We start from the raw sequence: 72,089 nt of genomic DNA, 5'->3' as shown, positions 1-72,089 counted from the left end.
TGCCTGCCCAGCTGTGGTACTGGAGTAACACTGGCTCCACTCCCCATTAGCATTCCCTGACGCTCCAGGGCTGAAAACATCCTCTTCCTGGTGGTCTGAAATGCTGGTACACCACTCCTGAGATGCTTTGAGCTCACAGTCCAGGGAGTCTATACAACAACCTGAGCTAACATTAGCTAACAGCAGCTACAGTTCACAGCAGTTTATATTACTGTTCATCAGGAAACTCAGTGAGTTGATGCAGAGCAGCTGGAGGACATCAGAGGTAAAAACCAGAAAACATTTTCTGCATAAAATATGATCCAGTTGACTTTTTGTCATATGGGGCGCAGAGTGGGAATGATAAAGACACCTGATTATAAGTCAGTGTATCATCAGAATGATTTCAAATCATTTTTCAAATCAAATTTTATGGCAGAAAAGTTGGACAATGGGACTTTTTTTAAAAAGCCAAATGATAGGGATGTTTCGCGTTCATATTTTAGGTGAATCATAAAGTGTTTTTTAAGACTAAACCTAAGATAACAAATATGACAATTATCTTCCCTAAGCATCCCAGTAGGCCATGACAGTGTGACAATACTAAGACCCTGAGACTGAAGCAGTTGAATGGAATTCAGCCATGATTAATATTATTCACACCAGTATCCCACTGTGACATGTCAAAATGTCTTCTCTGCCTATATAGGCAGCATCCAATGCTGTTCTTTTTTCCTTCCAGTTAATAAAGCACTATATGCAAATGAACTTCTGTCAATGGATTCAACAAAAGATCTGTCTTTAAATACTGTTACTGTGCAGCTCTCTGATTTGAAAGTGTACTATACCGTGTGTGAAGTAGGACAATGCTGAAGAATGTCATTTCATTTTTAATTCCAAGGAAAGCAGTTGAAGTCTAATCACATGCCTTCGGTAAGAGTTGCTTTGATGCTCTCATCATCTAAAACTCACTCACATGTCTTATTTTTGCTCTCCAGATTGGACTGTCTGACTCATATTAAGGCTAACAGGGTATAATTCATGCTGTCAGCATGCTTTCCAGCATCTTTTTATCACCAGTTCAGGGACTAATTTAAGATTTCAATCATCCATGAGTGCAAGTTTTATCAAGTTTTACATCACTTTCTCCTGACTTAATGAGGTCACCTCCTGGCCTCACGTGTTAAACCTGTATGTTATTTGGTGTGCGTCTGGTTGTGCTTGTGATGCATGTAATTTCCAATCCATTAATGCATACATACAGGATTTGAATGATTTCATTTATAGAGTTAGTTATTATCCATACTTTGAAAGTGCTGATAGCAGTGGCAACTTGCAGCTTCAAAAAGCCATCTCACAGAAGAAACACTCATCTAACAAATGGATACCATTAACCCCATGCATGTCGAGATCAGTCTTACAATTATCCTTACAGATGACTGTTATTAAGCTGAGAGTAAATGGATAGTGTAAGAGAGAGAGAGGGGGAGAGAGAGAGAGTATGTGTGTGTACTGTGAGACCATCTCTTGTCTCCTCCCTGACCAAAACTCTGCTTAATCAGATTGCGGAACAAGCAAGTATGGTCACTCGAGCGAGAAATTGTTTTGGGTGCATCGCTGTGAAGGAATCATTTAATGTGTCAGGATTCTTGCTGCTCTCTGTTTAAATGATTGCCATTGTAAATCGTCTCTCTGTGTCTCCACATTAACAGTTCATGTATATTCTATTATCTCCATCATCCTCCCTAAATACTAAACACAATATGAGCTTCATTGCTCAGGTACAGTATGCACTCTCTGATTGCTATAGATCTTCATTTAAAACATTTTCAGCATTCTGATGGTACAGATAGAAACTGAGAAATAATAGTTCTGGTTTGGAGTGTGCAAGGCAAGCCTCATTGAACCACAACCTCTATTGCCCAGATGGCATGATGCGACATTTACATGCTAACTGTTGTGGATGTGTAAATTATAACTCAGTCTCTATCTTTAAGCTGTATCCACGAACCAGGTACAAGAATGATGACTGCAGGCAGCTCCTCTCTAAATCTTTTTAATCTACTGGTTGTCTAACCTCGTGTACAACACAGTTATTCTCCCAATTGTTTATGCCTCAAAACCTCTGCAGCTACTGAACCACATCCTACCTTAACCTGGCATCAATAGATGTTCATTATATGTGTCATGTTGTGTTTATATCGGCGCATGTGTGTGTGTGTGTGTGTTAAGTTTTATTATTTACCCCCAAGGGTCCAACAGTACCATAAGCAGGTGTGTGCATTAGACTTGGCAGGTCTCACACTGTGAGGGCCTTGGGGTAGCATATATCTTTGCCACCCATTCCTGTAATGGATTCAGTGCACTGTTGTACCTCTGTTCTCTTTTCCTTCCTTTCTCTCTGAACAGTTGGCCTAAGTGAAGTGCAAAAAGGCAAAAAAAAAAAAAAAAAAAAAACGAAGGTGAAACTCTCACTTTCAAAAAGACACCTACTCATTATTTTGACTGTACTATTTCTGACACTCTCCCAGGGGGAATGGTATTGACTGGCTCTCATAACAGCAGCACCTATTTTCAGGCAACAACGGAACAGAGATCAGGCAGTAACACAGGCTTAAATTTCTCCTTAGCGGTCATTATCCTGAAGGCACATAGAAACCAAATTTCTGGGGAAAGGTGGAATTACTCAGAGTGTCATACAAGGATTTTCTGAGGATGAACTGTCCCCTCAGGTCAGCAGACTTCAGCGAGGAGGTAATGATCACCTGGTGTTTACTACAAAAAAGAGACAAGGGCTTTGCAGTTTTAAATGACAACTGTTCCACAGCACGATACTCAGATTGTACTTTTCAATTCTCTTGCTCTGCCCTCAGGTAGACAGACAGGAGGGAGAAGGAGTATTAGAGGAAGTGGGAGGAAAGACAGAGATGGAAAGGGGGTAAACGTGAAAGGGTGGAATTACAGATTGATGGCATGATGACAGGGAATGAAGGAGAGATAAGGTAGGGAACGGTGAAGCTACAGATGCATGTAAAAAACTATAGTTGTCTTAAATCAGATCTGAAGACACTAATGTCACATTCTCTCTGAAGGTTACAGACAAAAAAAGGGAAAAGATTGGCACCTCAAACAATAAATTAGGGTTGCGGTTCATGTAATTTGCAAGTGTCTTTCTCGCTATAGTTTATCACCTCTGTTACAGCTATACCTGAATTGAATATGATGATGTTCCTTGGGGAAAGGGACAGAAAGTTTAAAGGCTGGTCATAAATGATGACATAAGATGCTATGTAGTTTGTTTTTACTGAGATATAGGGGACATTTAACAGGTCCTCCAAATTCAGTGACAAAATACTTTGTTTGTGTCCTGCGATGAGCTGCCGACTTGTCCAGGGTGTACCCCGCCTCTTGCCTTAAGTCAGCTGGGATAGGCTCCAGCCCCACCGTGACCCTGATGAGGAAGTGGTTATAGATAATGGATGGAATACTTTGTCTACGCCCTCTAGAATGACACACAGAAGACACACACATTTTCTGCTCTGATTATGACACCCCTATCAACAGGACATCATTTGTCTGTGCCTTCCAAAACTGTTACAAATCACTGTTGAAAACATTTTGATTATGTGACACTGCTATGGTTAAGGTTTGAGTAGGTTTAGGTACAAATCTACTTGGTTAGGGTTAAGGAAATAGCATTGTCTGGGTTCAAATAAGTGTTTGATTTAAGTAAAATGCAATTTGGTATGAAATGATTATCATAATAAAAACTTGGGAATGATTTACATCATGGTGATGGCCAGGTGCACATGCATCGCTATCCTGGGGAACACATTGCAACAGAATGCACTATGGGAAGAAGGCAAGCCGGTGGAGGCATTGTGATGCTTTGGGCAATGTTCTGCTGGGAAACCTTGGGTCCTATGTGGATGTTTCTTTGACACATATCACCTACCTAAGCACAGGTGAAGATCACAGACTTCTTTCAGCAGGATAATGTGCCCTGCCACAACGCAAAAATGGTTCAGGAATGGAGAAACACAGCAACGAGTTCAGGAAGTTCAAGGTGTAGACTTGGCCTCCAAATTCCCTAGATCTTAATCAATCGAGCCTCTGTGGGATGTTCTGGACACATAAGTCCATGGATCCATGGAGGCTCGAAGTTATAGGACTTAAAGGATCTACTGCTAACACCTTGGTGCCAGATACCACAAAACACATTCAGAGGTCTTCTGGTGTCCATAACTCGACAGGTCAGGGATGTTTTCGTGGAATAAAGGGGACCTGCACAATCTTAGACAGGTGGCCATAATGTTATGGCTGATCAGTGTATATACTGTCTATATGTATGTACAGTATGTATATATTTTAAATATACAATAGTAGCCACACCTCCTCATAGTCATGATTTTATGGTCACTTTGCTGCATTAGTTATCCAAGTTTACAAAGGGACTTAAATAATGACAAAGCAGAAAGCTTCAAAGCTAAATTAGATTAGACTGTCATTTAAAAGAATCTGTTCCACAGCAACAATGTTTTAAATAGAACTACTAATGCATTTAAACTTTATTATCTTAATTACAGTGTCTATCAAATGATAGATGTTGCAAGTCACAGTCAAGTTAATGTTTAATATTTCACTGGGACTGATTTTCTATCTTATTTTAATTAGCTGTATGGTGGTAGTGATGGTGTTCAGCTTCATTGAATCCTTAAGCCCGTGCAGAAACTTGTGGCTGCAGAGGCCTCCACCTGTGACATCTCCACTCACTTTCCACTCTCATCTTCAGAACAAAGTCCCTTTCAAAGACTATGCACAACCATCCCTACCATCTGTAATCCCAGCCAAAATGAGATTCAGGACGGCAGCAAAGGAATCAAGGTAGGGAACTCAGAGGAATCAGCATATACTCTTACAGGACTTTGTAAAAAGTATGATGCATTTGAATTAGACTGTTGAGGAAATGACCTCAGTGCACTTCAAAAAAAAAAATACATTTGCTGGTGCATTACACAAACATAAAGCTCTGAGAGTTTACAGTCATGCTCCTGTAGTGGCTCTGTGAGCACAGTGGGGTTTTGAGCTAAACGGCAACATGCATGCTAACTCATGCTCATAATGATAGTATTGACATACTGATGCTAAATCATGTTTAACATATTCACTATCATAGTTTAGCAGGTTAGTGCTAATGCTATTATTAACTTATCAGAATTAACAAAGCATTGTAGCAATTAACATTTCGATCTGGTGACGACATGGCTAAGATGAAGTCAAAGGATCACCAAAGTGAGGAAAATTCATCCTAGAGGGAACATACGTACCCAGTGTTTACTGCGTCTAATAGTTGTTGGGGTATTTCACTAAAAACAAGAAATGTGAGTCTCATAGTGAGGCTAAAGAAAACAATCTCTAAAGTCATCAGAATACATCTTATGGGCACCATGGATATCTATGTCAAATTTCACAGCAATCTGTCAAAGAGTTAAGACGGTCAAGAATAGTCAAGATATTTTACAAAAAGGAAAAAATGTCAGCCATCTGGTGACACTAGAGGTAAAGTCAGGAGGATGTATCCTTTGGGAACAATGTCTGTCCAGAATTTCACAGTAATCCATCTAATAGTATTTGAGATATATCAGTGGACTGAATGACATTGCCATCACTAGAGTCATACCACTAGCGTGGCTAAAAGCTAATTTGTGCATGGAACATTTTGAACAGATTGCCCTGACAACAGCTCCCACCTGACAGAACTGATATGTGGACATCGCTGTCACTGAACTGCTGCACAGCTCCGGTACAAACAGCTTAATCCTCAAATAAAGTTCAGGAAGAAAGTAAATGTGAAGCCAGGCAGGAGGAGAAAGATAACTGTGTGCAGAAAACCCACTCACATATCTTAATTTTAACAGCAACCACCAAATTACTACATTAAAGCTGGGTGAAGAGGACCCACCCACACAGAGCAACTCTTACCACTGAAGAGGAGGACAGAGAGAAAGATGTGCACTCAGCACCAAGTGATACAAAGAATGAATAATGGGGATCCCACCCCAGCTCCACAAAAAGCATGCCAGTGGGACTCTATTACACGGCTGGGCTGTTAGAACATCTAGCCAGAGTCCTAAAGTTACAAGTAATCAGTGTATTTCACAAAGCATTTACACCTTAAGGTCTCTGCTGCTACACCAACAGGACCCCTTTGAGAGTTTTGCAGTTTGTTTGATATCGCATGCAACAGCATGTGGGGAACACCACAATAGTGAGATCAGGACAAGACAATCAATAAATCAATAAACGGACATATCACGTGATGTCGACTGAGCTATCGCCATGACAACTGAGCAAACTCCATCTCCACTTTGTCAATCCCTCAGTTTCCAAACAGAAACAAGGGAGTTGTTTTATCCCATGTATAGATATCTATTGTTTCATCCTTTGATTCCATACTATTGTGCAGTTGTCATACCAAAACCTGTATCAGGCAAACCGGTATTCTTAGCATAATAAAGGATGTCAAATGCAAAATTCATCATTGTTGAACCTGAAGTGTCAAATTATTTCTCTAGGCCAATAACCTGGGTTGCGATAAGCCTGGTAATTTTTGGAAGCGATGTGCAGTGAAGTACCTCTGAATTGACATATCCTTTAAACTACTTAGATAGTTCAAATTTAATCAGGCAGTAGATTTAGACAAAAATCTATCCACATATTTGAAATAGTGTTTGACTAAAGTAACAGTGTAGAAGCCTGTGTACTACTGTTTTATTGAATTTATTCCTTTGTTATTATAGTTTTATAAGAAAACTTTAATCTACATTTGTTGAAAGAACGGTCTTACTCGTGCTGCTCTTGAGGATGCACTCTTTGTGTATCAAATAGCACAATATATCAACAGGGTATTAGGAACTGAGGCCACAAATAAAAACATGCATAAAACGAGTAACTAATCCAAGTATGACGAGTAAGACAAATTAGTATAATCAGACAGAAGAATGAAAGGTGAAATGTTGAGAAGAGAATGGGAGTTTTCAAAAGCCTCCATATTTCCTTGTTTGAGACTCACTTGTCATTGGTCATCATGGTGGAAGTTATTAGTCAAATAGTACCATGCGCAACTTCTGCCTAATGCAGTGCTCTGGCAATAAAAGTTACTGTACCTTAGATTGCAATCTTTGGAATCAATTATACAGGTTGACAACATGAAAAAAAAAAAAAAACATGAATCACTTTGCCTTATCGCTGAAGCAATATAAAGTGAGCACCATGAAAATTACCATCATACCTTGAAAAGCCTATCCACCGTAAAAATACAAGAACTCATATTAGCTGTATGCAGGGAGGAAGCTAACTGCAGAGGGGGCGTTTGGCAAATAACTTTGGGATAACTAACTATAACTATCCAAATAGCAACCACAGCTGATAGAGCTTTACATAAGTCTTGACATGTGTGCTGCAGGGAATGAAATGACCTGCTAAGGTCAAGTGTGGGGAAGTAATGGTAAGACAATAGAGATTAAGTCACAATTTGGTTAAGGAACTAGAATGCTTGATTTTCAACTGAATGTCAGTGTGTTCTTGTTTATTTTAATCTGCGCCAGACACCGAGAGTTTTGTTTCCAAAAATAACTAAAGGAGCAAAGGAAATTGAGGCAGCATTTGGCAGCATCAAACTCCATCTAATGGATTTCTTGGCTGTGGAGGAGGCCCTCATTTGAAGAGGGTCTGGCTGCATTGCAAAGAGAGAAACGATTGTGGCAGATGTCACTCGAGAAGAGAGAGTTTACTCTGGAGTGAAATCAAGTAAACAGACAGTCCTTAATCCAATATAAACACAATGGCAGCCCACAGAAATCTTAGGAATGCATAGATTGAAATACCAGAACAGATATCTGCATATTTTCATATAACTGTGTCAAAAATACTTGTTGTATTATGTATACTGGAGAACCATGTTTTCATTTTCTGTTATGGCAGCTGGTGAGAAAAACTACAGTCGTGTAGAAGTGTTGTGATGTATATTTAATTGAAGCTTGCAAACAGCCTTCAGTCTTTGTGTTTTCACTAAAACATTAAGAATATATAAGTATGTTATGTGATTTAGCTTGTTAAATGAACTCCATAGGGATTTTATACCGATCCGCTATAACATTATGACCACTGACAGGTGAAGTGAATAACATTGATTATCTTGTCACCATGACACGTCAGTGGGCAGCAAGGGAACATTTTGCCCTCAAAGTTAGAAGCACTGTGCAGAAGCAGCAATGTGTTAGAAGCAGAGAAAATGGGCATGTGTACGATTTGAGTGATTTGCAGTGGACTTTTTCAGTAGGTTTAATGTGCAAGCAAAAGCAAAAATGGTTCAGGAATGGTTTGAGGGAAAAAAAAGGAGTTCAAGGTGTTGACTTGGCCCCAGATCTCAATCCATTAAGGTTTTACTCCTTCTTGCAAAGTTGGAAGAAACATACTCATTTTGTTAGAATCCTTTTACTGGAGCTCAGAAAGAATATTCTGTACAGGGAAAGACTGGAACTTTATAAGTAGGCTAGGTACTAACCTAAAACCTAGGCTAAGTTTTAGTGAACAGCTGGTGCAACTGGCTCCTGAAAAGAGATCCATGTAAGAGGAAGTGTTACGCAATGAATAGGAAATCAAATGTCAGAAATTAATTAACTTAAATAATGAATTCTTAGCAGATCATGCTCTCTATTGCCAAACATTACCTACCCTAACAAGTCTGCAAAGTTCTATAAATGTACTTTGTGATTATACAATTTTTTAAAAATGAATTCCCTGAGGTGTCACGTTTGTTTTTCCCCCCCACTGTCTTTCCCAATCTTTCTTTTCCTCTTTCCCATCCGGCATTATAATTGGTCTAATAATGGTGGCGATGACAGCCCATGGCTGGGGCTCTGTGCTCAGTGTATTCAGCCTAACGCAGCGCTTCAACCTGTCATAGATTTCCATTATTCATCTTAGGGAAAACTCATAGTGTTGTCTCTGCAGCTCCCCTGTTCAGAAATCACTTTTCTCTCTGTTTGTTCGTTGCCACAAGAGCACTATGCACAATTCAGTTTCTTTCTTTCTTTTCTTTTTGTTTGTTTTGTTTTCGGGAAATCATAAGAGATTGACAAAGGACAGCATGTGTATGGGGGAATTATTCCTATCGAAAGAATACAAATTGTGAAAGTGTGCATGTGCATCTGGATGCAAGAAAATATAGTTTGAATGCCCTTCTTCTCCTCAGCGGTGCTTACATCCCATCGGCTATTAAAGGATCCAAATCACCTGATGACCTTTGGAGAGATTTCGCTGTGCATTCATAATAACATGAGCATGCACAATAGGATTATGCCAGAGAATAACAAAATAACAAGCATCACCTCATATTTATTATAACAGATGCTAATGAATCTAATCGCTGCAGGTTATTTCAGTTTGAACTTCTTTAGGAAACCTTACTTCACCTTCATAATCCTCAATGTAAAATACAGAGACAAACAAAATAAATATAATCTAATTGAAAAAGATGTGACACCATGGCTATCATTTATGTGATACATTGATAACATTGATTTGTTTTGTCACGTGTGTGTCAGTAATTAAAAACTCTATATGTGAGACACATTTTTTAATCTTTGACTCATCAGAGAAGAGGCAGCAGAGAGAGACAAACACAGCTGGAGCCGGTAAGCCTCTAAACCACGATGCTCCACTGCTTAGAAGAGCGACAAGCCAGTGAGGCAAAAAGTTTGCCTTTTTTTATATATATATAATTCTTGTCTAACTAAGTCTTTCAGTGCATGTGTGTATCTGTTCTCGTAACTATAGTGTTTTTTTTATTCTGCAAAACAAAAAGCTGCTTACCATCCAGTGGTTGGCTCTGCTCTCTGCTCGCACATTCTGTCAACTTAACATGTCCATCTCCTCCTGAATCCATAAGCCCAAAACAAGAGATATCACCACATGCACACAAAAGAACCTCTGAATAAAGTAATTCAGAAAAGCCTCAAACAAGACAACAGCCAGTGAAGTGGAGAAACTTTTAGTATGCCAATTATAAATTGGTGTAGGAACAATTAAAAAGCTACTGCTTGCCTACTGAAAGCATATTGGCCATATAACAAACACACAAGTTATAGCTCCCAACTCAATTTTCACAATGCTACTTCTAACATATTGTGCATCAAGTAGCGTCTACTATATTAGCTATAGTATTGTGGTTTTACAATCAACAAACAAAGAAATAAACAATTTTGTCAGAGACAAAAACATAAAACTTTGACACACAAAGGAGATGGTTGAAAATTCGAAAATGCTGCAAATACCAAAACACAGGTTGTTACTGGAATTTTAAAGAAAAACCCATAAATAAGGAGGACCGGATTCAAAGTATCAAAGTTTAAGTTGAATTTATTGTTCTTGTACAAGAGGAGCGTTTCACAGTGCAACACACTAAAGGGGTTACAGAGAAAAAGGCTCCCTGAGGAGCTCTGACAGTTGGTTCTTATATATTTTCCTAAAAATGGGCTGTCTCAACCCCTGTAAATTGTTAACAGACAATTTGCATAATAGCATCTAAATGGTTTTCTTCAGCATATCCCCTAATGAGTAGCCAGTACAGTATGTCCCCAATCTAGATGTCACCTCTCTGACCTGTCCCTGGCCCTCATTCTGTTCTATTTATACATTAACCTGAACTTTACCTTACCCTGCCAGTCTCAGTAAAACAACAATAAAGGGAAGTGCCCTCAAGACATGTAATAAATAGGAACAAACATTGTATAAGTTAAAAACATCTAAATAGCAGTGTAACCCTAATTTTTATAACACAGGTGAATGAACATCAACTTTGAACATTGTGTAAGGCAGTGATTGATTGTTTTGTAGCAGCAATACAACGATGTTATTGCTTTTCCAACGAGGTTCATTGGCAGGAAATGAAAAAATACAAGACAGAGACAGGAGCTAGACACGCCAACAAGGTGTGCGATTTTGGTAGCCATTTTGGCTGACAATCAGACTTTCATTTACAATGCGCATAAACAGTCTAAGTCAGTTTACTTCCATCGATTGATAAAACAGTACATTGGAATACAAATGATGCTACAACAAAAACAAATTGGAAGTAGCAATGCTTAGGAAGCTACTATTCAGTCTTGGACTTTGATATGAACAAACACTGTCCTCTCACCGTCAGGAAACTGGTTAACAAGGTTAAACAATACCCTGACCAAAGACTGCAAGGACTGGTTTGTTATGAGTGAATGCGTTATAAGTACATGGTGTGCTTTAGTTAACTTTCTGTATCTCTGCTGCAGCGTGTTATGCTCTGATAGCTAGTGTATATGGATTTGTCTTTTCTTTCCCTTGTGTCTTTAATTTTTGGACTGTTTTATAGTGTTACTGCTGCACATGTAGTGTTTGGCTGACACATACAAATTAATAATAAGTACTCACAAAAACATGAAATTAAGATGCTTTTTTGGAATTTCATAAGCACTAGGAGTTAATATGGCTTTTAGGCCATATTACTGTACATAAACAAATCAAGGAAGCATCAACTTATTACACAAATATCTAAACAAAGCACTTTTTGCTTGAAAGGGTGATGTAAAATGAAGGTACAGACTTATTCTATGCACACTAAAGCTTTATTTCTCTTTGTTAGTATCTGTGTTAGTGGGCACTTCTTCCCAAGATAATCCATCTACCTGACAGGTGTGGCTTATCAAGATGCTGATTAAACAGCATGATTATTCACAGGTGTGCCTTGGATCGGTCACAATAACAGGCCACTCTAAAATTTGGCTAGTACTTCATTGGGATATCAGGGTAAGCCAATCAGAGGGTAGAGTAGAGCTGGCTATGACCTTGTTCTCCTGGGGGAAAAAAAAAGATTGGTATCTGTGGCCTGATGTGAAATCACCATAGTTCAATGCCTAATAAATGTCTTTTGTCAAGATAAAGCTGCAAAGTTTAAAGAGGCCTTTTACTGTGACCAATCCAAGGCACGCCTGTGAATAATCCTGCTGTTCAATCAGCATCTTGATATGCCAAACCTGTCAGGTGAATGGATTCTCTTGGCAAATGAGAAGCGCTCACTAAAAGCGAGTTTTTGTGAACAGAATTTGAGAAAACAAAGCCTTTTGTTTGTGTCTTTGAACTTTAACTGCAACTCAGGGAAAATGAGATATTTTTGTTGAGTGTTTTTTCAGCATTAAATATTATATTCACCTGCATATTTTGGAGCCTGGGCTGCTGAGGATGTAAGTTGGAACTGACACCTACTCCTTTGGTATACATTTTCTTGCCAATCCTTAAATACAGTACACAGTGTAGCAAAGAGCTTCAGTTTGTCATCTTTCCAGTCCACTGATACACTTTGACAGAACAGAGCTGAACACACTTGTGTAACACCAGGGCGGATGATGTTGTCGCTTAACTCTTTTTCCTCTCTCCTCCCCCACCTTGACCTCCATTTCTTCTCCCCTCCTTCCTTTCAGTGCCCGATCTTTCTCTCTTCTCCTCCCTCTAAACCTGATTTTCCTATCACACTGTCACATCCCCCAGGACTCCTCTTTCTCTTCTTTACTCAGTCTGTTCTGTGTCTTTTTGTCCTATTGGTAACACACAATGTGTAGCCTTCTTCTGACTTAGACATCTGATTTGTTTGATACTCCTCATAAAGCTGGGGCTTCCTAGTCCTTTTGAGTATTTCACCAATCCCTCTCCTACACAAGTAGCTTCAAATTACACATGGTTGTCTGCATGATTACTGAGCACAGATAGAATATGACACAAAGCAGTCCTGACAGAACATGTAGGGGAGGGGGTGAAAGCAATGGAGTGGGGGAGAAATTAAGGTGGGGACGGTTAGATAATGAGGCAGAAAGAAGATGGAGGATGGACTGGTAATATTTGTCCTTGGGTCCTTAAAAAGTTTGAACGGGAAATCAGCTCTGTTTTCATTCAAACAAATTATCATAATCTACAGGGTTTGACAGCTACCTTTTCCAGCTGATAAGATCTGTCTCTGAAACATGCACTCTAATCAGACTGAGGCGATTACTGGTTTGTGCTTGGGTGTACACATCAATGGCATCCTTCACACTTAAGCTGTAACGTTAGTTAGCTCAGTGATGCTCAGTTGTTATGGTTGTGGTTGGCGGTTGTAGTTTGGGAGTAAGAAAACTAGTTCCTACTTATAACTTATGATTTCTTGAAAGAGACATTGCTACAGAGTTTTTCAAACGTAGCTTTTGGCCAATTGAGTGCCATCTAGTTTGATTATATCCTTCCAAACCTTGCCAAAACAACACGGATGGATAAATAGCACTTAGGGGTGAACTGTAGCATTACCTTAAGAAGTGTAATACTGTCAAACCTGTGAGTTGAAATGATTGAAAAGAGTGATGATGATTTGCCTTACAACGCTGAAAGAATAAACGCTTCATATTAAATCAAACTATAAACATTGCCCTAGAGCACTGAGAGCTAAAAATGTATTGCCTTGAAAGAAGGGGGCTGTGAACGTCACAGGAAAAACTGAAAGACAAAAGTGAACGCACGTTTAAGAGTTCAGCATGACCCATTTAAAGTTACAGTCTTTAGCTGAAAGTATTCTGAAGTCTGAGTAGAAATTTTGAAAGAACAGATTTTAAATCATTTGATGCTACACTGATGTGCAATCAGGTAAATGGTGTTTCTTTCTGTCTCTGCACACCCTGTTCTTGTATGTTGTAACTTTATGTTCCGGTACGATCACTTGCAAGAAGAACACAAAGCTTGACAGCACTAAGTCACACACCACTAACTACTTAATATATGTTTGTGTAACTGGATCATGCTGGTTTTTTTCTCTGATGTCCTCCAACTGTTCATTTCAACTCTCTGTGATTTTCAGAGTTTCCTGATGGACAGAAAGTAAACGGCTGCAAACTGTTGCTGTCAGCTAATGTTTGCTAATTTATTAGCTGGGCTGCCTGGACTGTGAGCTCAGAGCCCCACCGGAGTGTTTGTACCGCAGGCGTTTCGGATCAAGAGGCAGTTTTTAGCCCCGGGGTGCAGAGGAATGCAGATGTGGGGGGACCTGGATGTAACCAGACTCAGCAGCCTCTATGGACATAATGACAGAGGCGAAGAGGAAGAAGCCACCTGACAAGAGTAAATCTGTTCATAAGAATAATTGTGATAAAAAGACTTAAAAAGTTTTTACAAAAAAATGTGAAGAACAAATTTATATAATTAGTTATAATCTGAATATAATGCAATCCAATATAAAACCACAACTAGTCCCTGAAAGACCACAAAAGGAGTGGAATCATTGATTCTGATACACAAAAAATGTAACTGAATTATGGGCTTGATTTTTTTTGCACAGCAAGCTTGTCGCCAAGGACGACCTGTTTGGAGCAGGATGACAGCTTAGTGCTTCTATCATTTATTTGGTAAAGGGACAATCCCATAATCCTTTATGTTCCTATTCTATGTACCTTCATGATTTGCTCGTCTGTTCTACTTTCATTCAACGTTTCTTCAACCAACTGATCACACAGGAAAAAACACGGATTAATGAATGACCTGTCATCCACAACAGCTAGCAGTCTACTGACAGACTTACATTTACCCTTACCCTCACGTCTCTTTTACACACACACACACCTATATATATATATATATATATGTGTGTGTATGTGTGTGTGTGTGTGTGTGTGTGTGTGTGTATTTAGATTTGAATAACAGCGAGAATAAAGAAACTGCTCTCTGCCATCATCTGTAATATGAGGTTTATTACAACAGTTAGATGTGTGTGTCGTTTAGCTTAGTTGGTAGAGTGTCTGCCCCTATGTACAAAGGCTCAGTCCTTGCCCCAGTGGCCCAGGGTTCGAATCCGACCTGCAGCCCTTTGGTGCATGTCATTCCCCAATTCTCTCTCTCCACATTCCTGTCACTCATCAGCTGTATCTATCAAATAAAGCTTGAAAAGGCACAAAAAAAACACTTAGATATTTTATTTTATTTATGGATCTACAGTGGTATTTAACATTTGCATGTTTATTATACTGGGGTGTTTGCTTTCCTGGCCATGTATTGTATGTTTTAAAATAAACACTAGAATCTCTTTGTTGCTATAGAATTTATGTGCTAAATAGGACAAACAAATCCATCCATATTATTTTCTCTATGTTTTATCCATATTTTATCAGATGACTGTGTGACTGTGAGTGAAACCAAAAGAGGAGCTTGTAGTGCAATCCTTTCCTCATATAACAAGCATCAATACACAAATTATTCAACTTAAAGTGAGTATGATAGTATGGCCACATTGTGTATTCAGTAAGCAATTCTGTACTAGATGCACCAAACCAGTTGAAATACATTGCAGTCTATTAAACAGTGTTTTCATTTTTACTTTTATTTTCATTTGAAATGATTTACATTATCTTCAATCTCTCTTGTTTAAACAAATGCAGTAATACAATGTTCAGCTCTTTTTGGAAAAATGTGTGTGTGTGTATTTGCTATGGTGCTGTGATCATCAAATAATCTTTCTCCACCACCAACCCAAAAAGCGAGTGCAATGCTTTAATATTACTGAGATACACCCACAACATGTGATTATGGGAGTAACCCCAGGTTATTATTTAGCAAGATGATTAGGTGGTTTGAAAATCTGTTACAAATTACCATTTATCAGTCATTAATTTTAGCAGAGGAACTGTCAAAATAATGTTCTTTTGCTTCATGAATGCATGAACATTTTATTCCAGTGTTATTAACACACGATTTTAATCACTTTTCCTGTTTGTTATTGTGTTGAAAGCTTTCAAAGCAAATCACATATATCATGGTATTATTGGTGATAAAGAAGGAATCTCATGTTTTTACAAAAACATTACTGACAAAGTCAAAATCTGAAAATGTTTTCTCTAAGAAAGGAAACACATTTTCATGGGTTCAGAATCTGAGACTGTATCGAAACTGGATATCTTTTACAGGGTGAAGTGCTCCAAAGCCCAATCGACTGACGTCATACTCAGGTGTTTTCTCATCAGGATTTTTAAGCTCAAGGTCAAAGTAGACCAACATGAGGAAAACAAATTGTTTCAGTTCATTGTTGGCAAAGAACCTCCCAGGGCACATGGAGACTCCTGCACCCCAGGGCATGCTGTAATACTTAACCTTCTTCCCACCCTTGTAGAAATCAGTTTTCTTGCTTCCATCTGGATTTAGAAAGCGATCATATTTGAATGAATGTGGGTCAGGGTGGATCTCTGGGTTAAGGTGGACAGCACTGTAAGGGAGGACTGCCATTCTATCGCCCTTGCGAATTCGGTATTCACATCCATTAGCCATCTTGAGAGTCATATCCTGAAGCACTGACCTGACGAGGAGGGGTGCAGCAGTTAGTCGAAGGGTCTCTTCTACAGCACTATCCAGGATTGGCGTTTTCATCAGCATGTCACAAGTCAGGTTGATCAAAGGGCCATCACGTCGGACTTCCTGGCCAGATTCCTTCAGAACCCTATTTACCTCCTCCCTCACAGCTGCCATTGCTTCAGGGTGCTTCATGAGGAAGAAGAGCAGCCAGAATGCAGAAGGCCCTGTGTTGCCTTGGGAGACCCAAAGAAGCACAAGCATGTACCTGTCTATCATTGACTCCTTTATGCCTAACTCCTGTCTCCCTTGCTGCATGTCCCAAACCCAGCGACTGATGTTGTCCTTAATCTTCATCTTCTGCATTGACAGAGCTTTCCAAAAGAATGCCTTTATCCTTTCCGCTTCCATCTTTTCTCTCGGGGGCAGGACTCCATAAGCCAGATTGGGAACGAGCTGGTCATATTTGCGGAACTCATGGAATAAGGTTTCAGATTCAGCTTGGTCTTTCTCTTTGGCTTTCTCTACACTTCCTTCACAGTTTTGTGATGCATTGCCAAAAAGGGATAAGTAGCCAGCCCTAAAAACAGCTTTGTAGCTGTACTTGAACAGTCTGTCTTCCAGCCAGGTCTTTTGGTCAGTGGATGAATCAGTGTTATGCAACATCACATTCTGTAAATTACACATCATGGCGTGTGTCAGCACCTCCAGTCCAGGTCCCCTCAGGTGTTTGTGGCTAGTCTTCATGAGAAGTTGTTTCTCATTGCCTAAAGATCTGTAACCAAACAGTCGTTCTACCAGGTTCCTGGCAAACGTGTTGAAGTCCAGTTTTTCCGGACTCTCCTTAACAAATGTCCCCAATGATAGAGGGTCCAGAATGAATGTGAGGTAAAATCCACCCAGTTGTACAGTGAATACATCACCATGCTTTTGCTTCATCCTGTCTAGGAACTTAATGGTGTCCTTGCGGAATTCTAAGACATGACCCATCCAGGGGATGAGCCCCTTATCCAAAGGAGGTTCTCCTGGTCGCTGTCGTCGAAACACCCCCAGAAGATATAGACCTCCAATCACAGCGGCAAGAAAACCAACAAGTATAGGTAGTAGCAAAGTCATGACTGATTTCTACTGTAGCCAAAGAGTGATTTGTAGAAAAGGTACAAATGCTACTTTATAAACAGACGTTTGCTCCTCCCTTTGGTCATAGGATTGGTTTTACCACCTCATCAACTCACAAAAACTCTAAAATGACACCACATCTTTTTAGAGTTAGATAATTATTAAACAGATAACAAATACACACATCCAACTGCATGTGGACACCAAGGTCTTCAGGTCTTTCCAGGGCATCCTGTATTTGTTGGGTACAAGGGGCAAGCACTTGTTACCAACTTTCCTGTCTGAATTAATTATTTATCTTAAGATTGTAACAGATTGTGCAACAATCAGGTTTAACATTAATGTTATAAAAATTAGGGTTACACAGCTAGTTAGATGTTTTAACTTATACGATGTTTGTTCCTATTTATTACATGTCCTGAGGGCACTTCCCTTTATTGCTGTTTTCCTGAGACTGGCAGGGTAAGGTAAAGTTCAGGTTAATGTATAGATAGGGGGATTTCAGAACAGAATGAGGCCTAGGAACAGGTCAGAGAGGTGACATCAGATTGGGGAGATACTGGCTACTCATTAGGGGATATGTTGAAGAAAGCTGTTTAAATGCATTATATGCAAATTGTCTGTTAACAATTTACAGGGGTTGAGACAGCCCATCTTCAGGAAAATGTATAAGAACCAACTCTCAGAGCTCCTCAGGGAGCCTTTCTCTGTAACCTCTTTAGTGTGTTGCACTGTGAAACGCTCCTTCTTGTACAAGAACAATAAATTCAACTTAAACTTTGATGCTTTGAATCCGCTCCTCCTTATTCAAGGGTTTTTCTTTAAAATTCCTGTAACAATTAACATCAGTATTTTAAGTCTAGGAGGAACAAACAATTCATAATTATAATATCTCAGCCATTAAAAAAAGTGGCACAAAGAGTTGGGATGAATAATTAAATATGATGGAGTAAAACACGTTCAAACCTGAATATGAAGGTGTTAAGCTTATGTAAGCATCAGTTTGATGATCAGTTAACAGATCTAAAACACCAGCCAACCAACACATGCTGCATACAGACAGCCTCCTGCCAACTCTGATGAGGTCTGAACAGCACTGTAGAGATAACAAGATTCCCTTGTAGTGATACAGCTGTGAGACTATTATCCACTGCTGAAGACACACAGCATAGCACTCCTTTATTCTTATTCTGTTTTACAAAACACATTTAGCCAGTGGTGGTGGTCAACAAACTCAGACTATTCAGTCTATTACATGCATTTCATATTCTATTTAATTATTTTTATGCCTGTATGAGAATAATGAAAACGATAATGAAAACTTAAATGTTTCAAAATTATTGCAGTTGTGCCATCACACAGTTAAAACATAAGTCAATGGCCTGGCACAGTTCACCAAAATCTATTTTGAATCAAGAATCAGTTTTAAGATTTCCACCCATAGTTACCATGAGTAGTCCCTCCATATTTTGATGGTAGTTATAACTGTTGATGCAATAAATGGAAATTTCGAGATCTGAACTGGAGACCAAACAAAAGCCAAAAGAGGAGTGAATAGTGGACTTACGAGAGAGAAACACGATTCCAGCATGTGTATTAACAACAGATAGGCGACTCAAGTTATTTGGTCCAAGTCCCGAGCAAGTCCCAAGTAATATTTTTCAGGCAAGTCAAGTTAAGTCACAGGTTATGTCAAGTTAAGTCCTTCAAGCCCCTAAGCAGTCTTACCTTTCTGTCTTCAAAGCATGATATTGTAGTCTGGATGCTATACGTTGGTGTTACATTCAGCAGTTTGCCCTTTTCCTTCACATGTGAAAGTCTTAGCACCGGCATGATGATGATCTGGTCTGATCTATGGACCATCAGGTAGCACTGCAAGGAGTTTGAATGATACAGTAGTCATCCAGTAATGACAATGCCATTCTGAGAGTCACGTACAGGGTAACATTAGATAGACACTCGTAATGTCAGCATTGACAAAAAACTCTATTAACTCTGGTTAACAAAAGTAAAAATGTAATTAGTAAAAAAAACAACAACTAAGCCTTCACACATGGGGTGGCTGCTCTACCAGCTGAGCCACCCCTCAAAAGCTGGTTTTTAGTTAAATTACTCTGTAATTTGTGGGCTTTACCAGCAATACCATGATATTATGGTCTCCATTATCTAAAGCTGTGAAAATTTAATAAAAGTATGATGCAATGTTGTTATTACAGTACTGAAATGACTCATAATGTAGTATAAATATATTTTCTACATTTATCTCCACCATGAGGAAACTGGCTCAGTGTTTTATAAAGAGCTTTACATTCTGACCGTGTCTGCATGCTTATTTCATCCAAACTATTCCCAAGATAAGGTCCCGTATATCAGAGAGAGAGACCAAAGGTGATGGATTATGCCATTATCCACAAACAGGTTTCTGCACCAAAATTTGTCATATCACTGACCTTGGCTGATAAAATGAATAGTACCTTCACCCTGCCATGTCACCAAAACTTTAATATCTTCTGCTCTTTTTTCCTACTCTTGTTCCAACTGTCCTGTTTTAAACAGAAAATAACTCACATGAATGATAATCCCTGTAGTGTAAGATTTGAATTTCAGTTAAATGAATCAGTAGAGCTAAAGCACTGGATGCAGTACAGAATACTGTAAAAGCCCAGTGGGATCAAGATACTGGGCTGAATAAAAAGAAAAATTGCCCTGAGGAAACTAGAAACTAGAGATAAGGTTAGGAGCTCTGACATCTAGAGGGAGCTTGGATTAGAGCCACTGCTCCTTTGCATTGAATGGAGCCATGTGAGGTGGTCTGGGCATCTGATTAAGATGTCTTGTGGGTCTTTGGTGGCACATCGAACTAGTAGGAGACCCTAGGACAGACCCAAAATCCGCCAGAGGGACTATATAGTCCATTTGGCCTGGGAAAGACTCAGGATCCCCCAGGAGGAACTGGAATACATTGCTGGGGAGAGGGGAGTCTGCTTATATTTACATTGCTTCTATCCTGGATGTAACCATAGAAGGCCTTTCATGATAATGCTTTATATGCATCACATGTCCCAGAAAGCATAAATAAGGCATCGCTGTCTGACTTGCACTTGCAGCTTAATTTTAGCCAGGGATGTTATAACTACTTAGGTTCCTTTTTAATGGGCTAATCAGGGTTAAATTTCTGCATGGATGTGATCATGATTACGCAGAAAAAGAGCAGATAAGAATGCTCAAGGACAGTTGTTTTGAAAGGCACTATTTGAAGTTATTGATTTTTTTTCCCCCCTTTGCAGATTAGTTGTAAGTGTTCATTTGAATGACCTTGCAGTGCTGTTAGTATCAGCATCATCAGCTTGTAGATTCCTATGTATTTTAATTACTGGTTAAAAAACAGTCAACCACCAACATAGAAATATAAACAATAGTTGTTAAATAGTGAGGGGAAAAAACACATTTTATTCTATCCTTCTCTTTTTGTCTAACTTTTCTGCCTGCCTTCCTTTTACCATCCCTTCCTTCTGACTTTATCTAATTCCATGACCTTTCTTCACCTCCATTTCTTATTCTTCACCCACCTTCTGTGGATATCTCTCTCAGCATGCTATTGCTATGGCATAGTGAGGGGAAAAGGTGTTTTTCTTGTAATAAATTACAGCAAAGGGCATTTCGTAGAAGCATTAGTCTAAAATGCCTTGCAGTACCAGGGCAAAATCCATATTTCTGGCATGGTTGTCTCCAGTGGAAAATAGACCACAAACCCTTTGGTTCCACATATTCTCCATTTAACTACATTTGTCATGAACAGGGCAGCAGGTAGTGCCGTCTTGGAAGGTCAGACATATCAGTGTGTGTTTAAATGTACCTCTGCAGTCAACTGTGGTGTTTTTTTGTTTTTTTTGGCAAACATCTGGGATTTGCAACACTATGCAATACCTGATGAAAATGGTGCTAAAAACAAAAAATGGGTCAAACAACTCAAACTACAACTGCAGATTTTTAAAGTATGTCCTAAAACAGTATTCAGTAAACTGGTAAAAATAAACATTTTTACAATGAATGAAGACTATTTCATCTTCACATTCACTGGAGGAAGAATTAGGAAGGAAGGATTACAGGAGGCATTTGAGATTCCCAAAAATTACCACTGCAAGTTACCATCAAATTACCATGAGGCAGCAACTGGACATTAAACTGTTGTTTTTAAAGCTACTGCTAATCTTGGCTAACACTGGCTAAAGATAGTCCCTCCATATCTTGATTGTGGTACTGTGATAAATTGACATTTCTGGGTAAATTGTAGACCAACAAAAGCCAAAATAGACTGAATATGGCCAACTAACTTGTGTCAGGTGGCAAGATACGACAAGACATGACATACGATATGACTCCAACATGTGCTGCATCCTGTCAGAGTGTCTTGACAACAGATAAGCGACTCAAGTCATATCGTCCAAGTCCCAGGCAAGACAAACCAAATCACAGGTTATGATAAGTCAAGTAAAGTCCTTCATGCCCAGTCTTGCTTGCAGTACTTTGTCTTTCTAAGTAGAAAAGACAAGTTATTAGTCCTGATGAGTCTTCAAATGGCATTTCAGCAGTTTGGCCTTTTCCTTTACATGTGAAAGTCTTGAATCCGAAAGTGATGACTCTTGGCACAGGCATGATGATGATCTGGTCTAATCTATAGATCATGGAGGTAGCATTGCGAGGAGCTTGACTGACAGGGTAGTCATCCAGTCATTGCCATTGTCAGCATGAGAACTTAAAACTTAAAATGAACACAGATTACATATGAGTCCTAAAGACAAATTGACGATTCAAGTCTAAGTCACAATGACTCAAGTTACCACATTGGTAAAAGTAAAAAACTAATCAATCCATCAGTGAATCATTTAAAGCACCATTTGCTTTTATCGTCTCGCCAAGACACAATAAACAAGGCTGCATGCATGAGTGCCTGTCAGTCTGGACAGCTGACAGTTGCTGAATCAAAGAGCATGCTCAAAGGTCAACACATTCTGCCACCAAACCAGAACCAGTCTGGCACTTTGTTCCAAGTATAAATTAGTCTGGCAGTCACTTTATTTTGTGAGAAAAAAGAAACTTTTTAAGGCACAGTAAAGACTTTGAAAACCGGAAATGGTACTAAAAAAAATCTCACCATAAGTTTCATTTAGTGGAGTTACTGTTCTCATCACCGGAAGGCAGAGGAATTGAGCTCAACAATGCAAGCATATCACTGTTTTAAATACACTAAAATCCTAGTCCTGTCCTAGTCTCTTCTTCCTGTCTGTCATGTGTAAGATCTGAGGAGCTTTACACACTTTAGCTGTCATTTGTCTCCCTGCATTTGATTTCACACTGACTCTGTTTCTCTCCCTGTCTTTGCCTCTCTGCTCATCTTCTTTCTTTCTCATCCCTGCCTGCTCATTCCTTTTCACGCATTGTTCCACCACTTTGAAATTTCAACTTTTTGCTCCCCTTCAGATCGTCAATGAAACTCTGGGAAGAAGAACTAACACCTTGGTGGTTTGATTTTCCTTTCCACTCTCATCTCTCTTTTACATGAATATTTGTTTGTCTGTCTTTGTCTCTATCTGTTTCTGTCTTGTTATTTTTATCGCAGTCTTCCTTCCTGTCTATTCCTTTGGTCTCCCCTGTCACTTTTCTGTCCTTTACTTTGTCTCGTTCTATCTTTGTATAGCACTCAGCTGTACTAATGAAAAGATGACTGATGTAGGTGTTGGATGGGAGATGGAGCCTGTCATTTATTTTCCAGTTTTCTGCAGGGCTTGCCTGGAGCTAGACTCACCTCGACCACAGACAACGAGACCTGAGAGCTTGCCGAGAGTCCATTCTGAGATATGGACGCATAGGTATAATACAATGTACTGCATCCATACATATGCACAACACGCACAGACTATACACACACACCCTGCTGCAACTGACAGAATGATGTTTTCTGGTGTGCCAGAGAGTGGGAGTAAAAACAATACCCTGTAATTGAATCTCTGGTGCCACTGTGTACCTCACTCCCGCTCTCTCAACATGGCAACAATCTCTTACAGTCAATCTCTCTCTTGAAGAGTGTTTGCTTCTTTGCTGCCTTTGTTTTTCTGTCCAAATATTCTTTCTTCTGTATGTCTCTTTACCTGGTCCTGTGTCTTATTCCAAGCTGATAGCTATAGATGCCTCCTGCGAAATCAATCCAGCCAGTGTCCTCTGAGGATCTACTGGTGGCTAAAACATAAGATACAGGCATGGTTTAACGGTGTGTACGATGATGTGTGTAAGAGGCGTTCAAAAACAACAATGGCAACTGCTTGAGAGGTTAGTGTAGATACTACTCTGTGTGAGCTCTTGTACTTCTTCAGCATGTTGTTGTGGGGAAGCTTCTGTGGGTAAAACGGCATTTGACTCCCCCCCCCCCCCCCCCAGGATCCTACAATGAATAGAAAGGAAAGGAAGAAACAGGAGAAAGAAAAAGGGTGGACGGACGGCAAGGGTGCACAATACGAGAGTGAAAAGGGGAGGAGGGGGATCAGAGGGTATTTATAGGAATGTCAGAAGTGGCATGGTCGAGGTGCAGTCCTACTCTTGAAACTCTAATAGCTTTAATATATGAGAGCTAGAGAGTTCACTGAAAAAAAGAGCAAAGAATGGCACTGAAGGCTAACTCTCTTTATTTCTTTCAGAGTATGTATTCTTCCAGAGGCTAGTTTTGTCAGCATCCTTGTAGTCATTCATTCCACTATTTCTGTGTGTGAGTGGGACAAGTGAACGAGATGAGTATCTCTTCGGGGTAAAATTATTTAGAGCTTTGTGTCCATTTCTCTTCGTATGTGCATGTACACGTGCCAGTACAGTTGCGGGCACACATTTGCACATGTGCATTTCTGTCTTGTGTATATGTGTGTGTGTGTGTGTGTGTGTGTGTGTGTGTGTGTATCCTCTGAATAACACCTCAACCAGTCAGGCCCCTCCATGCCTCATCGCTCTTCATTGTTTTCCTGTTCGTTTGACTGACATGTCATCCTCAAAAGATGTTTGCATCGCGCAGGCACTCTAGATTGGACACGCTCTCATGATCCCAGCCAGGGCTGTGCTTGAAGAAAGACAGGCAGTTTAGTTCTGGTTTATTTATAGACTCTGAAGACCGTGTTTTGATTAGACGTCTCACAAAGAGAGATCAGGGCTTCAGTAGTCGCACATTATCTGTAGTATTTGTTATTGTGTTCTTACATTAGCGAGGTGTGTCAAATCAGGACAAGTCAGGTCATTTTTGGAAAGATTTCCATTAGAGAGAGAAAGTCTAAACTTGCTGGGACAGAATGTTTGATAAAATAAAATCAGCTGCCTTTGTAAATAGTAACCATACTTGGCCAATGAGTTGCAAGTAGGCCACATTAAACTAACACACATATGAGGAAGATAGGACATCTTGTTCATCAGTGGGATTCCAAAAGGTTTAAAGGGGCACCAAACTGTGTAGGTGTAGGTAAGTCATTTTGATTTTATACCACCCTTAAAGAAGAGAAAATAATTGATTGATTTCAGTCTCTTTAAATACATAAATGATTCATTTGGAACACTGATTAATAATTAAATTAACTACAACCTAAGCTAAGTTTCAAAGCATTCTCTTGTGCAACACTGAATACATTTATCAAAAAATAATAATGCAAAACACAAAGTGGAATCTAAGTGCATGTGCTAACCCAAAGAACAAAAGGAATGTGTACATGTGAATGTTCCTCTCTCTGCGTGTGGCTGTGTTTAAAGCCAGTTTAAGGTGTATGTGATCTACGTGGGATAGACTTAAGTGCAAAACACAACTTATATATGCATTAACAAAAGCAAAGCAGTCCTGTGCTAAGACATGTTAAGATATGAAAAGCTGCATGCCCAGGTACGTTACCAGTCCGTAAAGGAAAAGAGTTGCATTGGTGAGCTGAACAGTGAGGTTAGACGACCCCAGAATGCTGAAATACAAAAAGACATACTTAACTTTAGTAAAGGTATTAAATGTTGATTTAAGAGGAACAGCTAACCCATTCCTGAAAATGAATGGGTTAGCATAGCAGCATATAAACCAAAAGGCTCAAATAACACTGGACAGATTGCCATGGAATTTGCATAGATATCCATGGGACATACCCAGGAAACAAATCCTTATGATTGTGGCGATCCCCCAACTCTACTATCTCAATGAGCTTCACATTTGTGGTTTTCAGGAAATTGTCTTAACAAAAATTGTTAAACCTCCCCTAACCTTTCATCCAGTCAGTCAAAATTCCATAATACCTAAAATTCCCATCAGTCTCAGCTGTACTTTGTGTTCTAATATCAAAATAGTAGCATGTTAACACAACGATAAGAGGATAAATAACATATGTATGTCAGCACTGTCATTATGAATATTGTACCAATGCTACAATGGCATTAACTTAAAGCACCGTTGTGCCAAAGTACAACCTCACAGAGTTCCTAGCGGGAAAAGTGGGATATAAACACAGTTGGATGATAATTCAGAGTGCTGATGGTATTTGTACCCTGCACTCATCACGTCTATGACTGCTATAAAGATAACTTTTATAACATTATAACTACTGTTATAATGTGGTGAAACATTACACTACTAGATCATTTGAAGGCCTCTTCAGGCTTTCACCAACTTGCTCTTCTTTCAGAGTAGGCTGGTCAGTTTTACAGGTCGGTGTATAGTTGCCAGTATAGTTAAACTGTCTAAATAGAATTACAGAATTCTCTTTGCATACCACAGCATAAATACAGATATGTTGCTATTTGAATTGGCAATAATGACTCCCTGTTACACCAATGGGAGGTTAGTAAAATTAACACTGAGTTATGGAAAGACAATGTCGGACTCGACATGTCATCATTCGACCGCTGGGTGTCAAGGCAGTGCCCAGCAAACGATGTGGGTTTCGTGGCAGAATTGGCAGATTTTCTTGATCTGATTAGGAGAGATGGTATTCGTATTTAAAAATCTGAGTTCATTTAAACCATGACAACTCAGAGCTGAGACCAGGAGGCAGAGTTGCAGTCCTACACACTTCAGCCACCTCTTATCCTAGAGGAGTCTTCAGCTCTGACTGTGTTTAGCCTTGGTGGGATCGTTAACCAGACCATTGTTTCCATAATCCCACCAACGCTAAATACCTGTCCTTCCATATTGTAAATAATACAAACCAAAGCTAGCTGGTTAGCATGCTAATCTAGATGTCTCTGCAACACAAGACATAATGTCATAGCTGTTACCTCTACATGTTCTGTTGATAATGTTTTTTTAAACACGTATACAAAGGATTGCATTTAAGTTCAGTCGGTTTATCTTCAGTGTAATTTAAGATGTTAAAGGGTTGGTTCACATAAATAACACATAAGTAAAAATATATTAATCTCATTAGCCATGGTAGCCATGAGGAATAGTTTTGAAGTTATTGTCAAAATTTTGAGATATCTGCAGTTTTCTGTTGCCACTTCCAGGTGAATGGAATCTCATATGTGGTGCTCACAGCATTGAAAAATTGCCCTCTATTTCCCTCTTTGTGAAGAGTTTTTGTTAGAACTACCAACTGAACTGGTGAACCAACCTTTTACAAAGTCACTGTAACTACCTCTTAAAGAACACGGTCATTTCTTAGCCATTTGAGGCTGGTGGGTTGATTATGGGAGAGGGAACAGTGAGCGATAGGAACAGGTGAACAAGAGCAGCTTATAGTAGCCCACCAACCTGCAAGGAAAATTCGCTGGTCATATCTCCCAGTGACAACTGTGACAAGCACACACGCACTCATCTAGAGGTCTGAGATAAGGTAATCCATTTACTGGTGGGGGCCAGTATCTTGCTATCATGCTGGAAGATGGAAACCAGCTTTCATCTTTCAACACTGCCTCTCATATGCACACGTGTTTTATCATTGTCGAGCTTATGAGTATATGTAGGTTGTGGAATAAAACTCAACCCCACACAGATAAACAGTTAAATGTTTTCTCGTGAGCCAGTAGGCTGGTGTGATGTAATTCAAATAGTTCTGTGGTTTGAGATATCATGTTCTAGTTTACAGGGCTTTGTTTGCAATTGCAACCCACATTTCTCCATACTGAGTTCACCTTCTCCAAACTGTTCAGACGGTTCTTTTTACTGATATGCAGCTCAGCCCAACAGCTAATCTCACTTGTGAATGCATTTACACAAGCAAAACACTTCACACGTCAAGTGTATTTGTCCACCAATAGAAACACTTTTGCACAAGGTGAAGTATTTCCAGTAATGCGACACAAAATTATACAGTGCTAGTCAACCTCGTCCACCTTCTGCATTTGGTTCTCATTCACATCACACCTCATGTCCTCTCTTGCTGGGGAAGAATCTTTTTGCATGCATGATCCATCCCTGGTAATCTCCTGCAGATATGTCCAGTCATCCTGCATTCATTGCATCCAAGAGGGACATCTGATGGTGTAGCTGGTGGTCATAAACTTTGCACCTCTACAAGGACAAGAATGGAGCTGAGGAATGGAGAGAAAATGGAAGGGAAACTGACACAGTCTTTAACAGAGGTCATCAAGGAATGAAATGAGGCGCTCAGTGTTGTACAGCCTAATTAGCAGTAACACAGATAATATCAGAAGCTGCGCACATTCAGATGTTGGCAACCCTCTTGGCCGGGACATCCTATCTTACTCCGTTTCCGATTACATTTCTTCCTCGCCTGTGTGTCTTAGCCAAGTTGAAAAAACCTTTATCCACGCTGGCCTGCAAGCTCCAAATTACTCCTCTCCTTCTCCTCTGCAAGCCACCTCTCTGTGTCAGGCTGGGTCTGTGTTTACTGAGAAAAACTAATTCCAAACATTTGCCCTTTTCTATAGATGGCATGAAATTGAAAAGCATAATCACCTGGGTGAATACTCCTGTAAAGTATGAATCAGCCGTGGCTGGTATTTCTAGTTTTTTGTGTTAAAGCAATGAAAAGTGATCCACAGTTCATTTCATAGTGACTTCTGCTGTGCTGACTGTGTGGAGAGTTTTGAAAAAGTGAATTTAATACACACTAATGTAAAAAAAAAACATTAAAAATAAAAGTTAAAGTTCAAATATTAGAGAGGCTGAAGAACATTTTGGATCAGTTTGGGCAAATTTGTGCAAAATGCACACAGACACACCTGTCACAGAAGAGGTTCATTATTTAAAACATGGTCCATTGCCACCGTGTGTGCATCTGTGTCTTAATGAGCTCCACTCAGTTACTTGTTTTCATGTTTTATTCTGTTGTTTGTTCTATTGAAATCTAGTACATTTGGCACCATGCACTTTTCTTCTGTTTGTGAGCTTCATTGGTGTGTGCATGCATCTGTGTGTGTGTGTGTGTGTGTGTGTGTGTGTGTGTGTGTGTGTGTGTGCATAAACATGCATAGGCCCAATTGAGTAGTAGTAGTCCTGTGATTGTCCCAGAGGAAATCCAAATCAACAAACAGGGACCTTGATTTGAAAAAGCAGCCTGCAACTTGATCTCATGGTAATTTTTAGGAAATTCTTGGAGAACCAGTAAATCTGGTTAAAATTCTTTGTATGATTGCAAATAAATCCAAATCGGCAAATATGAAGCAATACTTGAAAAGGCTGCTTGACAATGACTGTCAACACTAAAGAAAAATAGAAAAAGGCATATGGCAAAGGCAAATGTACTTGAATAATAAAGGGTACTTTTGGCTTTAATCAACTATGAGTTTTCAGATAGAGTTATCAGAGTTTCAACCACATTTTGTCAAATTTACAAGCTGTTCTTCCTGCTAGGATATCTCACTCTGTCCCTTACACTGTTTAATTATTAATAAGTACTATCAAGGGTACAACCTAACCTACTAACCTTTCCCGTAGGGCTATGTGTCATTAAATTTAAGTGGTGGTCTCTCTCTGAAAAAAACAACATGTTGAAGCCACTGTTAAAACATAATATTGCAATATTTATGAACGTAGCTACAAGGTTACACCACTGTGGAATGAGGGAAGAAACATTATGTTTGGGGTTGAATACGCAGAGAGACTGTGACATTTTAACATTACATGGAGGCCATTAATCACAGTGTGTAGAGTGGAAAGGGGACTATTAATGGAACAGTCAGCCCATGTAAACACCCTAATTGGAGTGATGCCTTGCTCTGATTATTGGCCATAATCTGATTATTATGCACATGTAAACATAGCCATTGTCTAATTTTACTTCCCCTCATTCATTTGGCACTGCATGCCGTATGTAATTAGATCTTTAAAATTGGCTTTTAAATGTGCCAACTAACAATAACGCTCCCCACACACACGGATATGTGTGAACCACAAGCAGGATATTAATGTGGAAATAAGAGGCATTTTCTCTGATGACCACTAGAAACGGATTTTAAAAATCTAAACCAGTGCCACACAGATTTAAATTTAATAAGAAGAATAATGTCTTCCATAAACACTTTGGTTCTCATTCGGAAACTTAAGCTAGGTAGCTGCTGGCTGTAGCTTCATATTTAAAAGGCAAATATGAGACTTGTCTCAGTCTTCACATTTCACGCTCAGCACCAGAATGTGATTTAGCTTATTTATAAATTTTATATTCAATTTCTGCCATGTTCTGTAGTTCTTTCAGTAAAGAGCTAGAGCTAGGAGACAGTTAGAGCAGCTTATCATGAAGACTATAAACTTTTTCTAGGTCGGAAGCAATGACTGTCTGGAGTAAGCATTTTATGGACACCATTATGTGACAATAGCATGCTTCAAACAAAATGTTTTATAGTGATTTTTAGAGGTGCACGTAGGTGTGTTTCTGAACTTTGGACAGGCTATTCACAGCAACAAGGTAGGAAAAAATATTTGCAATGACTGAAGTGCCAAACTAGGAATGTGTCATAGCAATGAAGTAAAAAATAATTACCTGCCATATTTAGACTTTGAATAGGCTTTCTTTGATGGATACATTTATACTCCAACATTTGTCATTTTGCTTATGGTTTAATCCAGACTGACAGAAAGACAATGCTTTGCGTATGACATATGGGACACTTATACGCAGAAGGAACAGTATACATCACCAAAACAACTCACTCATATTTTAAGAGTGTTCATTTGTGAAAACCAATTGAATTATCATGTGCCTTGCAGGCTGTTGTAGTATAGATTCTTTATTACTTTGATGTAATTATCATGTCAGCAGATGCAGACACGCATGAGTCAGAAGCTTTTATAGTTTAATTGTCAGTGTTCTGCCGCTGATGTGTTTGTGGTTAACATGAGATATGTCTCTTGGCCACATCTGAAGCAACTACACAAACCTAGCATGTGAGGAATGAGGGAGGGATGAAGGAGAAGATGAATCCCAACAACTTTGCATCATTCATTCTCACACTCACTCGCTTTTCCTCTCTGCAACATTGCAACTGCTTTCGCAATGCACACCTACACATTTTTCCACACTTACTGAGGCACTGCAGGGTTTTGACATGTAGTAATCATACACGCACACACGCATGCGCACACACACACGCACACACACACACAAACACTTTTCAGATGCCAGATGAAAGAACACCTACATCAGTGTGGAAGTGGACTGTAGAAGCGCGTGTGTCGTAGAGATAAAAGCATTATGCAACAAATGCCAGCCTATAACAACCCTTCATGTCATGTCAGCACTGAGGCAGCCTACATACACACGCACACACACATATACACACTTACACTTACAGGTCACATGATCTGGTTATATCTGTATGGAAAGTCATATGGAAGACATACAGCACAAGAAAACTAATGTGACAGGGCTGACAACGGCCTGTGGGAGTTTCCCTGGCCAAAAGGACGATGATGGCCGACAGCATAGAGGATGTCTATGCAAGATATTTATATATCAGAAAAGTCCAAAACAGAAATAATAAGACCACATCATGATGTAACTAATGGATAATGTGGACTAAATAATACACTTGTTTCCATTGCAAAAACAAAGGCGCATACGTAGGAGTATGAGATTGACAGGTAGGCATTATATAGATTACTGTTTGTGAGGGGAAATCAATCACATGCAAAATTCATGAGGGTGTTTAGTTATGGTTATGTTAAAAAAGAATCACAAAGCCGAATTTCTATGAAATCCTATGATACACACACCATGTAGCCCAAAAAGATGCCGCTTTGCGTAGGTCCTGCCGTGCATGTCGACTGACAGAGTGTTTTTCTTTTCTTTTCAATTCAGCACACTTAACCTTTTTCAGGAAGCAGTCCTCTGCCCACTGACTATATGGACATATTACAGGATGGAGGCCCCCCGAGCTTAAAGTGAAGCATCATTCTGTCAGAGCTGCATGCCATCTACCCTCCTATGTCACATCAGCCAGCAGTAAATAGAGTGGATAATGAGCAGTAAATCCTCTGGGACAACGTTAGGTCTTGTTTGCAATGACAGTTTCTACCACTCTGTGCTGTGTTCTGTGCTGCAACAAAATATATATATTTTTCTTCTTTTGGAGAGAAATGGCTGCTCTGTTTCCATATGGAAAAATAAACCAAATATGGAAAGCAATTATATCAAAAAAATTCTGCCGTTCAAGTGTAATTGTTTGTGACTGCAGCATTATTTTACATTAACTTCCAGATGGCAACAAAAGCTTTCCCAACTCTTTGAAAATAATGTTTTGGTATCATTTGCTGTGAACTTACTTTAACTGTGTGCTGCACAATTTCAAAAAATAAGAATATATGTAAAGATAAAAGCTTATATAAACGCTGTAAAAGCTTCTATGTTCAATCGACAAGTAGTAAAAATGTACAAAATAATACAAGTGAATAGGACATACTGAAATGAATTAAAAATATACCTTTACTAGGGTTATTTTCTTTGTTTACGAGAGTACCACTCTCATGTCTGTGCATTAAGAATTTAGATGGAGCCAGGAAGCAATTAGCTTAGCATAAGGACCGGAAACTAATTTAAATGGTACACTAACAGAACCGTAAAAAGAATGCCCAAATTGTCAAACAACCCCTTTAAAAAAGATGGCACGATGAGTACACGAGACAAAGTGACCCACCAAAGAAACTGTAAACTGTAAAACATATGAGCCTGCATTTTCTTCAAGGACAACCTCTGTCCACTTGGATTTATACCATATAAATCCTTGTATGTGTGGGATATTGGACAAACTTTATAGGATGAAAAAGTCTTGGTCCTTGAGGAAAGTAGGAAGAAATCCAGTTCACATATTTTAAATAGAAATGATGTTTACATCTGTTGACTGGGGAGGGATAAAGGACACCCGACATCACTCTGGTGTAAAACCATATTTGAATTGTTTAGGTGTGTCTGTGGGGGTATTGTTAACTCAAAGTATGCATACATCTACTTGGCTCTCTAGAAAAAGTGAAGTTCTTTAGCCATTATGCAGAACAAGATACATCACAGCTGGCAGAGAGTGTGCTGATGTAAATACGTCAGGTGGGAAATAGATGGCAGGTGAGACTGCAGCCCTCGGCTCCATGAGCAAGTCTACCACGGAGGATGCAGGCCCCAGGGATGAAAGGGCATCCTGTAAGTAAGAGTCTCTGTGTGAAGTGACTGTTATTAGGATTTTTTTTATTGCAGAGTCGAAATGCCAAAAAGTCCTTCTGGCAAACTGAAGGAATGACCTAAACATTTCACTTTGAAATTGTCACAAGAAAAAAGCCAACATGACACCTTCAAACGGGAGTGTTTATCCCCTCAGGTTTTCTTTAAACCTGGTCTAGTACTCTGTACTGACATCATGCAATATGTGTCCTCAAAGGTGCAGGGACGAAGTCAAAGAAGGCATTTCAGGCCTCCGTGCTCATCATTTCATAATCCATGCTCACATCAAAATATGCATTTTGCAAATGGAAGATTCAGAAACCTGTGTCACTGTGAGCATTTGGGCTCCTGTATTGGAACTCCGCAGGAGCTCAAAGAAAAGTGAGGAAATGGTGGAAAATTACACCCCTACATGAAGAGTGAGGAAAGTATAAATCAGCATCCCCGCACAACTGTGAGTGTTAAAAGGATCTATGCAGGAGGGCAAGAATAAATCTAGCATAGAATCTGGCTTTTTTTTGGGCATTCAAACACGAATGAGTGACATTTCTAACAATCAACAGAGAGCCATTTCTCTCTGAACTCCATTTTATCATTCATATAAACGCTGTTGTGCCAGGTTGTCTTGCCACTCTCAAGTTTGTTTTATATATTTTGAGCACCAGTTATAAAAACTTAGTTTTTTTTTACGCAGATAATAAACAAATTATCTTCTGCGTTTGCACTCCTTGCACAGTAACGATCTTTTTTTTTCTTTCTGCAAGACCTTTTGACCCCTGTTTCTTGCCTCCTGTTGCTTCAGCTCAGCACATAAATGTGGTCACATCAGACCTCCTTTGAAGCTGACAGGTACTACCTCTAATTGAAACTTAACTTTGAAGTTAAATCCTTTTTCCACTCTGTGATTCTGCTTCATTACACAGCATATATATGTTTTAACATTTAATTATGATGTAGAAATCTATTCATCAGCTCTGGACAGGGTGTCCAAAAGTATGTGACCAATACTGATTGCAAATAAAATTTTAGTAATGTATCGTTTTTGTTTTGTTTTGTAAATTGTACAGAATGTGGTTTTACGCTGTCTTGCTGAAATAAGCAACGTTGTCCGGGTCCACAGAAAGTGACTGTGTTTCTAGATCTGGTTTATATATGGTATTCTCTTTGCATGGTTGAGTTTCAATTGTCATTTATGGAGGCAGCAATGAACTGTGTTCACAGACGAGGGTTTTTGGAAGTGTTCCTCAGTGTTTGATGCAGTGCCATCTGATGGTCTAAAGATCAGGGCCATTCAGTGTTGGTTGTTAGCCTTGTCCCTTGTGTACATAGAGCAGGGGTTGGCAACTTTTACCACTCAAAGACCCATTTGGACCCGTTTCTCACCGTAAAGAAAGCACCGGGAGCCGCAAAACCCTTTTGACATTTAAAATGACACGGCATGCAATGTTTTTTTTATTATTACATTTAATGAAGGACTGCAGAGAGAGAAAACGAAATTAGGCAACACTGGATAATAAAAGGACTATTTCACTGAACAATTAAGAAATATGAATATGCATAATAATAGGCAGCTCAAATATTTATCATACTTAGTTAATATGATTTCTGCTCCTGAGCCTCAACGCACAGCGTCTGCAGGTCAGAACTGGACCAGATACTGTAGCGACCCTGCAGTAATGTTACAGTGTTGAGTTCTGTGGTTTCCCATGCTGTGTGAATGCACCTGAATGAAAGCAAGGGGGCGGGGCAGCAGGTGAGAGGGGGAGCGCGCGTGTGTGGATGGAGTACGGCGCAAGTGAGGCTGATGTGTGGGACCTGTTATGTCGTTTGGCGTGGTTATGGCCGACAATAACACAGTTCTGTAACGCTACAATACATTTTAATTTAATAGTCATCAATTATTTATTTAAGTCACAGGGAGCCAGATCAGAGGGATCAAAGAGCTGCGGGTTGCCGACCAATGACATAGAGTCTAACTTTTTGCAAACGTGTCACTGGCATCAAATACAAAATGTAATGTAATGTAATGTGACATATCACATTTTTTAAAAATAAAAACAATCAAATATCTGATCAATTTTCTGGACATCATCACATTTTGTTTTTACTTACATTTTGCAAAGAGAACTTTTTTTGGAAATGGGATTGTTATTGACTGGCGTCAAAATCATTACTTTTTCTCAAGTACAACCGTATTATTCAGCTTATGTTCAGTATACGATCCATGACCAAATTGTAAACATATCCCATGTTTATTTTTGATTAATGCAGCTGCTGTTTAAAGACCTTAAGGATGCATAGCTTATAAAACAATCCTCCGTTTTCTTATCATTCAAGGAATTTAACTAGGAATTCTAGGAACTAGGAATGTGTCCGAGGAGCAAACCTACAAAAGAAGGCAAATCTTATAATCCCTGCGTATATATTTATATATTTTTTTTTTCAAGTCAAATCATCCTTACACTGAATTTCTCATCCTGTCTGTCTTTGGATAAATAAAAAATAAAACAAAAAATCTATAAAACCGGCTGTTAAGTCTGAGAAGCAGAGCGGTGCCAGCAAATTCCAAGCTTCTATCATCTTACACACACAGCAACCAAAACAAGACAACTCCACACAGTAGCAGGCAACACAGGCTGCTGTACAAACTGCCAAAGCTTCTAGCTGCAGGCTAACCAGCAGCCGAATGTCCCCCACCTCCCTCCAGTGATGATGTGTGTGAGACAAAGCCAGAATGGAAAAAACAGAGAGAGACACGGAAAGGGCTCGGATGAAACAAAAGCATATCAGAGACAAACTGGAAGGAGAGAGCGGTGGAAGGGTGTATGTGTGTGTGTGTGTTATGTAAACCCCAGGTGGTGCTTGTTGTCCTGGATAGAAGTATCACCAGGGGGACGACTGCTCCAGCTTAGCAGGGCTCTCCACAGCTCTCTCCTTCTCTCTTTCCCCTGTCTTTCCACAAACACACACCAGCATGAGTCAGGGAGAAAAATAAATGAAAGAGGGCAATGAAGGAAAGGTGAACGGAGGAGAATGGGAGATGGGATGGAAGCGTTTTAGGAAAGGCAGTCGAGAGAAGAAACATGCAGGAGGCAGGATGCAGAGACGAGAGATGGAGGGGAGAACACAGTGTCACTGTGGAGTTGTGTGCAAACACTCCACCTTTAGCTCATTGTTTTTAGGTCACGTGTGCAACCCGAGAGGGTATGATTTATTTTTCCCAGTGCTTGTGTTTTGTGTTTTACCCTCACTGTTTTTTTCTCTCTCTCTGTGCCAGTAACACTTTGCAACAAGCACAGTCATGGGAAGAGCCTTTCTAGATACATCTGAATAATCACACACATCTCCACACCCACCCACGCAAACACGCCTCCCCGAGGGGCTGTTGTCGATAAACAGCCCGGGTTCTACACCTGATGCATCTGTGGGGATAGTTGCCTCCGTGCTGAAACAGCAGGAAAGAACATCAGCAGGGATGTTTTTATGGTCCCTGTCCGACCGCTGACTCAGACCTCTACTACTGCTGTGGAAATCCCAACTCTGACCCCCAGATCAGCACTAAAGACTGATTTCACTCCACTGAGCAGCTATGGGTATAGGAAAACAGACAGTCGGGGGCAGATCTGGGGCAACACTGCCCCCTAATGATTGAGACATGGAGGTGTATCTGGTAGAGATGACGTAAGGCCAGCCTGTGTGCGTGTGTGTGTGTGTGTGTTTGGTGATATAGTAAAAGGTGTAAATGTGTTTAATGTAGTGAATGAGCATTCATTTGATATGAGTTTTGTTCCATGAAACAGTGGTATGGCATACATGTGAGATCATTAAAGGGTCAGTTCACCCCCAAATTAGAAGATTTCCATGAACTGACCCTTTCAAACTATAAATCATGTGCTCACTGACACTGGCCATAAGTCAAGGGAATACTGAACTTTATGCAGGGTTGTGAAATGTATTTGACAATTGTTAAATGTCCCTTTGGCAGCTACTATTTGGAAAAAGCAGTCAAGACTTCCAGTTCCATATATCCATGATAAGTTAGAAAAGTCTGTGTGAATATAGATAAAATATTTGGAGTATGTAGGACATTTTGAGGGTGTATTTGGTTTGCAAAGCAAATAGATCCAACCCAATTTAGAACTATTGATGCTGAAGCAATATCATTTGGTCATTGCATTGGGAGGGAAAGATGTTACCACAGAGCCTGAAGGCAGCTCTGCTCGAGGCAGATTCTGCTCACTAACAACCCCCAGTAGGCGGAGAAGAGGGAAACTGCAGAACTCAGGAAACACTAGTCAGATATTGGGGTATGGATTCAGATAATAAGCCATAAGCCATGACGCCAGAAGTATGTATTTACTTCATTTACATAAAATAACAGTACTAATATCATACTATAAAATAATTATACAACATTAGATTCTTATTACAGCTGCAAAGTGGTGCAGTAAGTTAGCACTGTCGCCTCACAGCAAGAAGGTTCCAGGTTTTAAAAACTTACGACCCAACCCCGGATAAGCAGAAGGAAATGGACGGATGGATTTGACTGTTGTAGTTGATTGGAAGTGGAGCTCATTTTTCAGGACAACAACTAATCATTAGTTTCATTATGCTAATTATTTTTCAATATCGATAGATTTATTTGGTCAAAATTAAAATCATTAAAATGAAGGAAAAGCAGCAAATCATCACAACCAAATGTTGGGTAGTTTAGAACAAAACATCATGTTTTACGTGAATTCTTGGTACATTTTGTGTGCAGAAATCTTAATTTGTAAAGTCAATAATAACTTAAGCTGTCATAAACATAGAAGTAAAAATATTTCCCTCTGTAGAAATAGAACATGGCATAAAAAAAACCCTCAAATTTGTACTGCACTGTACTTGAATAAATGTGCTTCCACCACTGTGACTAACTAGAATTTATGTTGTCATGAAACGTACAGAAACAACTACAACTACAGTTTTTACAGTAGCTACAGCATTGTGGCTTATACTGGCTAGTATTACCGATTAACATAGTTACTCTGTGTTATATTTTAGTCTACAAATGTGTGAATATATTGAAAAAATGTTTTTTCAGCTGGGAATTTGAACACTGCAACATGTTTGTCTGTTTGCCGATGATTCTTTGATGTGCATAGGCACACAGCAGCAGGATATAGGCTGTTCTGTGTAGAGAGTGAATTCATAATGTCCACAGTGGGACATAAACCGGCAGGTGAAATCTCCCATAATGCAAAGAAAAGATGGAATTTCTCTCTAAAGTTTGTGTCATTTATATGCATGTGCACCACTGTGTTCGATTACTTGATGCAAGGACTATAATCTGAAATAATATTGTCCCCATGTGGATCTCCTTTGTGTATTATTTTCTCATTCTGATACTACATCAGTCTTTAACTGTGTACCAGCTGTTAACGATGAGGATATAGTCAAAACTGACAGAAAATAATCAGAAGAGTGAAGTGTACACACGTGAACAGCTGCCACAATTTAAAAATCTTTATTTTCATTCAGCAGATTAACTCCTTGAAATATTCAGTGTCTGTAAAATATCATTAAAATTCTAATTCATAGCTTTCTCCTTCTTGGCACCAAACCCATTTTGATTTGAAGCAGCTCCCAGGTGGGGGACCACATTCGTAAGAGTTAACAAATTACATATTTGCCCTTTGAGGACCCATCTGTTTTGTGTATGAATAACATTTTCCATATCCGTTCTTTGCTGGTTGGCATTTCGGGTTCAGGGAACACACAGAAATCAGGACCGGTTTAATAATATGATTGAATGCCTGAGGTGAATCAAGTAACAGAAGGATAAAAGACTATCAGAAATATGGAAATAGGCTTTATTAGAGACTGTAAGACTGTACTTGAACTGTTGAGTGTGATCGGAGCTGCACTGTGGGCGGATTGCTGGGTAATCAGACAAAGTGGTTCTGCATACTGAATTGACTTGCACACTTGTTTCGTCCCACAGTATGGAATAAATGAAACAGCTCTGATAAACATTGATGCTTAATTAAGAAACAAACTGATTTAATCAGACTGAACTGAGCATTTCTGCTTTTCTCTTGGCTTCGCTAGGATTAAGTTGAGTTATGTCCCTGTTTCTCATTTAGTACCTCCTAGTCTAGAAAGCTTCATGTTTCCTCACTCCATCTTCCCTTTATGTCTGAGAGGGACTGAATACGATAATGTGTCTGGTGCCCTTTGGCATGCCAGACAAAATGAAAGGGTTGGTTCAACCAAATCACTTTTCTCACTTTGTTTGTACCATTTTCTGTTGAATAAATAGTTTCTATGAACCAGTGTTAGCGAGCTGCATTGAATATCCAGGCCACAAGAGACATTCATTTGTTTGTTTGGGGTGTTCTTTAAATTCATTGTTTTGAGCAGCACAAATAAAATCCCATTGACCTTGAATGTATTGGAGGTGTTTCTGAGGCCGTAACCAAATGTAACCAAACGTCTGCTTACCATTGGCAACATGTTTTTTTTAGGATTTGGGTGAACTGACCTTTTATAAATTAGAATAATATAGAATAAATATGTTTAATGATTTTGATATATGGTTGTGTCTTGATAAAAATGACCAAAAAATACTATTAAGTAGCAGTTTCAGTAGCTGGAATCAGAAGTAAGGGAACTTTTAAATGTTTCTGATTAAGAGTTGTTGAGCACTGTTTGCTAACAGTGACAGCTAAGCAAAGTAGCATGCGTCCTGCCACCTGCTTTTCACCCAATTCAAAATGTCAGTTAATGAATTCTAACCTCCGCAAAAGAGGCAGAGAAGTTTATTCATAATATCCTCTCGAAACAGCAGTTTAAAATAGGTGTCAGTTTGAATCTAACAACTTCTAAGGTGTTTTTTTTTTTAAGCCTCACACACTGGTTTAGACCTTACAGCTCGGATTATTTTTGCTGTTTATGCTATTCATCAAAGTTTGTCCTTTCCAGTCTTCTTTGAATGTTGGAGGATAGACTTGATTTATTGGCCAAAGCATCCTCGGGGGTATTTAAAAGTAAGTTCAAACCTTATAGTATTGATTCTTTGTGTTGTTCATACCAGAAATCTCCACCACTCTCAGTTTCATTGTAAAAAGGACAGGCCTCATTTACTGTCTAGAGTTTCTTCAGGAGCATTCGAGGGCAGTGGACACATGATACGTCTGTGTCTTCATCCTCCGCTTCATCTCTCTTATCATCTGACACACAGCCAGAGGGTAACAGCAGTAGACTGTGGTCCAATCCTCACACACACTGCCCTGTGGATGAACATGCGGACAGGCACACACACATGCATGCATGCATGCATGCAAACACGGGTAGAAGAAGCACACATGCAGACGCAGCGCAGCAGGAACACATCCATGAGGTACATACACATGAGACAGAAACACAGAAAGTCTACTGGTTGGCGTGTTTAAGACACAGATCCTGCCTTCGTGCTGACTATGTTTTTGCATGTGAATACACACACTTACCCGTATCTTGTACCGCTCCCTGATCCCAACTCGTATGGCAAAAGTGGATCCGGGTAGCAGAGGCATGCACAGACACTCGCCGTACTGGTGTGCTAAACTCAGGTCCAGACAGCACGGCACCACAGCCCCGAGAAGACCTGCAAGCACAAGCACAGGGTGACACAATGTGTGTGAGCAAAGCCTGTGACAGAGTAAACTGAATGAATGATTAAAAAAATAATAATAAAATTCACTTTGTAGAAACATCAAGTTAAAAAGAAGTCAGAAAGATCTTATGTGTGTGTGTGTGTTTTCATGTTACATGTCGTCTTGTCTGCACAGACGTTAAACAGGCCAGTGCTCCAGCCTCCACCCGTCTGTGTGATGGTGGTGACAGTTGTCGTGGTGACGCCGAGGCCAGGCTGCGTGAGTATTGGATCTGTCAGTGCGGGAACTTTGCTTGACCTCAAGTTGTCCTCACTTCCTGTGGTGAAGCCCCCCACTTCCTCTTCGTCTTGCTCTTCCTCCTTCTCCTCCTCCTGAAACACTGATGCCGAGTCTTTCGTGGTGACTGACTGTTCTGGTCTGAAATGAGATTTCTAATTAATCTTTATATAGACGCTTGTTCATTTACCATGTCACATGATATTCAACTGCAGGCTTATTATTAGAAGAAATTGTTTCAAATTAGCAAATTGATTTCCATTTTGCTGTCCTGTAAGCAGGCATTTCATTAATTTCATTAATTCAGCTAATTAGATTTTCCTAAAGCAGCATGTTTTGTACTCAGCTGGCCATCTCTATAAAAATTTTAGCAGCACGTCACCACAATTACGCCAGTATCCTACAATATATTATCCTTCAACTATGTTAGGCCTTCAGCAAAACTTTAATCACAGCAAGTTGCAGTGAAGGCAAAATAAGTTGAAAATTTTGTAGGAGGGAGAGGAGCTGCAGCAATAACACATTTAGTAATGTTCCTGTTTATTTTGTGTCATCATTTATCATAAAGGCATAAAAGAAACAAACGATTAAAAAGGGAACAAAGCAGCACAGAAAAAAAAAGCAGAATAAGATAAGTGAGCCGTTTGCTGTAATTCCATTGTGCACAATGGTGACAACACTGTTTACTGGCAGGGACAACAACAACCAAGAAAAAACACTTACTGGTGTGTGACTGGCGTCTCCTCCATGATGAGAAGCTACTGGCATCCAGAGAGGGGTGAGGCGAGGGGGGTGAAAAGAGAAGAGGGGTGAGCAGGGAATTTAGCAGGAATGAGGAGGTAGAGGAGGGGTGCGGAGTGACACTTCCCCAGTGAGAGGGTGTGTGTCGGAGCAGATAAACCAGCAGTCGGATGGCTCAGCCAGAAGCTGTGTGACAGAGATAAGTCTTGTAGTTGTCTTCTCTTGGAGACTTTACTGTGCCACCCCTCACTAATACAGCAAATGCAGAGAGGGCAGATACACATCAGAGTGCATGAACATGAATGTCTGGAATAAAATTATCTGATGTGAACACATACATTTAACCCAAACACACCAGCAGAACAGAGGCGGCTGAAATCTTGCTATTTATTTTTCGTGATTACTTGTACACAAAGACACACTGCAAAAGACAAGCAAATGAATCTGCTTTGCAAAATTATGGATGTCAAACACAGGCTGGGATGCAAGGAATCAAAGTTTGTTTGGCATTCTAATAGATTCATAGTTTCTATTAAAGTGATGTATTGAACAAGACAGTTGTACTTACCCTTGAGGCAGAAGAACAGACTCGTACAGTGAAGAGCTGGCAAGTCAAAGACGCATTTATAACAAAAGATACATGTGGTTTACGTTTCGAGGGGGTTGTCTACATTTGTGCATTTCCTGTGCTCTGACAGTGACCTTTATATTTAGATTGATATGTAGTGTGTGTGGTTGTGGGTAACAGACAGAGCATTACAGAGAGAAGTGAGGTGAGCTTTACGTGGTGGAAGGACACGTTGCGAAACTCATGATTTTCACGTTGTGCGCGCACGCTGGGTCTTACCACAAAATTGAAAGACACGTAGTACATGAAAAGTAGAAGTTTTGAGGACGATACAAATGCATTATAGTGGCAATAATTCTTAGTATGCATCAAAGAGGATGGCAGTAGTTTGGAGTCTTTGAAATAAAATGTAGTGAAAATGACTTCCGTTTGATTATCGGCAGTCATTTCACTAATAGGAATCCTTCATTCTCCCAAAGGCCTTTGAAGCAGAGAGTTCAAGCAGAGCCAAACTCCTGCAATGGTCCTGAATGTGACAGATATGATAAAGGCAGTACTCCAAATTATCAAATTTGTATTTGTACAAACTTTATCATGAACCATAGTTATACATACATGACAATATCAAACCACTCTAAAAACATGAGGACTCATGGAGGACAACAAGCATCCTTTTTTCATTTACCATATTAGTTTTACAATATTCTGTTTCCTCTCTTACCTTCAAGTTAACTGAAAATCTCCCTTAAACCGCCCTAAACTGGCGCTAAAAGAGCGGGAACGGTTGCCGAGCAACCATTGAAGTCCTCTTACAATCTGACCAAGACATAGCTAGTAAAGTACATAACCATGCAGAAATATGAAGGCGCTTCTTTTCTACATTTGTTTTTCCACACACAAAATGCAACACGTGTATTAATAAGCTTTAGAGGTGGTTGTAGTAGGAGATTTTGTTACCTTTGGACAGAGCCAGGCTAGCACTTTCCAGTTTTTAAAGCTAATAAGCTAACGCTGCTAGCTAGCTAACAGTTACAATACATGACAATATATTTAGAAAGAAAGTGAATGTATATTTGCCCAAATGATGAACTTTTCTTTTACAAGTATCATGACCCAAATGATAGCAAGGAATAATTTAGTTTTTACAATTTTATCTATCCGGTTGCCTTAAGGAGAGCATTGCACATGGGAGAAGTTCGCCCTCTGGGATTCCTCGCAGAAAGCCTCGCTGCTGGGCTCGGTTTAGGCAAGAAAAGTAGTTGGTTAGGTTTAGGGAAAAAGACATTTCTGCCAGAAAATCCCTGAAGGCAAATGTCTTCCATATGTGAGTTTACTGGCCATCTTTGCACCCCTGCTCCAAGTCATCAATAAATATTACCTGTAGATGTCTGTATGCTGGATTCTGAACTTCTATCCCCTCTCAGCTCCACTTTGTGCACATTATGCTCATCAGAAGACTGCATCTAAACTGGAGAGGCACAGATCCGACAACTTCACCGCAACCATGATGTGCTTGTTTGTCAAGAGTCTTATTCTTGAGGGAAACGTACTTCTTATGTCCTTAAAAGAAGTAAAACAGCAGAGAGAGAGAGAGAGAGAGAGCGTAACAAGAAACAAGGGGCTGAATATTTTATTTATGTTTTATTATTTCTCTGGAAAAGCACAAGTCAGACAAGCACCATCCACGCCTAGAAAATAGGAACGTTTTCTGACGGGCTGACAAAACATGAGGGACCGATGTGCCTCACCCTCAATGTATAAAACAACACAGCTGACACATTACCATCTATATGAAAACAACAGGCATTCAGGAGGAGGCAGGAGCAGTCTCACAGTGTAGTAACATAAAATAAGCAGATGGCCGGCAACAAAATAGGACACAGCGGTAGTGGTTTGTTCGTTGCTTTCTGGAGAAAACTTTATTTAAAAGACTCATTACACAGACGCTAACCTATTCACTGTGCCTCGTATCAGACAGAAAAAAAGAGTCGCCCATACAGAAAAATGACAAGATTCAAAATATAACAGATGATGAAGAGACAGAATGGAATACAAATTCTGTTGTAATCCTCCCAAATACTGAAGGGAAGATTTAAGATATTTTTGAATTCAATTTTTTTCCCCCCTCCATTCAAGAAGCCAATTTATGTACCACAGATGTGTGGCCTGTATGCATTTCTTTTTTTCTTTTTCTTTAAAAGGAAGATGGAAGTAAACTGAGGTCCCAGATATTTCCTTAGGTCGCATTCAGAAGTGAAAAGGTGTAAATCAGTAAGAACCTGTATATCTGTCAAATCTAACACCACAGTAGGAAGTAGGATATGGTGCTGAAGCATACATGGTAAAACATACATATGCCTTTGAGTCAGTGTTTTATGACCATTTTATTTGTTTAACATTTCATGCTGCATTTGAACCTCTGACTAACACTGCTGAATGCGTCCCCATGTGTTTGTGTGCGTGAGAGAGTGAGAGAAACAGTGAATATTACTCTATTGAACCAGATAAACCAGAGTGTCCCCGATGTCCACAGTGAGGCCATTGTCCGCCAGAGTGACTCTCTTCTCCTCCAGACTGACGTTGAACACTGATTTGTTGGAGATGGACAACTTGCCCTGTTCCTCCTGTCCAAGGACAGGTACCCGGCGAGGTCCCAGCACGGGGTCCTCGTACCTCATCAGCTTCACTCTGGACAGATCTGTTGGAGGGGAGGGAGGCAGAGGCAAAGGGGTCAGAGGTGAGGTAAGAGAGAGAGGGACAGAAAGAGACAAAAGAGGAAGGAAGGTATGCAGAATAAGAAGTAAAATGGTGGAGGTGAGACATGGAAAGGGATTTTAAGATGTTCGAAACATTGCTTTCACGGTATGCAAGAAATCTTACATTAACTGATCATAACGTTAACTGCAATCATCCCTCATCTTGCGCTTAGATCATATGCTACTGGAATAAAGTTGAAAAACTTCTATATATAACATTGTTCGTACAAGCATAATACATATTATTACATCCTTTAACAAATTTCAGGCTCCAAGCTCTGGTAGGATATCACCCTTTTTTGATGCATTAGTAAAAAAGGAAAGATTTTCATTTTCACTGCATTGGGCAGGTTTTATCAGCATAAAAAAGCACAACTGTTAACGTGATAGAAAAAGCTACTAGTCAGTTTTTCTGCTAGAAAGAATGGAACAGGGTTGTTGTGGAGAAATTGCTGAAGTCAAAGGTCAATGGTGAAGTCAGGAGGGAAGAAAGTGTTCAGGAGCCTCTGATGTCTTATGCTGTATTATTTATTGACACTTGGCCAAGGAGAACTAGAGACACTCTCAAAGTACACCTGAAGTGCTTGAGTCGGTCTCGCATTCTGACGAACTCGTGATGGTGGATATACTTTAAACCCAAAGATCACACCCCAAATACTATACGCCCCAGAATTAGTCAAAGAGAATGTCTTTACTCTTGGAGGTGTTATTGTCAACACATTCTAGTCTGGGGACACAGATGTCCGCTTACGCAGATTGGAACGGCAACAACAAGCTATCTATTATGACTAGGAAGGCAGCAACAGGCCTCTTCGACCCTGGCCACCACAGTGAGATATGGTGGCACCTAGTCATAAGACAAACAGTTAATACTGCCGTGGATCACAAGGCTCACACGTGGCCTCGTGTAACCCTAAAAGAGAAAATTCCATAACAAGGGTGAGAGGCCTGACATGAGAGTAGTTTCAGGCCAGATACAGCTGCTGGACATCAGTTACATAATGTGTGTCATTTGGTAGCTGAACCACGACATGTGATCTAACTTTCTCCACCAAAAACATGAATAATCTGCACACGCCCTTTTAAAGTTTGACCTAACTGTTCTCTTTAGATTCTGACATTCATTTTTGGACATTGGGTTGCTGACCATAGTTTATGAATTTCTGCTGTGTATCCATTTATCTCACTAACCTTTGATGAGTCTGTTGACCTTGGCTAGTCTACGGATGATGCTGTCTCTGCTGTCCCCCTGTCGGATGTCAACCTTTGTAGAGAACAGGCCGTTGGCCGGCTGGGGGTTGACTAGGTTAACACACACGCCGGGCTGGGGAGACAGACATAAATGCAAAAACACACAACTGAATTGTCGATGAGTTGAGTGTACAACGAACACTTTGTTCATTAGGGACGCACCTACAGAGATGAATTAGCAAAAACATGAACATACTGCGAATATACATACACACACAACTGGTTTTGAGAGCAGTCAACACACAGCCAAATGCATTTACCTCTGATCTGAAAACACTGAATGGTTTCCCTGGGCAACAGTCCTCCTTCACTTTGTCGTCCCCCTCAGATGCAAACAAGACGTCGATCTGTTCCAACTGTAGGAAGAGGAGAGATGTTAATAAGAACTATAATCAGCTGATCATCCGACCACCTGACAGTGCTTACACAGGTGTGTTTGGCATGCACGCTGGCAGTGTTAACCAGGCCCCAGCAGTCATCAGTCACCCAACATCTGGCTTTACACTGCTCTGTCACACATTCCCAGTCAGGGATGGTATTTCAGTTTGACACGATTGTAAAACTTCTGTGAACTTCTTAAACATCATCTGCAGCATAAACCAGCGGTTACCCTTCTTCAGCCCCACGTGACACAGCATATTTCTGTATCGACTTATCTTCTGTGTGGCAGCTTATCTTTAGCTATGATCAATCAGAAACATGGTAAGTGGAGTGTTTGATGTGGATCATACATTTTTTTCTTTTTCTGTGGATAAGTGTGCTGCTTTCACACAAAAAAAAAAAAAAAAATTAGGGGCTTGGGTTTTAGGCTAAGCTTCTGTGCAGACAGAAGTATTAAAGGCTTTCCTGACTGACAGCTAAGCTCAGGACTGTAGAAGTAGTGATATGCAGCTTTAAAACTGCAAGTGTTTTTGAGGAAACCAAAATGTTGCAACTGCGTGTTACAGCTTGACATTTATCTCAGGACAAATAGAACATAATCGAGGGGACTTATTTGTGAGGATCATGGGATACGAAATACTGCTGAGATTTTTTTGCTGGCTAAGGTTGATTTTCAGCCTCAACAAACTTATATTGCCAGGTTTGTTCTTCTCTGGGCTCACACCACTGGAAATGTGCGTTTTCTGATTGGGGCGGACACAGAATCGCAAAACATACCTCTAGAGAATTGGTTAAGTAGACCAGGTTCTCCATCAGAACTGCCCGCTCATCAAACTCCAGCTCCAGATCCAACACCCTGGGCCCGTTCTTCTCCAGGTTCTCCTACAGGACACAAAGCAGAGCCCAGATAATCAGAATCAAGCATGAATGGCGGACATGATTGAATACCTCATATGAACTCTCCTGAGTAATGAACATGACGTTAACATTTGATACTAATTTGCTACATTTTCCAACAAGCCAGCAATTAGAGGAATGTAAGAAAGCGCAATATTTCATCCACCTTGTGAAGAAATCAGGTTTTATTTATCACAGCATTATGCAGAGAGTTCATTGTTATGCTGATGTTGCCACCATAAGATTATTAACGGACAAATGAACAAAAGATGCCAAAACAAACCATCAAACAAGGAGAGCCGGAGAGAAAACAAGTTGAAAGCTGAAAGACCAGCTTGAGAGACAAACCACGGACGAACACAAAGCTCATCATGACTATTTATTAGTTTCATTCTGTTTGATCCCTGCAGTGAAACAGCAACACCTGAACAAAGCCCTGAGCACCTGGGCGATATGACAACTACAATTTTAATAAGCATTGTGCTTCTGATCATTTATTAGCAACTTGACCCTAAGTGTATATATATATATCATACAGAAATAATAACTGCTGTGACACTTTAATTTAATATTATTATTTTTGTTACCCTCTTGTCCTGCTCAGATGTATTTAGTGAATGATGCCATTAGATCAAAAGAGCCAGAAGAGATGCAGTTTGCAGTGCAATAGGAATTTAATAGAATCTGAATGCAAAGTAGCAAAGATGTGAAAGGTAGGAATAGGAATCATGGACGAAGATATATAGACCTACAGTCAGGTTGTTGATGAAAAAACAACAAAAACTGTTTAAATATTTTATGACTGTAGCATACAAATACAGTAAGACGCCAATGCACACTGTCTGAGAGTTATATTGATTAGGAGAGTACAAAACACACTTTGACAGAGTACTCCTGAAATTTCTTTTGAATTTCAATGCAACACTGTTGTTAACTCTGATTTATCACACTGGTTTTAGTTGTGTCATTGTTCAACACAGAGAGGAATGAAAAATAATAGCTTTTGCAGATTCCAATCTTTCAACAGAACTACCAGGGCAGAGCAATCTGAAGCAGAGCTGTGCGCTAAAACAAAAGATAAGCTACATTATAGACAAGTTGAGTATACAGCTTAATTTTTATGTGTATAAAAATGACAAATATGCATTGATTGATTGCCTATGTTAGAGTTGTAGAAGGTTGGAGAGAGGGCAGGATGACACGGACACCCTTACGTCCTCCAGATTTACCTTGATCATGGCTACAAAAGGCATGACTCTCTTCATGTATTTCTTCAGTTCGGGCAGGGCTCCCAACTCGCTCGCTATCACTTTGTTGTCTGGAAGGGTTCCGTTGTTGCTCTGGACAGACAACAAAAAAAAAAACATTAAGATGGGTAAGAGACAGACAAACAGGAACGAAGACAGAGAAAGAGATGCACCGAGCAGCTGATGGAAAACACAGCGTATCCTGGGTTTGATCATTCCAGACACTGGAGTGTTTCAGTGCATCACTACGATATGGACTTACATGCAACATATTACAAGATTACTACAGTCTCTCACCTTGTAGTGCTTGCCGAGCAGTGATAAGGCACTGTGCTGCCATGGAGGGTAGCTCTTGGCAACATAGATGTTGCAGTGGGAGGGCTTAGCTGGAGGTTTTGAGTCACCTTTCTGTTGGAGGACAAACAGCATTAAAAAAAGAGAGATTCATTTATCTGTATAGTCAGGTACTTGACTTTGATGCTTTTGCTGCTTTTCAGTACAGTGGCAGCATATTTCAAAAGGTCGGTGGTGTGTTTGGATTATTCAAGAAGTAAGCCAGGCTTATGTGTGTGTGCGTGTGTGTGTGGTGTTCTACATTAAGGATGGGGATCTGAAACTTATTTTTTGTGACAGCTGTCAGGTCTAGTCTAGTCCTGTATGCATGTTTCAACAAATGAGTCTTGATGTGACAATATATTACCACTATGAATAAAAATTATGAAAATGAGATAAAGCAGCTTTGCAGTAGGGAGTCATACAACCTTTACTGTATCAATGCTACAGCAGAAAGATTTCCTAACTCATATTTTGGTTATATTTATGTTATTTGAAATGAATTATGTTATATTATATGATATACTCGTGTACAATATACTTTATTTACTATTTTTATATTTTATTATGTATAGTTTGTCCTTTATATTTTTATTCTTGTGTTGTCTATCTATCAATCTATCTATGTTAATACAGGATGTTTTATGCACACAGGTAGAGCACATACCACTTCTGAAAATCAATCAATTCATTTTTCAAATTTGTCTTTGCCTTTATGGCTTATGATGGCAACGTTAGAGACACATTTGTCAATAATAATCTGCCACCCTAACATACAGCACATGTATGAGACAGATTATTTTCCTCCCCCCCATCATCCCTACATCTTAGCTCCAAAGAAACAAAACACTAGCAGTAAAATCGATAGCAGCGGCGGTCTGGAAGTCTGAGATATCGGCTGTCTCAGATCTTGTCAATACTTGTTGAGCTTTTCTCCCCGCCGCCTACAGCCACTTATCGAAGTGCCGAACTGTTAACAGACAATAGGCCAGCTTTCCTGCTGCGAACACAACTCAGACTTCAATCTTCAAGTGTGTCTAAAAGGACGGTCACTCAAATTTTATTCATAACGCTCAATATGACAAAAAAAAAAAAGAAATGCCTAAAGGGTCTTCTGTACAGCTATCCGGAGACCCTTAATATTCATGATGCAGTGGTGGAGAAAAAGCCAGACATCTTCAGTAATCTACAAACGCTCTGTCAAATACTTTTGTATGCATGTTAAAAAAAACAGGGTCAGTCAATCTGGCCTGGGAGTTGTAGACCTAATTTTTGTTTTATCATTTTTAAAGCTCTGAGTGAACCAAACATATCTTCTCTTTTTAATTAGAAGAAAGTGCAAAAATAATCAGGTTATCATATCTCTAAAGAGCAAATATGTTGTTCAACAAAGTGGGAGTTTTAGTTCTTAGCTTTAATTAGTGTAGTCATCGCTCAACCTAAATAGATTCAATAAGCGATTTGAAATTCAGATCCGATAAGCAGGTTACATAGGATGAAATGCAATGAACTCCAACTCTACGTTTGGTACGCTGCCTGATGTTTTCAAGCTTCTCATTGTGCCGTTTTTATTATTTTCTGCCTCATTGTGCTCCCCATCAAACAATCATGAAACTGTTAAACAACGCCCGAGGGAGAAAAGATTCTTGACACAATGCTGCTGCCGATTTAATTACCACACTTAATGGACTTCTAGACAAGTGCTGGATTTCATAAAAAAAACTATTAAAAAGAACGCTATCAATTCTGAAATCAATATTCGCTTTTTACAATTACTTTTTTAAAAAAATTAATAAAAAAAAGTCATGCAGCAGTGCTGGAAAGTGGCAGCGAAGCATGTGAAACAATGGAGACTTACTTTGCTTTTAGGGGGCTGCATGTACGCTTTTAATCTCAGTCGCAGGTCGTGCGCTGTCTCCATCAGGTACTGAGAAGAACGGATCAGAATCTCGTCCACTGGACCCGCCACAGGCCACGATGCCTTTGTCAGAGAACCGGTCTATCAAGCACAAAGAGAAAGGGAGAGAAAAACAAGTGTTTATATGGAGAAGAGGGGAAAAACAACAAAAGTTGGAGGTACGCTGGAGGTTTAGGATCCTATTAACTACACGGCCAGAGGTCGTACCACCTTCATAACAAAACAAGGCACACGCCATATTAACTGGCTATGTGTGAGAATCCCATGCTGGCGTGTGTGTGTGCCTCTGTGTCCACTGAGTGCCTCTTAGCTCTTTAGCTGCCGGCACCGAACACATGATTGGAGTTGTGGGGCTTTTGTTGTTGCTAAGCGACAACCGAAAAAAAACCCCATCAGCAGCACTCTTTCATATTCATAAATTCGAGTGTTAAAAATATTCTCGGCTGTCTGTGCTGCTGGGAGCGCGCAACAGCGTGTGCGTTCCTTTCATACAGATGAGGAAAAGAAGCCTGCAGTGTGAAGACAGACTCCTGGTGGACATGTACGCTAACAGAGGGAACGTGTGTGTGCGTGTGCGCGTTACTTGTCTCAATCACACAGGTGAATGTGCAGTGGGAAGTATGTTTTTCTTGTTGCTCCCAGGTGCATTCATGGATGTAAATAAACACAAGTTAAAATGTTTCCTTTATACTTTCTCAGAGGGGATAAACATGAACAACAGAAGGGATGAGAGGATGTAAAGTCACATTTTTAGTCAGAGCACAGAGAAAAACCCACATTATGATGCCAAATCCATGCTCTCTTACCTTGCCCAGCAGACCCCAGGTGTATTCACAAAGGTGTGGGCAGATGGGGGCCAGAAGCAGAGTTTGTCTCTCTATGAACTGGAAGACAAGGTCTCTGTGCATGCCCTCGATAGCCAGCTCACGATACTTATCTTTGGCTGCCTGCATACATACATAAAAACAGTGTAAAAGGTCATCATCACTGGTTATTATTCCTAAAATATCCCAGGCAAACTCTTCAATCCAGTGAATTCGCTGCATGCTCCTCATTATGATATGCTCCATCTACTGTTTAATCTGTCACTGCAGTATGCATAATATCTCATTAGATGCTTAGAGAGGATGGAAAAGCATGCTTGTCTTTAGGATATCAAATTATTCAGAGAGTATTAGAGAGCGCATTTTATAAAAAAGGGATTTTATTCACCTGGAACTCAAAGAAACCACTCTTCAGAGCCTCCTTGTACATCATCCTGTCATAGTGCTGCTCTGTCTTCAAGATGCCTGCATTCATTTCACTAGACAGGACACAAAAATCTTTCAGAATCAGTTTGCCATTCAATTTTCAGCACTGGAAAGTACAGAGTCTGAAAGGTCAAGGTTTTCAAAAAGGCACCTGCCTGAACTTTGAAGGACTGGATAACTTTTAGTAGACTGGTTTCATCCCTTGCCTTTGAGTGCCGACTGACCACAGTGTATCTAATTTTTTTGTTATTTTCAACACAAAAATCACACTGCTATGTAACATAAAAAGAAATACTTTTAATTAAACTGTGAACAGATGTAACTGACCATTGCTAAACATGTTAGTGATATCCTGTTTGTACCCAAAGAAATAAGTCCTAGATCCTTTGACATGGCAAAGATGTTGCCGTTCAAAGACTCAGCAGCGTATTCACAATCTCAGTGAACTCAAAGCCCATGTATAAAGCCTAATAGATGTCCATAAATAATTTATGTGAGCTATAAATCCACCTGTCAATCCAATCCCACCCACCCACTAATGAACTGAAATGCATATACCTGGCAAAGACCCGATCGTTGAAAGTGTCAGCAGGTCCTGTCCTCAGGTTGTTCTGGTTGGCAATCATCTCCTTCACCCACTCCACCCAGGTGTAGAGGCGTAGGATGCCGGCGTCAGCCATGGTCTCTACGAAGTTTGCATCCTCCACAGTGTCCCCGGCATCGGCGAGTGCCAGACGCATACCTGAAAGAGGAAATGAAGAGGTGTAATGTAACGTGTTTAAAGGCCTCTAATCTCACCACTGCTTTTGTCATTTTCTCCAATTAAATATCCAAATATATGGATCCCCTTAATTGTATTGTACAAGCAAACACTGAGCATTCTCTTCTCTCTTCTTCACAAGTGCAAAATTATTCTTGACAACCAGGTGAAGTTCAGAGGGTTTGTAAAAAAAATCCAGTCTGAGAAAGCTTCAAATACCCAGCAGACATCACTCCAAGCTCTTAGACAGAAACCCAACTTAATGCGTCTATCTGCTGTCAGATCATGAAGTTCTTTACTTCCACGGCAGGACAGTTTCTCCAGACATGTCTATCCATTATTTAGCTCGTTCAAACATTAAAAAAAAAACACAGCGTCGAAAGAGCAACCAAAAAACAAATGGAAAAAAAAAAAAAAAAAAAACGACGAAGAAAAAAAAAAAATGAATCAACTAATTTTGATGTATACTAAGGACAGGAGGGATATCAGGATTCATTCATGTCTCTACCAGGTACAGAAGAACAAAGATCAGATATCCATAGCTAGGAAACACAGACATGACTCAAATTGTCCAGACAGGACTATCCAGAAACAAATTCTGTCTGTTATCAGGTCTCATTCTTCATCTCAAAGGAGTAAAAAAAAATCTTCCTCTCATCTTCATGTAAATATTTGCCTTTAGAAACTAGACTTTTCTTTTCCGTCTGTGTCACATTGTCCTGTGGAGACCAACGGGAGGTTCTGAAATCAATAACACTCAAGAAAGGAGCGAGGCCGTAGCCTACCGATCACAGCTGATACGTCTGTAGGTGCTGATATTCAGTACATCATCACAACTTTGAGTGTGATATTGCTTCCATGTAGATCTACATGTTACCACAGGCCAGCAGTTTTGTATCATGTATGCAACCAGTGAAATAAAAGTCTGTGTACAGTCTTTTTGTCTTGTCGCTGTTGATGAATGAGTATTTTCTCTTATCTGACCTGTATATTGTGAGCCACTGTAACAAGTGAATTTTGGTGTGGGATCAATAAAGTCTATGTTACCTTACCTTAAAATCAAACGTGTTTAATATTATCACAAGTGAGGTGTACTTTCTTTAGCACCAAACAGGAAATCAAGTACACAGTTTTCACACCTTTATAGATCATATGCCGAATTGACAAAACACTGCAGAGATATGACATCATTTATCTCGTGTTTCTACTGTGATGTGTTTTTACGGACACGTAAGGAACTGTTAAAATGTCATTGTTTCTTAAAAGGGAGTTTTCCCCACACAGCACAGAGAACTCACTTAGTTAGTTTACTTCAAACTGCTAATATGTTGATTTTGGGATGTTTTGTCACCACTACAGAAACTTTACGTAACTGTTAAGTATGATACGTTTGTGTGACGCTGGCTGCTGTTAGTTATTGATTTGATTAATTGGTGTGTATTAATTACTGATGGTAGCTGTTGTATGCAGTGGTAGCGGCAACCGTTCACTGCACGTTTGTGTGTTTTTAAACTACATTATATGTTGTGATGCAAAGTTTGTCCAAGAATGATGATGACTGTTAATGTAACATTAATGTTTGTGCTCTATATTAGCATTTATGGAATGACCAATCAAATTACTTGGTTGGAACTAACTGTCGTATAAAATATCATCAAGCTTCTGGAAATTAATTAGTTGTTCCAGGTGGAGAGATCACGTTGAATATACACTGGTTACACTTTGATTAAAAGCATTATATATTATGATACAGACACTCATTGCTTACAGTGCAGTATAAAGGATCTGATATATACAATAGCTCATGACACCCAATATCAACACTTCAGCTAGCTTATGAAGATGGGGCGTTTTCTAATTATTTTCACCACAGGATAAAAGATGCTTATAGTATAATCAAGTGTAATGGCCCGTGCACTATGAGAGCAGACTGCAATCTGCTCTAGATGTAGCCCTGATGTGTTTTTTTTTTCTTAAATGAATGAAACATGACAGAGATATTGAAAGAAAAACATTAGAGAGCAGACGACTAAAAGATATGAAACAGAATACGATAGGGTGATAAATCAAGAGGAAACAGAGTGTACCGTCTGCTGAGAACTTGTCAATGGCTTGGGTGAGAGTGAGGAAGTTTCCAGTTGATTTGGACATCTGGTGAGTAGAAAAACAGATGTTAGACAGTCAGAATCTTTCGAGTACGCCCGCCCACGTGAGTTCCTTACAAAGCGGAGTGGCACAAAACCACTGTGTCACAGACAGTCTGTGCAAATCAACAGCACATAGTAATTAAAGTTCTTAATAACATCAAACACTAGTAAATTGCTGGTGCAAAAAGAAGAGTGTTTATTTTAAAAATGAAAGGCTTGCTGAAAAAAATATAACAATCTTAAAATGTAAATTGACAACAAATTAAGAGGTACACACGAACAAATACAGATTCAGACTTCCCCCACTGATATCTGACACACCTTTTCAGAGTTGAGGAGCAGATGTCCGTTGGCTCGCACTGCTTGTGGCCACTTCCCACTGTGGACGACAGAATGTTCTCGTTAGCGTCGTCTCCATCATCAGTCAACCCTAATCCTGCATTGCTGCTCACTTTCTAAAACCAAATATGATAATTTTTATGATCTTTTCAATCCAATAGCCTTTTCACAGCAGCAGCATAAGGACATTTTTTCAATTATAGATCCAATCTCCATTTTACAACTGTATACATAACCGCTCATAAATTAATCAAATAAATGATTAATGCAATGAACTTGGTTCCAATAAGATGCTTTACATTAGATAAAACTCTTCACACAAGTAAAACAAAACCTTGATATCTCATCATGTGTCATCCTGATGCAACTCCACCAAAAGACAGAGATAAAATATTTAACAAGAAGATGTTGCTGGGCAGCTGCAAGAAGCTGTAATTATGAGTCATGCAAGAGAAACTTTATATCATCTTTCACAGCCCGGATTTGAACTGACTACATTTGATCAAGGAAGCACACTGTGCACAAAGGAAGCTAGTGTTTGACACAGAGATCCATGTCTGTAGGGCAGAAGGTTTTCAAAAATTGCCCATCACAGTCACATTCAGCAGTACATGTCTACAAAGCAACATTAAAAAAAAAAAAAAAAACATAATTTGGTAAAATACAAAGTTGAAAACAACTCCTGAATTCAGAGAGGAGAGGGGAAGGCTGAACACCATTAATCTGCGAGACCCAGATAGTCTTGTGAAAGCAGAAAGTTGTGTCTGACAAACTTCAGTTATCAGAACAGTGTCACCAGCAGCATCTGTGTGGATAGCCGCCCAGAGTCGAGAGCGATCCCAGGAGCCTCGGATTATGAGAACGCAGTGCTGAGCACTGAACCAGCATGTCTCAGAGGAAAATCATACACAAGTTCACATTCTCTCGAGAACAAGTTTAATTTCCCCCAAAGCTAAAGCTTGTAGCAGCAAGATTTTTTACACTGTTAGTGGAAACAGAAGTAGCTGAGTATGAGGATGTATTTGGCACAGAGTTTAAATTAAGGAGGAATCAGCAATAAATAGCAATGCTGCTATGAAGGACACACAGTGATCACATTTGGTAAATCACTTAACTATTTGCATGTGTGGAAATGTTCTAACTCTCAGTTACTATGACAGTGTACAGAGGAGAGATAATGGGATAGTAATCAATTAAGGAGAAGCTGAGCATGATTATATATGTATTATATTTAGACATTGTTAAAATGAAAGAAGAAAAATGAATGAGTCAGCCTGCAGTTTACATGCCTGCAAACAAAAGCTTTAAAATGCTTTACCTATGACCTCAAGAACTAGAACGCCTTTGGGTTGGATGCTTGAAGAGCTCAAACAGTGGGTCTGAGTTTAGAATTTATTTGTTTCAGCTTGCTTTGCCACATCTTCATACTGATCACGATACACTGATGAAGTCTCAAAACAGCTGTAAAAGCAGCTATTTTGACTAAAATTGTTCCAAAACTATAAAAGAACAACAAAAGAGTAAAACTTCAGAACAGAAGTTCGAAGTCTTGTGAACATTTTAAAAGTATGAACAATATCTGTCAACAAATGTCAGAGCGATTGTCTTTCGAGTCAATTTGTACCTTGTCGAGTCACGTAGACATCTATGATGAAATAATAATTTTCAAAAATAAATATGTACTCGCTGAAATATATTTGAAAAACCACAAGTAACTGTACACATCTACTGAATAAGCTGCACAAGTGCAATGCTGATTTGCGGTTTGTAGAAAAGCGTGTTGGACTAATAGATGCTAAAAGGTGGTCAGAAAATAGAACAATTAGTGTAAGAGAATGCTGACCTCTGCCCAGCACTTACGCAATTACTGCACAATCCCAATGTAAACAAAAACTGTCAAACGGCCGCAGCCTAAAACTGACCAAGCTTGAAGGCCTTGGACCACTTGCTGACAACCAGAGGAAAATCGAGGCACTCTTTTCTTTGTTTTTTGCTCTTCGTGCTCTTGTTAGTTAGTGAGCTTGAGAGTCTTTGGGGGTAGATTTTGTTATTGTTGGACAGAGCCAGCTAACTGTTTCTAAGCTTCACATTTACTGTAGTGTACTTTGGAAACAAGAAGTGCAAGAAGGCGAATCAGCATCATTTTCCAATAAAATACAAACAGGCAAATTGCCATACAGACAAACTCACTTGTCTTTGGGCCACATAGCCACATGGTTGTACAGGTAGTAAGACAGGTGGTTGGGAACCAAGTCTTTGCCAGACACACGGACGTCCACAGGGTACCAGTATTCAAACTCTCTCCTCAGCCTCTGTAGGTGCTCTTTGGGGATGTCAGTCTTGGGGAAAGGAGACGTCTTAAAGAAGATAAAGTCCCACACCTCTCTGGTCATCTGCTCAGGCCTGTGGGAAAGAAAACACAAGTGACGCCAAGAATGGTCAAGAGCAGAACGAGGAATGTGAAAAGAAATAATTCAGTGCTTGTGTGTGAAAGTGTTCCATTTCTCTCAACATTTTATCTCAGTGCTGGGAAGAGATTTGAACCATTAAACCAGGAATTGATTTTTTAAAAATGTTTTCTGAAAGGCAGCATTCAAGTGTATGTTTTATTTATTACATTATTTTATTTTATTTATAAGAAGATGAGTCTGAAAAACAGCACCTGTCATTTCAAATCATTAAATTTAGTTATTACATCAAAGTCTTTCTCCTTCAGGTGAACCATGTCTGTGGTTATTTGACAGAAAGATTCAGAGGCAGAATGAATCAGTTAGAGCTTTATCCTCATCTTTTCTAGTGTCTAAGTGTGTGTGTGTGTTGAGTGTAAGTGTGTGCATTGTGTCCATACTTGATGCCCAGTGGTGAGGCTCCCTGTCCGTTGAGCACACCTCCCTGGAGGAGGTGGGCTACAGTGTAGTAAGCCATGTAGATGGTGGAGTCCGATAGTGACTCAATCAGCCACTGCTCGTCCCAAGGCAGTCGCGTTCCTATGGTAACCGGAAAGCGCACACACACACACACACATATCAAGAGAAAGGAGGACACACACACACACACACACACACAAAGTGAAAGAGACAAAATTATGAAAAAAGACAAGAGTTGTCTCCTCTGTGCTGACACAATGTTTTGTTGCATTTGCCATCTTGTCAAGCTGGTTACATTCTGGTGCCAAGAAAACACACTAACACAAAGGAAGAAGTCCTGGGCTTTATTATATAATCCTTGGCAAAAAAAAAACTGAGATGTAAAACTTTATTGCCAAATAAACTAAAACACAACCTCGACTCATTTGCCACCCTTCTTCAAATATGTATTTTGTTTAGGGCAAAAAGTGGAGGAGGGATGGGAGAGTTATAAAAGATATTCTACTCAATCAGCCTCAAAGGCACTAAGCTTGTGTTTTTGTTTTTCCAGTGGGCGCCGATAGAGATCTTTGACCAGCTTTCTGTTGTTTAAAAAAAACACAAAATTACTGCAGGCTTGGCCTAAGTAATTAATCTGCACAAGCCGTAGCTACATAAATTAGATTCAAGCAATATTAATTATGACATGCTGATATAATTATATAAAAATACATAGTCTTGCATGGCATATTCTTTCAGTCAGTTGGTGCATGCACAGATTAGCTTGCTGTGAGAATACATAAAGAAGCTGTGTATGTTATCTTGGTGATCAAAATACAAACTTCATTTGCATCTTTACTTTCGATGGAGTGAGACAGAAGTGAAAGTCAGAGCAACCTGCATCTTGTAATCCAAAAAACAAAAACAAACTTTGAGCTTCATATTCTGAAAATGTGTGGGGGGATTTCTACAGTAGGAGTCTATGACAGGCCTGGACAGTGCTGCACTGGCCTGTACTGTATGCCATCTGGCCTTCAGTCTGCATTTATTCCTGTAGGAACAGGATGGCAGACTGTTGCTACATGGTCCTCTGTCTCCATCTATAGACCAAAAACATCACACTAGTTAAAAAAAAAACAAAAAAAAAAACTTAATCGCCTTATTATCTTTGGCAGGTTGCCACATTCATTCTCAATTGGAGAAACAATATAGCAACAATAATGTAGTTGTATGTCACCCACATTAACAGTTAATGCAGTCCACTCAAACACACACACACACACACACACACACACACACACACACAAACGCTCACCAAGTCCGTAGGTACGAGAGCAGGCATGCTCCTGCAGCCAGGCCAACGTTGCCTCAAAGTTTCTCCTGGTCTCATCACAGAATCTGTGTGGTGGTGTGCAAAATTGAACATATGAAATCACAGGAAATAGATGCAGTTATTTTACTTCCTAGACGCAGTTTGTTTTCAGTTGTCGGCCTGATGTTTACAGACAATAGAAGAATTCTCTACAATCCATGCTAGACTGTCTAGGCTGTCACTGGAATCCCACCAAGCACGGACAAACAAATGTCTTACGTCTCCAAAGGCTTGAGGGCTTCATTAGCCTGCTGCTTCCACTCTGCATCCCCATAGTCCAAATACCTGAAAGGCATATATAACATTAGCATGCTGCTAATTAAAGAAAGCACACATGGCGTGTGATATTCTACACCTAAACAGACACTCTCCAATAATACATTTTGTCGTGATCTACTTTATGTTTCCAGCGTGAACCCATTTAACAAAAAAAGCATTTCCATTTCCCTTTTTTTGCAACACAATCATGCAGCTTCAGATCAAATCAAATAATTTCTTCCTGTTACTGAGGAACACACTTCAGGTTTTATAGCATATTCTTTGGCACTCACCACTGATCACACAGAGCGACCACACACTCATCAGCTGAACGCGACATGACCTGTTTTTCTGGCTCCATGTAGATCATGGCCTCTCCCTATAATAGATCAGTACAGAGACAAGATCATTATGGGTAAATATCAGACATATATCATACAGTGCACAGATTTTTTTGCATTAGAAACAAAAAATGTTTTACCCTCTCAACCATCATCTTCTGGATGGGTTTTTTGACATCCTGGACCTTCTGGCCCTTGTAGCCATCAACCAGCATGATCTGACACATGAAGAAACATTTCATTCATACTGATGCATTTCTTTCTGGCAGCTCTGCCAACATGACGTAGGCCATATCTCTGCGGTGCGTTCTCCAATCATAAATGATAATAAGCTTCTCAGTGAGCGGACACATATGGATTACGCTCTGTGCGAAATATGGTATGCAATATTTAAGTTATTTCTTTCCTTTTCCAATTTGCTGACTGTGAACACAGCTGAATTTGCAAAGTGATGTTAAATCACTAATGTTATAATATGACAGGAATTAATAGGGGCTTAGCAAAAAAGTGAAAAATACAACAGTATTTGCACAGTATACAGAGCCAAACTGTCTGAGGACAACACAATGCCAATAGCCAGTTAATTAATAATTTTGTCTAGCTTTAAGGTGTGAATCACTTGGTTTTTGTTTGGGTGATTAATCATACAAACGTCAAACCTAAAGTTAAACCCACAGGGAGTTTGCATTTTGCTGTTTAGCTGTTTTTAAAGTCATTAACGACTCACCCCTTCATAAAATCCTTTCAGATAGACTTTCTCCTTAGCCTCAGCCAGCTTCTCTTTGTCATTCTGGCTCTGGATCTTCAGCTCATCGCACACTAGAGGAGCAGAAAGGTTCCCGTAGCCTGGGATCTCGATGATAGGGACCTGACATATGCACACACGCACACACACACAGACATTAAGGGCTGCGTTTAGAATTGGTGATTTCACTTCAACCTCACTGATATCAAACGGAGCAGATGAACTCACCGGCTCAAAAGGCAACACCATCTTGTCCTCAATTCCATACTTCTCCCGCAGGGCCTTTCAGAAATGCAAGCATTAAGAGCAACGTTGACAAAGTGCAACAACGGAGAGCATGCTGAGACAATGGATGTCTTTAAATGGTCATATTTTTTTGTGAATGAGCAGTGGTTTAATCCACCTGAACGTAAGCTGACAGCACAACAGAATAATTGAACAGCACAATTTCTGAAAATGTCAAAAGCTAAATTTCAAAATCACATTTAAGTCTCAGATGGGCTCGGTTTTCTTTCTGCAGCAGACTCACTGAGGCATGCGGCACAGTAGAAATTTAGTTAAAGGTCACCTGTTTTTTCTTGATGTCTCTGAGAGCAGCGATGTCATCAGGAGCATCGGAAGGTACACTGGTAACGACCCCAGTACCTGAGGAAAGCACAGACAAGGCAAAAGGCCAACACATGAAATGTATTTATGCAAAACAGCTTTCGTGTTTCTCACTGATATGTGTCATGTACATTATACAAATTCAAAGCTATTAAATGTCAATTTCCACCACATTTCCTCAACTGCCGAGCAGTTACACTGGAGCGACTGTGTGGAGAACAAATAAACATGATCTGCAAATAAATGCCACAGGTCATCGTGCTCAGACTGCTGTGAGCAACACTGGCACAGACGCCTTTTATCTATTACAAGGCTTTAACCAATGTGACATAGTTTTTTTTAAACTCTCACATCTAAACAACAACACAACCTTTCTGAATAAATCTATTTATCTGCTATTTCCTCCAGCTTCTTGACTCATACCTTTGTCCTCCTTGATGGTGAGCATGGGCAGAGCATAGATGATCTTGTAGGAGGTCAGGGGAGCGCTCAAGGCACAGCCAAGGATGTCCTACAAATAGACACAGTGATGCGGCTCATTAACCAATTACATTTTGCAGGGTTGGTTATGCAATAGCCACAAAACCTCCAAATGTGTTTATTATTGCAAGTCAAGAAGAAGAAATAAAACTAAATGAAATCAGAATTAAAATTTAAGGAGAACACAAAGCTTGTACCTGTCCCAGTATTTCCATGATCACTGGCACCACTCCATTCTCTTTGGTGAAGCCCTGGAAAGACATGTTCCTGGCAGACCTACTGGTGCAGATGAAGATGTCTCCGCTGGTTGTCTCAAAGGTGACATACTTCATGTCAGGCCTCACCCAGCAGTTAGTCTGACCAAACATGGTCTCCGGCCTCAGAGTGGCGGCCACCAGGAAGATGTTTTTGCCTTTCATGCCGCTGTGGGGAGGATAGCATTGGCACTTTGAGGAGTTATACTTAAGTGCATGTAAAAATTCTCTGTGGTGTAGTATGCTTCCCAAAAACAACTGGGTTTGGAATTTATTACCTGCTATAAAAGACTTTGGACTTGAATTTTGCTGTGTACGGTTCAACCATTTTCATCTTGATAAGAGTGTACTCCTGAGGTCCAACACCCTGCAGGTGAAGAAAAATGTTAATTGAAAGATTCAAAGTAAGACACCCCTTTAAAGGATTTAACTGTTTTTCCAATACAGATTTTATGCCAACGTCAACAACAACAACAACGTCAACAACAACAACAACAACAATAATAATAATAATAATGTCAGTAAAACAAATGCTCATTATTTGGAATTTTCTTCATCAATGGTGAAGCAAGAAGGGTAAGTTAAACAGAATTGCTGGTGATCTGATGGTCGGAACTGTTTTAAACGTGGGTTAATGGGTTAAATGTGCAATACAGTAAAGAAATAATATAAAAATAATTTAAATCAACATCTGTGACCGAATCAAATTGTGACAAAACTGTGAGAATGTAGTCCCTTACTGTAGGACCCACATTCATCTCACAGGTTTTCACAACTAATACATTATCTCATTAAGGTGTACCTCTCCAGTCTGCCTGTCATGGTCCATGCATGGCTGTCCATCCTTAGGGGAGTAGATGGTATACCTGCAGAGGTGTCAAGGACAGTCACATTACTGAAAGGCCACAACATAAAATTAAATGTCCTTTAATGTCAGCTATCTATGGAAGTCATAATCCTGAATATCCACTTTTACCCAACAAAAATACAGGATTGGTGCAGGACAGCCATTAACGAAAGACAGTTGATCATGATACCAACAAAGACATTATCATATTACATACTGTGGGGCCCTGCTTTCCTTGATTTTCTCTGTATTGCTGCAAGGACAGTGCTACAGAACAACTTACACAGAAACCTCTAAACCATCTCACCTTTTGCCAAACTTGATCTTTTTCCTCTCCTTCAGCGTGATGAACTGCCACCTGACGAAGGAGTCATAAAAGGGGTTCACATCTGTGGTGATGAAGGAACGCCTCCAGTCCACCTACGAAGCGATAACACGATCAGGATTTAATACGTACTGTATTTTTAGATAATTCAGCTACATAGGTCATCGGTAGAGAAACAAAGCAAACAAAACTAATTAGGATTAGTCACCTTGACTCCCATCTGTTTGAGGTCCTTCACAGCCAGAGGAGGGAAGTAATCCAGCCAGTGTTCAGCATGGGCAAAGCTAGCAATCTCCTGGTCATTCAGGCCCAAAGACTTCATAATGTCCCACTGGAAGGTGGAGGTTCCAGATTTGGCCACTGCTTTACTCTAACAAAGGAAAGAATGTAAATTAAAACATCCCTGATAAATGCTGAACTACACAAAAAAAGAGCCCTAGTTGATGAAGACAAAAACATTCACTAAATTCAGTGTTTTTTTCATCCATATGTAGAAAATGCTGTCAGATCCTGACCTTCTTGCCCTTGGCTTTGTCTTTGATGATGATTTCATCCGATGTCTTTGGCTTCTCCTTCTCTTTATCCTCTTCCTCTTCCTCTTCGTCTGGAAACTGTGGGGGGTTTCCATATAGCTCCATCTCTCTCTTCAGCTTGTCTGCACATGCCTGGTGGATGCAATATGGGTGTATGAGAAAGAAGGAAAAGCAAGTATGTGTCAGAGGATGGTTTGATTAAATCTTAAAACAAGAATATAGTTGTTGACAACTTGCATGTTGTACTTTTTGAATGAAAAGTGGGAAGCAGGATAGCCACAATTATCATACCTAAAATGACCTTATTGTAACGGGACACAAAGGACTTATGTGATGGGTTGAATAAACAAAAGAAAAGAAAAACAACACTAACTTTGATTGGCATTCCTGTGCAGTGCAGCCCGAATGGGAAGAGGCATTTCTTTCCTTTCAGAGCCTGGTAACCGACACCAAACTACAAGAAAAAAGACAAACAGCAGCAACTCAGACACCAGCGATCATTACTGTTGAATGCTTGTGTGTTGAGCATCTGTCATAGATTGAAGAAGTTACATTCTCAGCGTTCATCTCTGTCTGTTTTTGTATGTGTGCAAACTTACCTCACACTTTGACAAGCTGAATGTGTGGCCAAGATGCAGTCGACCGTTCATATAAGGGTAGGGGAAGGTGACAAAGTACTTGTTTTTGCTGGAAGGAGAACAAAACAGTGAATCAAAAAAGGATTTATTTTCTGATATCTTATCCTGAGATAATTACTGTGAAGTGGGAAATCTAAGCATTACTTTTGAAGGCTCCCTGTGGAAATGTTATATCACATACCTCCAGCTGAAAGCCTCACCCACACTTGCATGGCTTGTTTGTTTACCCAACGAGGAAAACTACATTACATGTCTACTACTCCAACTATAAAGAACAATGGATACTCATAGATGCATGAGGAAAATATCAGTTGGAGGAAGCAAACAGCGCAGAAACCGCTCTGAGCATGTCAAATGATGTGCATTGCTTTCTTCACAGATGACTGACATGTGGCACACGACGTAAGAAAAACACTCACTTTGTGCTTTCCCCGATAGTTGTCGGTGCATCCTGCTCAAATGTCTTCTCCTGCTCCCATTTCTCCTGGATCTCCAGTTCAATCTTTCTCAAAAAGTCCAACTTTGCTGTTCCCTTCCGCTCCTGGAATATATAATGACGGTATATGATATTAAGTTTATTTAAGAGAGAAGCCGGTACAGTACAGCGCATGTGAACCGAAGTAGAAAATATATAATATCCTGAAATATACAGAAATTCTGTTCAATGCGTGTTTAAAGATAAAATATCCGACTTGGGTTTCTTTTAAGTCTGTTTCTGCAGCTGTCTCGAGAACTAGCTTGTGTTAGCTCACTTAGCTAACAGCTTCAGTAAGTTCATGGCATATAACGTCTCCGCTGTCTCTAAAAAATAAATAAATAAACTTCAGACATGAGTGCATTAATACCTACCGCCATTTCGCCCCGAGTTACGCGCTGTTTACTATTTTATTGTCTAGACAGAAGAAAGAGTAGAGATAGTTTCCAGTTTGACAAGGGAGACCCACGCCACCACCGGTGCCTGGCTGATGACACACGCACAGCTTTCACACGCGCGTGGCTTTCTGGGAAATGTAGTACTTTTTTTCCTTTTTTTTAGTAGTTGTAGTTTTTAGATATGTATCGAACTACTAGGACTTTAATTCGTGTTGTAATTATTTAGGTTAATTTTTACATATTTAATATACAAATATATTCGTGCTGATGTGAATTTAATAAACGGCGGCTGAAAAAAAAAAAAGGATATGGTGTAACCATAGACATATATACATAGACGCCGCATTGAGCGCTGAATCGTACGTAAACGGCGCCGCCATATTGGTTCGGGCAGATCTGCCCGTAAACTAATACAAGGAAATGGACTGAACTTCATAAAGCGCCTTTCTACAAAGTTCTTTAAGTTAAGTCCTTATACACCATTCACACACACACTAATATATCTGGGAAACAAACAGGCACCAAAAAAACAACGTATGTAACTTTTAAAGTGACGATTATAAAGTTTACCCTTATGAAGCACCAAACCAACGTATGTATTTTTCTAATGCTGAGTGTTTACAGCTACTAAGTGTGTAAACACTGTTACTGTGATGATAAATATTGAAATATTTATATTTACATTTAATCTGTGTCTATATAAACACATCCTGAAATGTAGATTGACATGAGGGTTTTCTGAATAAAGAGCACTAACGTGTACATACATACACACACATATATACACACACACACACACACACATACACCACAACACAACACACACACACACACACATATATATATATATATATAATATATATATATATATAATATATATATATATATATATATACACACACACACATATAATAATACACACACACACACACACACACACACACCATATATATATATATATATATATAATATATATATAAATATATATATATATTATATATATAATATATATGTGTGTGTTGTGTGTGTGTGTGTGTGTGAAATGCACAAATAAATACTGCAATAAAAAACACAGGTTATGTTTCCTGTGCATCTATGTGTTACTTCATGCACATGCACTGCCTTGTGTTGCAGCATTCCAGAGGCTGTACCTCATTTTTAGCACATTCTTTTGTGCAACAACTTAACAATGTAAGCTCAATGCGTGAAATTAAACCAGATCTATGTCCTAAACTGAGAAGTTTTAAATTGAGTGAAGTAACTTTGTATACGTGTATTTCCATTAAACAATAAGTCAACGTCTTGGAATAGTGAAAAAAATGAATACAATTGTGATCCACTAGATGGGTCAGAGGCTTTAGTTTTCCATCTCATACAGTACAGTAATTCTGGTCAATGGTAAAAATCAAAAATCTGACTCTTCTCCAAGGCTTGTGGATTCTATGGTCTAAGACTGCATTTTTATCATTATGCAATTAAAATGGTCTACTTTTTTTTCTTTTTAGTCTTGAAGCGTGTTTTTTCCTTTGTGTATCAGAGGGGGAGATACTTTCAATGGTTACTCAATAGCACTTCAAACCAGTTTCTTCATCAGCCCACAAACTATCCTTATACACACAGAATGGCATCTTTACACGGCATCTTTAAAACTCTTTGCACATGAACCCGGTATGTATTTATATGCTGTCCAAACAGTGAATCATTCTATAATAAACGTTGACAAAGTTCCATGATTCTTTATTTGGGTCTTTAAGCCAATAGCGAGATAACTAAGATACACTTAAAAGACACACCTCTGTGAATGTGTACAAGAAGAGCATTGCTTATAAACTGACATGAGCAATTCTCAAGTCTACTGACAGACCTACCTCAGCGCCGGTCCTGGCCACATTTGCGCCTCGGGCGTTCGTGCCCCCCCACGGAGAATGCGCCCTGGGCGGCCGCCCACATTGCCCATAGCTAGGACCGGCCCTGGACTAAAATAGGACGAACAAAAATGATTTGTGAAAGACTAAAAGTGACTAGACTAAGAATGAACTTTGACACAAGACTAAGACTAAATTGAAAAATGGGTGACAAAATTAACACTGGTTCAAACTGTTTTTCACCAGTTTTCAGTCCAGGGCTTTGTGGGTGGCTCGATGACACACTGAGGCCACCCTGAGCATATGAGCTACGCGACAAGTGAATTTCCCAGATGTGGGATCATTCAAGTCCATCATATGTTATCTTATCTGACACCTAATTCATAAACTTGCTGATATTCAGGAAACCCCAAATAGTTCATGCTAAAAAAATCTGGATGTTTAACAGAGGTATCAAACACTATAGCCTTAATTACTGTTGTTTTTCATTCATCAGAACTTGAATATAAAAATAAAATATAAAATATTATATATAATATAGCTCCAATGGGATTTATTTATTAACTCTGGATTGACAGGATGTCCATTTAAATGTGTCTATGTTGCTCCTTATTCTTATGGTTTAGCTGGTGGATTCATACCATTTTCTATCCACACTCTAACAAAGCCCCAAAAGATACACTCTTCTGCTTTATTCATGAAACACAGGCTTTTGGATGATATCCCTGTTAAGAGCATTATCATATTGTTAGCTACAGATGAGTCTCTATAAGCCACCGTGTTGACATTTTATCGCAACACTTCCTTAAGAGGAAAAGCACCAATATGCCGAGTATTCTCCCAGCATCCAGGGATATGTTCGTCTGGATGCTTGACACGGTGTCATGCAAAGGATAATGATAATTAACAAATCCCACCTTTACAGACCTGAGGAAGTGTATGGGCTCTCGTGACACATTCCAGAAAGTTATACATGGGTACCATGTGGTGAAATATTAACTTATATGTAAGTTAACAGTTTTAGTTAGAGTGTTTTTTTAATGCAATGTGAGGTAACTGCTCCCATCCCACACAATTATTGCTCGTCTGTAACTAAAGAAGAGGAATACGCGAGGACAAGAGTTCTTCTTTCCTCTTGGTGCTCGAGGGGCCTCTCTTCTCCGACACCCAAGAACCCTCTAGCACTGCAGGGGGACGTTCTGAATAAGAGCCAAACACACACACACACACACACATAATATATATATATATATATATATATATATATATAATATATAATATAATATATTATAATATATGTGTGGGTGTGTGTGTGTGTGGTGTGTGTTGTGTGTGGTGTGTGTGGTGTTGGTGGTGTGATATATGTGGTGGTATGTAGTACACGTTAGTGCTCTTTATTCAGAAAACCCTCATGTCACATCTACATTCAGGATGTGTTAGTTATTATAGACACAGATTAAATGTTAAATATAAATATTTCAATATTTATCATCACAGTAACAGTGTTACACACATTAGTAGCTGTAAACACTCAGCATTAGAAAAATACATACGTTGGTTTGGTGCTTACATAAGGAGTAAACATTTATAATCATCACTTTAAAAGTTACATACGTTGTTTTTGGTGCCTGTTTGTTTCCCAGATATATTAGTGTGTGCGTGAATGGGTGTATAAGAGGCATTAACTTAAAGAACTTTGTAGAAAGGCGCTTTATGAAGTTCAGTCCATTTCCTTGTATTAGTTTACGGGCAGATCTGCCCGAACCAATATGGCGGCGCCGTTTACGTACGATTCAGCGCTCAATGCGGCGTCTATGTATATATGTCTATGGGTGTAACTATAACGTCCGTTGGTCTGGCTTGCGTTACGACAACTCAACTTGTGTTGCCATGCCGTAAAACACTTCGTGCGACCTGCCAGTGCAGAGAGACATACGGCCTTAAAGCTTATAAATTTTATAGACGATGAAAGTAGGATTATCAGAACGCACTTTCATTTCATAGACAGCGTTGTAGTCTTTCTCACGATGATCATAGAGAATGTTGAAGCCTTGAAGTCGTGGCTGGCAAAACTCCTGGAGCCGATGTGAGTGTTGAATTAAAATGACATTTAGCTCGCATGCTACGTTAGCTCGCTAGCCTGTGGGCTAGCCTGGCATCAATGGGGGGAGCTGACTCCTGCACGAGTTAGCTGACCACCGCTGCCGCTAGCTGGCTTTTTTTTTTATAGCAAACAGAGACAGCTGGGCTTTTCTCTAATTAGCGAACGCTTAAGAAGAGTCAGTTGTACACTGTGTAGTACGTTTGTTGCACTGTTATTTCGGGGCTAGTTTGCCCACGACAATGGGACTTTATCACTGTAGCAAGCTGCAACAGATAGCCTGACTTGCGTGCTGCTAGCTGCCCCTTGTGATTTAAAATGGTTAATAAGTGTTGAGTTATCTCCGTGTTTCGTTATAAATGTTTGCTTTGCGAGTTCCCATGGTTACATGCTTTCTTATTTTCTTTTAACTTACTACAGCTCCCTCTCTTTCTGCCTGTCTTTTCTAATGTAAATGCATCTCATCACTTTGAATAAGGAGGGCACGGAGCGCGCGCGCACACACACTTTAATGGATTTGAATATGTAACAGAGGAGGACATGTGTCTCACACATTAAGCTGTCCTCTTGAAAAGGACACCAAGGTGCTGCACTCTGTCCTCTCTCAGTAAAAGCACAAAATGTACGTAGCTTATCATTCTAATTCAAAGTCTGTCAGTCATTATAGTTACTATAATGAACTCAGCTTCAGGCACACTAACCTCCCCGTATGTCAGATCCCTAAAGTAACTCATGCTTGTTTCGGCAGTTGCTTGTAAACACAGGTTGTTTGCTTGATCCGTGTTGTTTGAGGCTTATCTGTGTCTGTAATGTTACAGTCACCAAGGCTCAGAGGACCTTTGACCTGATCTGTTAGCAAGTAGAGATTTTCTAACATAAAAAAATATATATATATTATGGGAATTCCTTTGGTTTCAACCTTTGGAGGCTGTTAAGATTAAAATCTTTATGATGTTCTGCCCTGCGAGCTTTGCTAGGGGCCTGAAGTCTCGCATGCATGGATACTTGGACACCACTGTTAGCACCACCTCACTGACATAAACTATATCGCAGCTTTAATTCTAAATTTGATTTCAGTTCTCTGTTTCCTCTCCCCACTTTCAATCATTAAATATCTTTTGCAAATGCATCATTGTCTTCCAAGACTAACTAAAATGCATGTGTTTGAACCCGCAGATGTGACGCTGACCCCTCTGCATTAGCCAACTATGTGGTGGCTCTTGTGAAGAAGGACAAACCGGAGAAAGAGCTGAAAGCACTTTGTGCCGATCAGCTTGATGTCTTCCTACAAAAAGGTATGAACTCCGCGCAAAGCCTCTGTGCCGGTGTGAGTGAACGCAACATGCTGCTGCTCGAGAAGGTGTGCAGAGGGTTTTACCTCCAGCAGATTTCCACTATTTAGTTAAGAGACAATAGAGACTATGCAGTTATACAAATCCTCATGGAATTCCAGCTGGAGGTATTATGAATGTGATATGAGGGTCAGGCTAAAAAAGGTGCATCAAAATAGAGATTCTTCAAGAGAAGAAGGTGCATTCAGAAACATAAAAAACAGTCTGGCATGTTTGCTTTCACCTTTAGGTAACTGATAACTACCAAGAGCAGGTCCAACATTATAGTTTGAATTCTGTAAGAAGGTGGCATCAGGTGTTTTGTTTCTTTTGTTTTATTCCTTCTACACTATAAGCTTCAGTTGCATACATTCAGAGATGCAATTATTTCCATCACCATGTACTACTTGTGGATTCCTCGTGTGGCTACTAGAGGGCGTGTTAACATCATTTTAAAGTACTTTGACCTCTCTAATGTCTCCAGGCTGTATTACATGAGCTTGAATTGAGTCGTGCTCTCTTCACTTGGATGATTGAACAGTTTCACTTTCCTTTGAACCGTACAGATGATGAACAATAATGTGTTTGTTAGCAGTCTGATTGGGTTGGTGATGAATTCACATGCCTCGGCGATTCCTTTGTCACATGTCGAGAGTTCGTGTTTTAAAATGAGATTTCTGTTCTTTGCCGTTCAGCGACATCTTTTTTGTGTGTTTTTGAAGAATGAATTTAAAAATGACCTGTTCAGTCATTCCTGTGCTGAAGTCTAAAGTCTTTTGGAATAACACATTTAAAGACTAAACAGACAAATCAATGATTTGTATTGCATTTTCTCCTTTATGTCTTTTTTTTTTTTTTTTTTTTTTTTTTTTTTTTAATTGTGTTTCATTATTATCAAGCAACTTTTCCCTGTTTCATTTCTGTGCTGTTTCTGGGTTTGTTATTCATTTAGTGTCAGACTTTGGATATATTTAGCATGGCCAGGAGCAGAGAAATATTTAGTATAGTGTGATTCAGGAGGAACATTGGTACATTTCATGCTTAAGGGGCAGTTCTCGTTCAGGGAGCCTGCACA

The 72,089-nt window shown here is 39.6% G+C and overlaps 4 protein-coding genes and 1 long non-coding RNA gene across 13 annotated transcripts in view; 1 reads left to right on the top strand and 4 right to left on the bottom strand.

Annotated features, from left to right (window-relative positions):
- Nucleotides 1–15,390: 15,390 nt before the first annotated feature.
- LOC104924020 (5-beta-cholestane-3-alpha,7-alpha-diol 12-alpha-hydroxylase) lies at nt 15,391–17,535 on the bottom strand. Its single transcript, XM_010737240.3, has one exon. The coding sequence runs from the start codon at nt 17,482–17,484 to the stop codon at nt 15,949–15,951; it is 1,536 nt and encodes a 511-aa protein (XP_010735542.1). The 5' UTR covers nt 17,485–17,535; the 3' UTR covers nt 15,391–15,948.
- Nucleotides 17,536–24,206: 6,671 nt separating this feature from the next.
- On the bottom strand, nt 24,207–28,043 carry LOC113744419 (uncharacterized). Its single transcript, XR_003461511.1, has 3 exons — nt 27,854–28,043; nt 25,403–25,466; nt 24,207–24,584 (listed from the first exon to the last, which is right to left on the bottom strand). It is a non-coding gene; the product is annotated as an uncharacterized LOC113744419 (long non-coding RNA).
- A 10,542-nt stretch (nt 28,044–38,585) lies between these two features.
- On the bottom strand, nt 38,586–43,871 carry plac8l1 (PLAC8 like 1). 5 transcript variants are annotated; one of them, XM_027273417.1, is made up of 5 exons: nt 43,699–43,871; nt 41,735–41,772; nt 40,890–41,152; nt 40,589–40,725; nt 38,586–40,369 (listed from the first exon to the last, which is right to left on the bottom strand). In XM_027273417.1, exons 2-5 carry the CDS (start codon nt 41,758–41,760, stop codon nt 40,238–40,240), a joined length of 558 nt encoding a protein of 185 aa, XP_027129218.1. In that variant the 5' UTR covers nt 41,761–41,772; nt 43,699–43,871; the 3' UTR covers nt 38,586–40,237. The 5 variants fall into 5 exon arrangements, with proteins under 5 accessions (XP_027129218.1, XP_027129216.1, XP_027129217.1 ...); XM_027273415.1 differs by having other exon boundaries at nt 41,735–41,769; nt 43,699–43,870; XM_027273416.1 differs by lacking the exon at nt 43,699–43,871 and adding an exon at nt 43,042–43,124 and having other exon boundaries at nt 41,735–41,769.
- A 75-nt stretch (nt 43,872–43,946) lies between these two features.
- On the bottom strand, nt 43,947–65,827 carry lars1b (leucyl-tRNA synthetase 1b). Its single transcript, XM_019259654.2, has 32 exons — nt 65,694–65,827; nt 65,264–65,385; nt 64,806–64,893; nt 64,580–64,660; nt 64,189–64,338; nt 63,882–64,043; nt 63,656–63,768; nt 63,304–63,367; nt 62,780–62,868; nt 62,445–62,670; nt 62,191–62,278; nt 61,730–61,806; nt 61,390–61,443; nt 61,144–61,284; nt 60,557–60,634; nt 60,369–60,454; nt 60,037–60,102; nt 59,761–59,843; nt 58,448–58,586; nt 57,790–58,002; nt 55,582–55,639; nt 55,201–55,264; nt 52,912–53,095; nt 52,316–52,406; nt 51,910–52,050; nt 51,044–51,184; nt 49,150–49,260; nt 48,835–48,945; nt 47,486–47,590; nt 46,588–46,683; nt 46,268–46,400; nt 43,947–45,018 (listed from the first exon to the last, which is right to left on the bottom strand). Exons 1-32 carry the CDS (start codon nt 65,697–65,699, stop codon nt 44,813–44,815), a joined length of 3,567 nt encoding a protein of 1,188 aa, XP_019115199.1. The 5' UTR covers nt 65,700–65,827; the 3' UTR covers nt 43,947–44,812.
- Nucleotides 65,828–69,442: 3,615 nt separating this feature from the next.
- rbm27 (RNA binding motif protein 27) overlaps nt 69,443–72,089 on the top strand; it is a 17,300-nt gene continuing 14,653 nt past the window's right edge. For 4 of the 5 annotated variants that reach the window (XM_027273573.1, XM_027273571.1, XM_027273572.1 and 1 more), the window contains exons 1-2: nt 69,486–69,668; nt 70,860–70,978. In XM_027273573.1, the coding sequence (XP_027129374.1) occupies nt 69,610–69,668; nt 70,860–70,978 (178 nt within the window). In that variant the 5' untranslated portion in view covers nt 69,486–69,609. Of the gene's footprint in view, nt 69,669–70,859; nt 70,979–72,089 lie in introns of all 5 variants that reach the window. The other variant, XM_027273574.1, reaches the window with a different exon arrangement.

This window comes from Larimichthys crocea, chromosome XXII (assembly GCF_000972845.2).
Source record: "Larimichthys crocea isolate SSNF chromosome XXII, L_crocea_2.0, whole genome shotgun sequence".
Lineage (NCBI taxonomy): Eukaryota > Metazoa > Chordata > Actinopteri > Sciaenidae > Larimichthys > Larimichthys crocea.
Note: the sequence above shows the minus strand (reverse complement) of the source record. Positions and strands in the feature narration are given on the sequence as shown.

Coding starts and splice junctions, on each gene's coding strand:
- LOC104924020 (XM_010737240.3), bottom strand. CDS start 17,484: ATGACTTTGCTACTACCTATACTTGTTGGTTTTCTTGCCGCTGTGATT.
- lars1b (XM_019259654.2), bottom strand. Junction 49,261..51,043: donor TGCAGCCCCCTAAAAGCAAA/GTAAGTCTCCAT, acceptor GTCCTCCAACAG/AAAGGTGACTCAAAACCTCC. Junction 48,946..49,149: donor TGCTCGGCAAGCACTACAAG/GTGAGAGACTGT, acceptor TTGTCTGTCCAG/AGCAACAACGGAACCCTTCC.
- plac8l1 (XM_027273417.1), bottom strand. CDS start 41,760: ATGGAGGAGACGCCAGTCACACACCA. Junction 41,153..41,734: donor GAGACGCCAGTCACACACCA/GTAAGTGTTTTT, acceptor ATCTCATTTCAG/ACCAGAACAGTCAGTCACCA. Junction 40,726..40,889: donor CTGTGCAGACAAGACGACAT/GTAACATGAAAA, acceptor TTGTGCTTGCAG/GTCTTCTCGGGGCTGTGGTG.